At 46.0% G+C, this 71394-nt stretch overlaps 5 protein-coding genes across 5 annotated transcripts in view; 2 read left to right on the top strand and 3 right to left on the bottom strand.

Moving 5' to 3' along the window:
- Positions 1 to 2920, top strand: part of LOC125759038 (uncharacterized) — a 4337-nt gene extending 1417 nt beyond the window's left edge. Inside the window, exon 2 of the mRNA XM_049417153.1 lies at positions 2774 to 2920. Coding sequence (XP_049273110.1) covers positions 2774 to 2849 — 76 coding nt within the window. The 3' untranslated portion in view covers positions 2850 to 2920. The remainder of the gene's footprint in view (positions 1 to 2773) is intronic.
- The window catches only part of LOC119396595 (rho GTPase-activating protein 18), a 200407-nt gene extending 176002 nt beyond the window's left edge, over positions 1 to 24405 (bottom strand). Inside the window, exons 1-7 of the mRNA XM_037663871.2 lie at positions 23830 to 24405; positions 8312 to 8455; positions 7264 to 7326; positions 6622 to 6827; positions 5636 to 5777; positions 5415 to 5551; positions 4324 to 4377 (exon numbers count right to left, since the gene is read on the bottom strand). Of these exons, the coding sequence (XP_037519799.1) occupies positions 4324 to 4377; positions 5415 to 5551; positions 5636 to 5777; positions 6622 to 6827; positions 7264 to 7326; positions 8312 to 8455; positions 23830 to 23833 (750 nt within the window). The 5' untranslated portion in view covers positions 23834 to 24405. The remainder of the gene's footprint in view (positions 1 to 4323; positions 4378 to 5414; positions 5552 to 5635; positions 5778 to 6621; positions 6828 to 7263; positions 7327 to 8311; positions 8456 to 23829) is intronic.
- An 8156-nt stretch (positions 24406 to 32561) lies between these two features.
- On the bottom strand, positions 32562 to 50259 carry LOC119396594 (60S ribosomal protein L11). Its single transcript, XM_037663870.2, has 5 exons — positions 50227 to 50259; positions 49118 to 49243; positions 44715 to 44864; positions 42946 to 43188; positions 32562 to 32653 (listed from the first exon to the last, which is right to left on the bottom strand). Exons 1-5 carry the CDS (start codon positions 50236 to 50238, stop codon positions 32615 to 32617), a joined length of 570 nt encoding a protein of 189 aa, XP_037519798.1. The 5' UTR covers positions 50239 to 50259; the 3' UTR covers positions 32562 to 32614.
- A 5094-nt stretch (positions 50260 to 55353) lies between these two features.
- Positions 55354 to 61427, bottom strand: LOC119396592 (uncharacterized). Its single transcript, XM_037663868.2, has 4 exons — positions 60748 to 61427; positions 59344 to 59832; positions 55578 to 56295; positions 55354 to 55529 (listed from the first exon to the last, which is right to left on the bottom strand). The coding sequence occupies exons 1-3, from the start codon at positions 61315 to 61317 to the stop codon at positions 56038 to 56040; spliced, it is 1317 nt and encodes a 438-aa protein (XP_037519796.1). The 5' UTR covers positions 61318 to 61427; the 3' UTR covers positions 55354 to 55529; positions 55578 to 56037.
- Positions 61428 to 61917: 490 nt separating this feature from the next.
- Positions 61918 to 66736, top strand: LOC119396593 (blood vessel epicardial substance). The gene is made up of 2 exons (XM_037663869.2): positions 61918 to 63043; positions 66575 to 66736. The coding sequence occupies exons 1-2, from the start codon at positions 62173 to 62175 to the stop codon at positions 66646 to 66648; spliced, it is 945 nt and encodes a 314-aa protein (XP_037519797.1). The 5' UTR covers positions 61918 to 62172; the 3' UTR covers positions 66649 to 66736.
- Positions 66737 to 71394: the final 4658 nt, after the last annotated feature.

Genomic DNA, 71394 nt, shown 5'->3' with positions numbered 1-71394 from the left:
AGGGTAAATATGTCGTCTGCACAAAGCACATCTTTCTTTCTGAGAAATCCGTAACGATTTCGCTGTGGCTTCATGCTGCAAAAGGGCGACTGTCGATTATCAATCTCATAACCCTAGCGCCACCTTGCGGGATTCCGCAGAACTCATTTGCAACTTTGAGCATTATGTATATGCCTTACCTCAACACCTCTCAACGTGATTGTTACGGTGTATGTGAAGTCCTCAGATCGAGTTAACGAGCCTTAGGTGAAGTGCTCAAATTAGAAGGAAGTCATTTATACCTACCATAATGAGACCGTTGTCAACATGCTTACGCATGTTAGCTTCTAACACATGTGGCTTGAAGCCATGATATAGCGAAGAAGCTGTTAAAGAGCTTGACCCCAAGATCGCACATTCGATTGACCTCTTTAGGTCAAGCTCAATGTATGACGTCATTCACGGAATTCATCACAGCTGCCAAGCTCCCCTCAAACTCATCGCACTTTTGTAGGCTCATGTCAAACTGAGGTTAAGGTCGACCTCTCGAGGTTCTACATTTACGGTGCAAGTAGATACGAACAGATGCCCCGAATATTTTCTACAACTCAGTTAAGTGGCTTGGAAAACACTGTTCACGCTTTTTCTTCAGACCGGAAGGGGACGACGCGAGCCTCCTACTTATCGAGAACAACACGTCGTATTCGCCTGTAGTACAAGGTCGACTACGAGAAGCCGAGAGATAAAAACATTTTTAGCAAGACCTTGCGTGCATAAGAGCAGAACACGCCAGAGCACCGTCGGCGATGGCGCCATACGTTTGCAGAGAAAAACGCACACCGCGAGGCAACACCGTGCCCTCAGTATGCGAGACGTAGACGACACGCCGTGCACTAGGAAGAGTACACAAGGCGACTTCCTATTATCGCGATTGCAAGCCTGTGAGGAAAAAATCGAGGGGGGGGGGGTGGTTGATAACCGGGCCACAATCTTGTATGCCGTAGAAGAGCAATCGTTCGAGTGCGCAATACGCCGACGAACGCGCACGATAACAGCCAGCATACGCGGTACCCGCGCGACACCGCCACGACGTGTCTCTATGACAGCGAACCGGAGTATACAAGGAAGTGCCAAAAGTTTTTAAAATTGCGGGGTGTTAGAAGCCCCGTAAATTGTTATTATAATTATATTACAATTATTATTATTATTATTATTATTATTATTATTATTATTATTATTATTATTATTAATATTATTATTATTATTATTATTATTATTATTATTATTATTATTATTATTATTATTATTGCTCAATCCAGCGGTAACACCATTGAACGAGTCCAGAAAAAATTCCTCAGCATATATAACCATCGCTTTGCTAAAAATGACGCTGGATCTCGTTCAAACACTGCTGAATTATTATCACTGCCATCACTTCACTGCCGACGAAATCGCTCTGATCTCTTATTTCTTTACAAGCTAGTCCACGGTATCATATCCTGCCCTGTACTTCTCAATTGTGTAAATTTTCGAATTCCGCGTAAGTTAACCAGAGAGAACAGACCGTTTCAGGTACCCGCCTGCTTCTTCCAACACTCTACCATTCACAGAATACAAAGTCTCTATAATGTTAATTTTCTTGATCTTGACGTTTTTCATAGCCCACAGTCATTGTTTTTATCCGAGCTTTGCACTGTTTTGACATAGTGTGGCACAATGTACAAAGTCTTCCCTTCTCAGTCTTTCCACATAGTTGTATATATGCAATCTAATTTTTTATTCCCCGTCAATATTTCTCGTGTTGTCTTATTTTACTCCTCCCCTTTTGTGTTCATTTCTCTTTGTCTACGTGTTTTGCTCTTTTTATTTCTGAAAACTGTCTGTATTGTATTGTTTATTTTTATTGTTTTTTTTTTGCGTGCGCCAGCACAGAGACCTTACGGTTGTTCCTGGGCACGTTAAATAAATCATTGATTGATTGATTGATTGATTGATTGATTGATTGATTGATTGATTGATTGATTGATTGATTGATTGATTGATTGATTGATTGATTGATTGATTGATTGATTGATTATTACTATTATATTAACAATAACTAAGTTGTTATTAGGTGGCAGCACAATTCCATAGTATGTCCCCACTGCGTGTCACCGAAGTGTCAAATAATAAACGTTGTACATTTAAGGTTGAAATCAAAATTACCAACGCAAACTATATAAAAGAAGCTATTGAAGAATAACATATCACTAGCTATTACTCCTTTTCATCCAACCACTTGACAGGACACCCTAGCCGAAGCTGTCTAAATCATGTTTCGTAACAAGTGAGCCGTGCTTCGCGTGAGGTAATCTTATCTTTAAACACGTACGAGATCTTGTTTAAACGAAAGACGGTCCGCAAGACCATAGCACACGATCGCTTCGACCTGTCTATACATAACGCAATCGCACAAGAGAAATACCGGCGACACAGGTGAATTGGCGCGTGGACGTGAGATCATGCTTCAATGACCTACATGCACCTTGTAGTCTGCAGATGTATGGTATGATCTCTGCAACCACCCTCCCCACCCCCGCCAGTGATACTATGCTAATAGGGAAATGAAGGGGGGGGGGAGTCGTCAAATGTTATAGGAGTATTATATATAGAGCCAACATAGGAACTTTACACATGGCGAGTCACCAACTTGGAATGGCCTATGATCTACGGCTTGCAGACAATAGTGAATGTTTTACAGATGTAAAAGTCGTTAGGACTGCGGTACTACGAATGACTCTTACATCTTTTACAGTCACCACGCCCACTACGAGCCCCACTACGACCACGGCTGGCACGCTGGTCTGCACGGCAGTCACGGATGGTGGTGAGAGAACCAGCGAGAGTGGTAACACCACACGGCAACAACAAAGTCAACTCCACTTAAGTTCCCGCTCCGTACGAAGAGCGATCCGACCACCAAATGAGTGACCAGTCAACTTAGTTTTTTTTTTTACGTGTTTGTATATATACACTAAGTGTGTAAGCGTACCTGACAAGCCTACCATGGACTCACACCGTGTTTGTCGTCCTCGTCTCCTGAACCGACGTCTTCTCCTTGTTCCTGTCCAAACGTCTTCGTTTTAATAAAGCGAATAATTCATTGACAACCCCACACAAAGCCCACTGGTCTTCGTTCTTCGCGTGTGCACGAGGTACTCATTTTTGGGATGATTATATTCAGGAAACGGCGCTATAAGACGGGAAGAAACGAAAGACCAAAGCGCGGTCAGCGCAATGGTCTGTGTTCTTTCACTCCGTCCCGCCTCATAGCGCTGTTTTCCTGAATATAATGCACAAGAGAAGTCGATCAAGCAGCAAAACTTGTTACTACAGGCTATAACGGGCTCACAAAGCTCTGAAAAGTATAGCACGCAAGACAATGTGAGCCTGCGCCTTTCGTTGCTCGTCCCCATCGGTTTTGCGCAGTATCTTTTCGCCCAAGAGCATATGCAACGATACTGTTGTGCGAAGTGGCGTCTGAGTCACCGGCGCAAACTTACTCCATGACTAACAAACATTTGCCTGCTCGTCCGTCGAGCGAGATTCCAAGTCAGCTTTTCAGCCCTATCAACAGGCCTCGGTACATTACGGTTACCCTGAATGAGACTACGAACACCTGCACACGGCATATCAACACACGTACTGTGTTGTTTTTTCAACTATCAGACGAACGTCCTGCAAGATACTCCCGTTACCTGTATACAACCACATTGTAGTAGGCATCCGCGGGGAAAGAAGCTTGAAGAAGCTATACAAAATGTCGCTAAATAGCCATAGTCGACTTCTAAAGAGACACGAGACGAGTTCGGAAGAGTCCAGCTTCAATCGATAGTATTCGGTCACTCGTGAAACACCAGTTCGGTGAGCTGTAATGGGCACTTCCTGCGGTAACGGTGTAGAAGCAGGAGTGTACCTGCAATCCTGCGCGACCACGGTTTTGTTTTTACATTCTTGTTCATAGTCATGGAACACGATAATCGTTTTTATACTGGAGCCAGTAGGCGCTTCGAATATCACACGGGCCGTAGATCTACGGTTCTTGAAATCGTGCGGCTCGTAAAATCAACCACACGGAGCAGGCAACAACATAACACTTCCCAAGAAAGATGCGTATGTTGAAAGGCGAGCAAACGGCGCCGTCGGGCATCGCGGATCACGGGACAAGTTGCGCCATCAACTTGTGTACTCTTGCATCACAGCAATCATCAAAACATCGCGGAATCCGCGCTGAAGCCGCTCCATGTCGGTGGGCTGTGGGACAGGAAAAAGAGAAGAAAAAAAAAAAAACGCCGGACGACTTACAGGAAGCTCCTGGTCTTGGCTGTCCAAGCTGAATGAGTCGTTGAAACCGGGTTGCTGAGTCACGGCAGAGAGAGAGGGATAGTGAAATTAGGTATAGACAGAGCTGGAAGGTCACATGGCATACATGTATACTGACAAATTCATCACCCTCAGCACAGAAGGCTCTGAGAGCGTCGTTGCGTTTCTTGCGGAGAACTGGTCTTGAGAGACGGACATTAAGCAGTGTCGTATATCGTATTCTTCTGTCCTTTTTTTCCTCCTCCTTCTTTTTTTACTCCTCTTTCCTTTTTTTCACCATCTCTTTTCTGCCATCTTTTAACCCGCTTACCGCTTTCCCCAGCAGAGGGTAGCCAGCCGGTCTGAGAACCGGCTAACCTCTCTGTCCTTCCGTCTATTCCGTCCTCCTGATTTCATCGTGAAATTTAAGCGTACGCAAGAGACAAGGACACAGTGCAGGGAACAAACGACATATTGTGTCCTTGTATTTTGTGCAAGCTGAAATTTCACCATGAACAGTAAGTAACCAACTCGGCCAACCTTCAGCTCTGATAAAGACAGTGGGTCCAACATTTTAACCATGCCATGACACGAGATACGTGACCGTTATGTCGTGCCGGGTTTCTCGTTAGGACCTCAGAAAGCAACTCTACACCCACAGCCTGATGGTCACGATAGAACATTTTGAAATCTCGTGCATCCAACATGGCTAACAATTCGGGTGACGAGGCAAGAGGCACGTTCAGCACGTCCGCCTGTTGGCCATGTAAAGAACCCACACCAGAAGCCCAAAATTCGCACTTCCGCGCAAAAGTGCAGAATTATATATAGCGTACATACCGAAAAAAAATAAGTCCCAACCCACATTATGTGATGAATTATGTGTGGTGAATTATGTGTGATGAATTATTATGCGGTGAATCACATAAAATAAATCACATAGAGTCCACAGCGGACGCGAATACATCCGACGGGCCCTCGAAAGAGCTCGCAAACGTACGACCTGACGGCCAGGTACGGAGACACCCGTGCATCTCTCAGAAACGCATGCACTACAAAAAGCCGTCTTAGAGGTCCTCGCAAGCAGCCCGTACCAAGGTCCAGTCGACCCCGGGCTGGACCGCGACCGGTGACTCGTCCTCGTCGTCCTCTTCGGGCGGCGTCAGGGACGCTGCTTCCGCCGGCGGTCCTCGCAACGTCCCTTTCATCTTGAACCCCAGCACGGCCACGCCTGCGCAAGGTGCGCACGTCAACGTGAGTCGGCCCTTAATCATCTTGTGGCCGTCAATTTGTCATTTTTGTTCTTTATTTTTACCTTTGACGTCGGGCGTAGCGATGGCGTCGTACTGGTTCCAGTGGTTCTTCCACAGAGGACCCGGAGGGGCACGACCGCTGGGTGGCGCGGCGGTCGACAGGCGCATCTCGCCACGGCGTCCGTCCGCGGCGTCGCCGGCATTCTGCAGTTCGCAAGTAATGCATTAATAAGGTCACCTATAGTGAATTGCATGGCTAGAACATTGACAGCTGCGGTGAGAGAAAGTTTTATATCAAAGAAGCGCGGTTTTCTGCCGCAGAAAGATACGAAAGAAAGAAGAACGGGTATAGGAAGTTAACGAGAAAATAAGATCTAGTTCGCTCTAACCTACACTGGTAAAGTAAGATGAAGTCAAACAGACTCACGATCACGCAGGTTGACACAAATAGGCATCATGTTAACACCAAAAAAAAAATCTGTTTAGGCCTTCAGCCAATTATCGTAACGACGACTCTGTCGCACACACCGGTCAGGTCGGTATCTCAGAGTGGTCCCTTCCGGCATTTTTCTGAATTTTTGCATTCCGAAAGTGGTGTATACATGTATAACCACTTAAATGCTATTCTGCGTGAAACAGCATTCCTGGTGCATTTACACCTACGTGACCAGGCATATAGCTGAGTAGCCAGCACATGACAGTTCCCGTACTTCTTTGTTCATCCAGTCACCCAGTGTTTTCTATGCCTCTCAATATGCACCGCAAAGGTTAAGACATAGCGTGACGTATACAGCAGGTAAGGCAACACATTCTGAAAGTGGGAAGGCGACGCTAACGCAAGGTAGACGGCAAACAATGGCTGGCGACCGGGACGTGTACAAAACAACGTGACCCCAAACGACTTTTCAGGTAAGCTTAGCGTTACGTTAAGAAACGTCGAACGACGCCCCGATTAATGGTCCTGCTTGCGCGAGTGAATTCTGGCCAAGGGCTCGCCAGTATGCGTATATACTGCTGCGGAGCGTATGTGGTATGCTGAAGCGCACACCTGGTGGGCGGCCGGGTCGAAGACGTTGCGTACGTCTTGTCGCGCGTGGTGCTTGCGCCGGCGCAGAGTGACCGTGTCCAGCCGCCTCTGGACGGCCGCTGCCTGCTCCCGGCTCAGCGTACGCACGTACGAACGTGCCGCCGGAGGAGGCGCCACTGGTGGCGCGGATCCATCATTATGCTGGTGATGAGTCCCGCCGCTTGACCCTGCATGTTTTTTAGAAGTTTTAAGTGAATTAAGGAAGGAAGGAACAGGAGAGAAAGGAAAGGCAGGGATGTTAACCAGTCTAGAAGGACCGGTATGCTACCCTACACTGGGGGAAGGGATGGGGAGATATAAAGAGACTTGCACCGGCGGTTATAGCCTAACGACGTTACCATGACTGTAAGTGAATGAAGAGCTAACACGACACGATGACGAGGGTGCCATGCACTGTTCTGCTCTAAGAGAACTTGTACACAGGGACGAAGGGACATTTCGCAGTAAATCTCTCTGGTGTTATATTATTACAGTCATGCCGCAGTTCTATCTCCTTAAGCAATGCCCGACTTAAGAGAGACAGATTTATTATGGTAAAAAATCTGATCGCTTCTGTGCAAGATGGGAACTCCCAGAATTTACTAGCCACGGAAACGTACTCACCGAGGACATCATCGAGCACGAAGTCGAGTCCCACCTCGCGGAGCCAGTCGGCATCCTGCTCCTCTGTGGTGAGAGAGAAAACAGCATTAAATTACACGCGATGCGGAGTTGTTAGCCCGGCTGATCGTCTGGCATGTCATGCAGTAGGTGATAATTACGTCGCAGACAGGGATAGCAAAACACGCATAACACATACGCGGTCGTAGACACATGCATATGCAGAAAAAAAAACAAAAAAAGAGAAAACGTGTTGACAAGGAGGATGAAGGGTAACCACAGGGAACGTATTCACAAGGTATTTTTGAGGTATGGATGTAAGACCTATATACACGGGCCACTTTGGCGAGGGCGCGAGGTGAAAGCCCAGCCTTAGGCCTAGTATTGTGGTATCGTTACTGGTGTTTTTTCCAGCAGCAACAAGTATTGAAAGCAGTATGTTAAATGTTAAGATCGACAACGCGATTAAACAAACACAAGTGCACGCGCAAATGCCGGCACAAAAGCACCTAAATCCATTTGGAAGTAAGCAAACATAACTTGCAACCGTCCTTTATATGGGTGCCTGATTTCGACGGCATGGACACGTGCACCGAAGAAGTGTTTTTTTTTTAAAGAATAGAGTACAAGCAGTGACAGATAGAGAGAGAGAGAGAGAGAGAAGGTGATAAGTAAATAAGAGAAAAACAGCGGCATTGTGCCAGGGATTTAAATCGCATTGCGGAGACTAGCAAGTATCGATCGATAAGAGTACGTCATCTAACGCGGTGCACGTAAAAGCTGGTGTATCGCATTAAGGGAGAGAGAGAGAGAGAAAGAGAGAAATAGGAAGAGAGAATCAACTTTATTCAAGTAAAAAGAGTATTTTTCACAGAGGGATGGCCGTCAGGCCGTGCCTGGCCGCCACCTTCTCGGTTCGTTGTATGAAAGACGAGGGAAAGGTGTGCGCCAGCTGCCAGCGCGTATACTGTGCTCAAACAAGACAGTAACTGGTTCCGGCTTGTTTCGGGACTATGTGCCAACTTGCGAACATGTTCGACAGTATGTATACCCGGATTCTGGTGGGTCGCTCGGTCGTCTTCCTCTTCATCGTCGTCGATGCGGAAGTGATCGCACTCGCTCCAATACACATCGAACTGACGCCCGTGGCTTTCGGAAGCGGCCGACGAGTTCCAGTGCGCTTCGTCGGTCGGATCTGCAAACACACAGTATACAGAGCCATTATATAACACTTCCGGCTACGCTTACTCTCAAAGCGGAAACGGAATAGCTTCCATTTTTATATAACGATCTCCACGGGAAACGCCGGAGAAAGGAAACCAATACAACGTTTGCAAACAAGCTCGCGTTGAGATCGACACGTACAGCAGCGTTGTTCCAAAGTATCTATATTTACTATACGAGAAGACAGAGTTCGATATTTGCGTGAACTCCGAAGAAATACACACAGTATAGGCGACAATATATTTTTTTTTTACCCTTTTCTTTTGTTGCGCAGTGCTAAGAGACAACTTTAGCCCAAAGCTAGCGCACGTTCCGCTCCACTTACGACGACAATGTGGATGAAATATAAGCGGGCGGGACTGTCGTCGTTCTTGAGCCTATATTTGTGTGTGCGTGTGTTCACCCTTGTCGTATGCACAGCTCGAGCAAGCTGGCTAATGCGGGGGCCGCGAACTTCCGTTTCCGGCAGAGCTTCGCCTCAGCGTCTACTAAGCATCGTAAACGCTCGTTCTATAGCGGCGCGAAGGTTGCAAGTAAACAATGTACGACATACATTGTTACTCGATGGCTTTCTTTGGCAGTGTGGTCTGTTGACCCCTCAAACATTCTATCTTTATTTACCAGCGAGCATATGCAGTTAATTGCCAATATGCTTCTGCGTACTTATGTGGCTTCGTCAACAGAGAGGTGCGAACTGATGTTAATTGCTCAAAAGAATAGCCACCTGGATTTCGGAGCGGGCAAAGCGGAAAGGCCATGTATAGGCTACACCTCCACAGCTTGACGCTGAAGCAAGCACATACGCATCTCTCTGTCTCTTTATCATTGAACGGAGCTTTACGAGTCAGCCCGAAGCGGGAGTACGCACTAAAGTATAGTCCACCTGAAGTCGCAGATATTTGAGATCAAACAACGTAAAAGAGGTGACCGTATAGGCGAGGACGGAACTAAGTGAATACGGATGTTTGTTCCGCAACGGTTCGACAAGGAAGTCGCGCGGAAGTGATTTCCTTCTATACTCAGTTTACACGCAACATATATAACAGTATGTGACAGCTCTATGAAGAGCCGCCGAGATAAAAGAGTGCTTACGGGAACGTTCCGCTCTTTAGGCGCTTCGAAAAGCAACACAAATTTGGCACGCTCAATGTTCCTGCTTGCCTGTGACCATTCTAGCATAGCCTCCACCCTTCTGAATTAACTATGCCCCCTAAATATTTTTTTTAAATCTTGCACCATTGTGTTTGTCGCAATTGTCGCGAAAAAGTAATCGTCATGCGTGCTATCAGTGTATTCACTCTTACACGGGCAGCACTCGCTGGCACTGGCGCATGTTTACTAATGCTAGCCAGATATGACTGATTAATTGCTAGTGCTGGCTAGCGTCGGCTAAAATTAGATCACATATAGCCTATCCAATGTTGTAACAGCAACACTGCCATCATTCAATGTAAATCCAATGATGCCCTCGCACACCGTGCTGCAGCGCAAGATAGACAGCAACCCCAGTTGTTTCTCTTTCAGATCGAAAAGCGGTTCATAGAAATCCCGGTTTGTGTCCTATAAAATGTATAGCATTAAAGGTTTCCCCACGCGTGCGTAAACTATAGGATATTTTGCTTGAAAGAAAGAGGGACAACGCAAGCCAAGACAGGTACGAAGTGTATCGGCGTAGAACATCGCTGGATGGCGATCGGCGCGGTTCAGAGACTGTCCCCGGGGTGTTTTCTTGTCGATGAAATTTTTTTTTTCTTTTGCCAGATCGCCAGCAACTCGCGTGGGCTGTGACTTGGCACGCCTTCGTGGAACAACAAATGAGTAACAACTTTGCCAGCTGTCCCCTCACTGGACGCTTTTGTCGTCACTGCGTCGTGAAAAATCTTGGCACAGACGCGTGAGCTTTCAGTATGGCGCAAACTTCGAGAAAGGACCGTATTAGTTCAAAGCTGGCGACGAACCGCTGTATATTCGTATACGGCGGTCTCTTACGCAGTCTTGGCGATATTTCTACTTGGACGATCACATATACACGAGTCACGTTTTCAGACGCGAGCATCTTTACGTGATGAGTCACGTGTTTTTCCTGGAACGTTCCAGCATCACACTATAGCCTAATAGATAAAGTACTCAGGAAGCAGATAAGTGCAATCATCTGCTCGAACAATCGCTCGAAAAAGTCGTTTTCCCCCTGAGTATAGCAATGTAACGAGAAACAGTAACGAAACATTTACAGATAGTACAAGTAAATAAATAGCAAGCAGTGCTTCGGCATGCGCGTTACAGTGTCCACAATATTCTGTCCGCAGTAATCTGTGCGGGGATGCTTCACTGCACAAGCTCATACTCCTTCCCCTTACGGAGGTGCTGCCACCTATAGCCCGATCTCGCGGCGAATAGATGGCTTGCACGTGACGTCATGGAGGCAGCTTCTGAAGAGAACTGGGACTCCACGATGGCGGCTTTGATGACGAACAATTTGCGTCTATGTGAAAACGACGCGGCAGGAACGTCGTTGTGCGTTAATAATGAAATAACCTGCGTGTGATGTTTCGATAATCTGAATGTGACATCGGAAACGTCGCGTCCCCACATGCTGGTGCCCCAACCCGGCGCTTTCAGTGACGACAGTGCAAGCCATCCATAGCTCATTTGCGCACGCCTATGATGGCCAAAACAGTTCCTCCACGACGCAGCTGGCAGCGTGCTCCGCCGTAAGCAAAAAAGCCTCCGATCGACAGGCTCTTCCGGCTCGCTCCAAGCGCAAACAACGACTCCGCTCGGACACCCACCGCGAGAGAAGTGACGCAAACATGGCCGTCAGGCATCGACAGCGTGCCGCGCCCTGCGCATAGGGCGCGAGCTCACTTTTTCGCAGCTGGCCTGCCAACAAAAAGCTGCCGCGGCCGCCACCTGTTGCGTCACAACTGCCGCAAGCGCTTCGAGCCATTGACCGTCGAGACCGGCTTTTCCGCGTTCGTTGTTTGTGTATAGGAATCACCCAGCGCTTATACAGAGGAAAATACGAACGAGAGAGCGTCTCGTCTACGCGTCAGAGATAACAGCTACTTCGCTGTGTGTTTCTTATTTGCAGAATTTTTACCGTTTTGTTGAAAGAGTGGATCTTTTGTTTTTAACTGAACACGATTACCTTCGAAATTGGGTCTACAAGGCTGCACTTGAATACACACCAAGTTACTGTTGAATACACACCAAAATTGTTGTTTACTGTTCCTGAAAGCAGAAAATCAAGTACACGAAGAAGATTTTATTAGTTTTTTTTTTTTTCAATTAGCGCAACTATACAAAGAACGCTAGATTGCAAATGAACAAAATGAGAACATTCATCGCAGTTCTCAGCTGTTTACCGCAGGAAAGTTCCGCCTATTACCCGTAATGGTACTAAGACATCAGAGACCCGCAAGCTAACGAAAAATACTTGCGAAGAAGCTGGGACGAACGCGGAAAGCGACGGAACGACAACTGACTGATGATTAAACGGGCCCTGCAGCACTTTACCAAGAAATCATCTCATGACCTAACTATCGGAGTTTATTATCTCGCGAAGCGATTAATTGCCGCAAAAATTTCCCGAATACGTAGTGTACGAGCTGAGTTACGCGGATCTGTCGCACGCTTTAAGTGCTTTCTTCCTCCTTTCGTCCCAACGAGTGCGCTAAAAGCTACACAGCCCCCCCCCCCCCCCCCCCCACAAGACGAATTTCTGCCTACTCCACTGCACGGGGACGACGACAAAGGGACAGGAAGCTACGTCAGCGTGCGTCAGCACTTTTTTTTACCGCCTTGGCTCACGTTAGGCGTGTTCACGAGCGCGCTGGAGTAATCACGATAACGAGCACGTTATATATATATAGTGTAAAAGAACGAGAGGACCCAACAGCTAGGTGTACACGGCACTAAAACTCTCTATAGAGAATTTTAGTGCCGGGGGCCCCAAGCAGCTTGCGCTCTTGTGTGCTTTTCATGGTGGCGGCTGTTGAACAAAAGAAAGCAGGCAGAGTAAAATTAAACTAAAGGATGCAGAGACGCAACGGCTAGGTGTCCACGGCACTAAAGCTCCCCCAATGACGTACCAACAAGTCCCACGTGTAACCGTATAGTCATCTTCCGGAGAGCTTAAAAAGTTGCGAGTTAGAATCGTAGCCAGACTTCACACGAAGTCACTTTCACACGACTGCTCATGGCTTGCAGCCAGGCTGTAGTCAAAACAAATCTCGAATGACGAGGTATACGCGCTCTAATAATAAACGTGCCCCCGGCAAACTATCAAATCACGTCGCGCGGCTGCAGGAGTATCGGATAGTGATGCAAAACTATCGGCAAATCGACTACCGATAGAATTGATAGTTCTTTTTTTAACTATCGATAGTGAAAATAAACTATCGATAGTACTACTATCAATAAACTATAGGTAGCATTATCAATAGTTCAATCGATAGTACCGTCGGTAGTATTACTACTGACATTACAATCAATAGTGCTGTGAATAATTATGCTGTTGCTGGCAGGCGATAGCAGGCTGGCAGGCCTACTATCAGCAATACTCAGTTTATATAATTTATGAGCAATTTTTTGGCGAAATAAAAATTATTTGATCAGTGAAAATGCAGGAATATGTCCATCAATAAATTCATATTCAAAAGTAACCACCTACACCTTACAATTAACAACCCTTGTTCTTGATATTTTTATTTTGAGATCACAAAATGCAATATAAATTTGAAGCGCACAGTGCCTTCAAACGTAACGATCTCGTTTGCTATACACCTGAATAATTCAACTTAGTTGTTATGCGTCAGCCAAGAATTCTGGTGAAGAAGCGCAAGTATGTCAAATTTCTTGCCCTTCAGCCTGTCCCTCCTATTCTACACACTTGGGAAACGAAGTTTATGATCCAATAAGTTGGCGCGGTTGATTCTATACTATCGGTAGTACTATCAGACTCATTATTGATAGCGCTATCGATAGCTTTTATTACTATCGATAGTTCGATAGCGACTTAACTATCGATAGCACCATCGATAGTTCTGCATCTCTGGTATCGGAGCGAGCGGTGTCTCAACTCTATGAAACGCGGGGATCGATCAAGTTCGAGCTCTGTACGACAGGAAAGTTACGAATCGCACCGCGTGCTTAACGATAATTAAGCATCGCTGCAGAAGAGCAAAGGTGCTTCACCCGTCGAGAAACACGTGTTTCGCACATCGCGAAGGGGCTTTGTTCTTCACGCGATCTGAAATGTCAGCTGAGGTCAGTGTTGCCTTGTTATCCATATCTTTGCACCTACCTACATCGCGATCAACAGGGCTGTCAATGGCAAGACAAAACAAAAAGAAAGCGTCCACACATCATGTTATATATATATATATATATATATATATATATATATATATATATATATATATATATATATAAAAGCTGCAACGTTTTCTTCGCATGAAGAACTTCAATTCTCCCCTTTGACATAGTAGCCGCCTAACTCCACTAATTAGAAAGTTAATTACTTTAACTTTCTTAATTACTGCTCCGATTGATGTCTTTAGCCATCTTAATATGCCTGCGGCATGTGTGCGTGCGTGCGTGCGTGCGTGCGTGCGTGTGTGTGTGTGTGTGTGTGTGTGTGTGTGTGTGTGTGCGTGCGTGCGTGCGTGCGTGCGTGCGTGCGTGCGTGCGTGCGTGCGTGCGCGTATATGAGAAAAACGCATTTGATGTAGTCTACAGTCGCACGTCTTTAGCGACATCTTTTTTGGCTCTTTCCATCTCCGTTTTCCGAAACGAGAGCGTATCTTTTGAATAACAACTCATAGTAAACACGGAACAACAACTGAGACAAGAGGAGCGTTGACTCACAAATGAAGTTGTTAACTTGCGCTGTTAATTAAAACCGTTGACCTACGCCAACACGCCATGCTTGCTGTTTTAATCAAGATCGCACTGACTGACAGGAGTAGTCACGTTCTGCGCAAAACCACGAAAGAAATAAAGAGACAGGTCAGATCGCAGTCTCTCCCTCTTTCTTTTACAGCTAAGCTGTACATGGCTAATCGAAACCACAATTCGCCCGTCCTATGTACACTCTTTAAAAAAAGGAGTTAGTAAAAAGGTAGTAACTGCAAGCAAATAGGTTGTAACTACAACCTTTTGCCACCTATTTACTACCTGCATTAGTAAGCATTTACTAGGTGCAACCGTTACTAACTTTTTGCTACCTAATAAGAACTTGTTGTTGGGCGAGTTGGTGAGTACTTAACATCGTGGTTTAGCGCTAAAAAAGACAGACACATGTGACAGACAGGACAGGCGCTACTAACAACTGGTTTATTGCAAGGGTTGCAATGGAATAAATACCACAATGGTGCGCAGACGTGTCATATCAAGAGGCGTATCATATAAAGAAAAAAGGTACTAACTGTGTTAGCGACACATCTATCTGCTTGTATAGAAATGAGATTAGGCTTTTTGATGCCACATGCCTGTAGCCTGATAAGTGGTGACGTCTTGTTACGCGTTCGTCACGTCTGCGCACCAGTGTGGTATTTATTCCATTGCAACCCTTGCAATAAACCAGTTGTTAGTAGCGCCTGTCCTGTCTCTCACATGTGTCTGTCTTTTTTAGCGCTAAACCAGGATGTTTGTATACCTGTTTACTACCTACGTTAGTACAGTAACTGCAAGAAAATAGTAACTGTAGCCGTTACTAACTTTCTTGGGCTGTTATTTTGGCTCACACCCACTCTGGGGGATTTTCCAAGAATCGGGTAGCTCAGATAAAATATTTAAAATATAGAAAAGAGAATACTTTGTCCTTTTGTTTAATAATAAGATTTTTTATCAGAATTATTTTTTGAAAATAAAAAAGGGGGTTCGAATGGCTTCTTAGCGAAAAAGAAATAAGTTAATAATACAAGAGAAAATATAATAGAGCCTACTTTGGTTGACTATGAAGTTTTGCATCCGTGGTTATTGCGTAAATCTCATTAACTGTGCTATGAAATCTTGAACGGTCTCGCGTACTTTCTTGTCGCTGTGCGCCCAAGGGTCAGTGCACCCAGGAATTGTAAATTTGAACGTGTTAAATCTAATCCAATGATGCGTAACGGTGTTTCTAGATATCACTTTCTTAATGCGGAAAACCTTCGACAAGAGATCAGAAAGTGTTCTATTGTTTTATCTTCCCCACATTACGAACAAAGCGGGGAGGGCGCCAACCCATGTATGTACAAATGTGCGCAAAAATTCCTAGCGCGTACGTGCCACACGAATTGGGTGAGGCCCCCACTTCTCACCGCCGGTCCACTAAAATTAAAGAAGGGAACACACGGCGGCAAACACCAATTCATATTTCTGGACAGACGTAAATAATAATTGAGAAAGACTTTAACGAACCGGTAGGATCAACCCAGTGTCAAACACCAGGGCCACACGGTTCAGTTTCGCTGGTTAAATATCTGTGCTTGGGCGGTGATTTCCTATTGTAATTTGCGCAAAATGCTACAATAGTTCAATATGAACACACTAATACGCGAGAACGCTTTACCTAACAGGATCTTAAAACAAAACGTTAAAGTTACATTTTGAAGCCATTTTTTTTTTCTCACGCTGTACCAAGTGGTAGATAGAGGTGAGACGCGAGCAGAGCGTAAACATGCGTGCTCGGATTTATTTAAATATCATTCAAAATTTTTCTTGAGGACAGTGGCATTCTTGGCTGTCACTAACGCATTTAAGCTTTCTTTTGTTTTAACGTCACAGTTTATATTTATGTGAAAACATACGTGCTCGGATATATTCAGAAAGCATTCAAAATTTTTCTTGAAGATCTATAATGGTATTCATGGCCGTTACTAACGCATTTAAAGGGGTCATGAAGCACCCCTTGGGCTTGTTGAAAAAACACATCCTGCAGAAAGCTGACACAGCTATGAAATGCTCTGCCAAATATTACAGTCGTGCGCGCTGCGTAATGACCACAAGCGGAGCGCGAAGTTGCCGTTTCCCCAGACACCCTCTTTTCAAACAGAGGCCGGTTCTCACTCTCGTCGGTGGGCGGGGCGTCTGTCCGTTTACGTCGCGGGTCTGTCCGTTTACGTCGCAAGAGACATAGCATGCTTATTGGCCGATAGCCGACGTAAATCGAGAGCGGCGTTCGGATCAGATGCGCTTCTTGCCGCGGGGTGCCGCCACTTGCCGGCGCCGCACTCCTCAGTACACGGTAGCCGCACTCGCGCAAGCGAATCACAGCGGGAGAGCGATCGCGTTTCATGACGCGCGCTGACGTAACTTCTTTCCCCCATGCCATCCCTCCCTGTCTAGCTTCCAGTGCGCTCGTCGGCACGAGAAAAGAGAGAAAGCGGTGGGAGCGTGCGCCAAACCCCCGTAACTCCGCAGATTCTTGACGGATTCGAGAAATTTTTGCGGCAATCGATTCGGGAGGCAGTACACTCCGATACTGAGGTCATTAGATCCTTACTTGAAAAAGTGGTTCATGACCCCTTTAAGCTTCGTTTTGTTTGAACGTCACAGTGTATATTTATGTGACAGTTAACTATGTTTGCATTGAAGGCTATGTTATGTATGTTACGTTTTATTTTAACGTCACCGTGTATATACATACATGTGATTGTTGACTACGTTGTTTTGACTTTTATGTTATGTCTCTACGCGATAATTCATCTACATGATGTACAACTTCAGAACTTCATATAAGGGGACATTATCATTTTTATTTGGGAGACATCATCTTGCAGTGTCGCGGTGCTGTTCAAGCTGTATATATTGTATGTGCTACGTATAATTGTTATGTTCAGAAATGTTCGCCCCTGTATGTTCTATTTTCGACACCTCTAAGAAGTAAAATGTAGCCGGCGCCTTATTTGTGCAACAACATCTACGTCTTTCGTGTCAATGAAATAGAAGAAAAGAGGTCGATGAGGCAAAGTTCAGGAGTTCGTCCCGTGCGCAAAGCAATTCGCGCTTCGTGGAACAGCGTGCTTTCGCAGCGATGAGTAATCGTATACCAACACCCCACGAAAAGATTTAAAGAAAAAGATATAGCCCCTCCGAAGCATATGTTCTCTGGGTGATCAATGTTCTCTGTGGTGTCGCACTTGCAGCGTGCATTGTGTTGGCACCGTAGAACATTGCATTCGTCCACTTGCCCCACAATGGCTGTTTCCACCTGTTCTTATTATCTTATTTTAGCGATCGAAAAGGTTTCCACGAAGTCCCAAGAACATTACTGCATAGCACGAAACCGCCAGCTAAGCAACTGATAAAGAAGCGGAGAAGTGTGAGCAATTTTTTATTCATATGATAGAAGATATCGGCGCGCACATGTGACACCGGCTGTTTATTGCTTGGCTCTTGAATAGGTCGGACGCACCACATAAAGAGTTCGTTTTAACATCAAGTTATCATAATAATTTTCATTACTACCTAGACCTGATTACATGTTAGTCAATTTGTGAATCATTTTTAACGTATCTTGCGCTTTGTTGTGCGTTAACTATCCTTATCGCATTGTGTCCTGCTATTCAGTGGCGTAGCCAGGGGGTGGCACACCGAGCCCGTGCCCCCCCTCCCCGATTTTTTTTTTATTTATTTTTTTTTTTTTTTGCCATGGCATACAGAGCCCGAAATGACACTCGACCACATCTGCCAGCCCGGTTGTTGGGGTATTACGTCCCCCATTTCAGATAAAAGTGCCCCCCCCCCCCCCACCCCGGAAAAAAATTTCTGCCTACGCCCCTGCTGCTATTCTCACCTTTTGTTTATGTTTTCATTATTTTACCTATATTAGACTGTAGACTCTTATTTATTTTTCGTTATGTGAGCGCCACCACTAAGACCTTGGGGTTGGTGATAATAATAATAATTGTTGGGGTATTACGTCCCAAAATCATGATATGATTATGTGGGACGGCTTAGTCTAGGGCTCCGGAAATTTCGACCAGCTGGGGTCCTTTGACGTGCACCTAAATACAAGTACACGGGCCTCTAGCATTTCGCCTCTATCGAAATGCGGCCGCCGCGGCCGGGATTCGATTCCGCAACCTTCGGGTCTTCGGTCGAGCAACATAACCACTACACGACCGCGACGGGGGTTCTGTCTTGGCTACGCTAAATACGTTATTATTATTATTATTATTATTATTATTATTATTATTATTATTATTATTATTATTGTTGTTGTTGTTGTTGTTGTTGTTGTTGTTGTTGTTGTTGTTGTTGTTGTTGTTGTTGTTGTTGTTGTTGTTGTTGTTGTTGTTGTTGTTGTTGTTGTTGTTGTTGTTGTTGTAGACAGCGAATGAAGAAACAAGGCAGCCCGCACCTAGGTGTCAACACGTCGACGAAGAAGTACGGGTCTAAGCCAAAGCCAAGACAAAGCCCCACACGTTCGCTCCAGGCCAATGCCTTCTATGTTCGGTCAATTTTGATATCTCTAGGTTCATTGTGCTCTAATCTCAGTGTACCCGACTAATAAACGGCGGTGCGTGCCGGAAACGACGCTGCTGACGTTACAAACGTGACTGAAAACAGTCGACGCAGAAAGTGTCTACGGTGATAAAAAATATATACAGGGTGTTTCAGTTAGCTTGCGCCAAGTATTCTTTTTTAATTTCGTGCACTCTAAAGAAAATCAGGATAAAGAAATTAAACATGTCAGTTATTTTAGCATAGATGAAATAATCCGATGTCGCTGAACAAATGTTACGACTTTCTTAGAGAATATCTTTCGTTAAAATTACTATTTTAGATGTTAGGTAATATTTGTTTATTACCCAGCTTATCGGATTGGGAGTTATCTTAGAATGGATGAAATATTCCGACGTTTCAGAACAAGTGCTACAACTTTTGCATTAAAGATTTTTCGCTAGTGTTACCAATTAAAAATTAATTAAGCAATCCTTGTTAATCACCCAGCTTGGCGGATTGTAAAAAATATCCTGACGTGCTGCGTACGGCTCAGAACAATACTGGGCCGATTCGACAGGCGTAGCGCTTGCGTTTGTTTCTGTAATACTAGGCGCAAGTTATAGCTGAAACGCCCTGTATAAACCGCATAGACAATCTATGCACGGTCCAGCCTTAACTGCAACTTTACAGTCCGCAAACATGTACTTGTATTAACCTATAGGCTAGTCAGACACAATTTGTGGAGTTGAGACATTACTGCAATCATCCAGCCGAAGCTTTTACGAGCTTTCGACGGTAATCTGCAGGTTTTATCCACAGTACACGAACTTATCTATCCATTCGATTTGGCTAACTCATTTGCTAGGTAACTTTGCTTACCTCTCTATTAATTCTTTTGAATGTCTTATCGAGGTATTTCATGTTGACAACGTGTGATATTTTTCTTCGGCATTTGTCAAACTCGTAACCTCGTGTTGTTCGCCACCGCTCGGTTCTTGCCGATTAAAACGTGCGGTACACCTCCGGACTTTGCTCATTAATCAATGCGCGTATGTTTTGCGGTGTTTATCGTACGTGTTGACATGCTGAGTCTTGGTTGGTCCTTTATCGAGCGGTAAACAACGACAACAACAACCGCAACAACCTAAACAACCATAAAAATAAGAAAAGAAAGTAGAAAAGAATTAGAAAAGAAATAACAAGAGAATATCTCAACAATGCTAAGCGCAAAAGCTTTCTATAAGAGAACACCTGTCTCGTGTATTATGGGGGTGGCTTATCTGTTGTTGTTGTAGTAGTCGTTTTGGTACACTGCCTCGCTGTCATATGTTAGGTGGTTGAGAGTTCTCGGTCCATTTTTTTTTATTATTATTTCTTTCCCTCCTTTTATCATCACTCTCCATTGCGCAGCGGCTAATAAAGCTTCGTTCATTCAGGTAGGCCTGCTTGATGGCAAACCTGCCTAGCTACGACAGGTCCATAGACTGCATGAAACCCCTCTTATGAAAGAACGGTCGAGCTTCAACTCAGTTTACTGAGATGGAGGACGCCACTTCACAAAGATGAGTACCCTGAAAAGCCTCAATTTTCAGGCGATACTCTCTAACAGTGCTTTCCATGGGACGTTTTTTTTTTTTTTTTTTTCGTTACCTAGGAAATACGTAGGGCTCGCGAAATTTAGTTCACGAAAGACAGCGTTACGTCGGGGCCAATATTATCGATCTGAAATGCCCGCTAAGCCAAGCTCACTGAAAAATTAGACCGACAAATATACTTTAGATGTAGCAACCCCGTTGTGAGCGGATTCCCGCTCCTGTCTCTTATCTCCCCACGGACACACTCACGATAACGAGGGAATGCAAGATAAGAACGGCGTACGCCAAACACGTTGATCTACAAAGTAAACTTGACGCAGCAAATCAGGAGACTAGCTTCGAGGGCACCTCAGCAAGTCGCGAATGAGTCTCGAAAAGGCAATGATGGACGCTCAATAATACTAGGGAATGCTAAGACAGAAAGGGCGGTGGTTTAAAAATACAGATCACCGACGGCATAGTGTGCTTTAGCGATAATTATAAAGGGTCAGCGCGAAGGATACCACGCAGACACCAAGAGGCACGGGAGGACCCGCGATGAATGTATACACTAATTTTTTATTGGTGAAGCAACGGACCACTCACAGAAGCGTCTCCCAAAACAAACACTACAGCAGTGTAGATTCGCGAACATGCGCATACAATGAGAACCCGCTCTTTATCGGGAAATTATATTTACTTTTTAGGCAGGCGAAGTGACGGCCCGAGATTGCACGCGTTCCGCTTTTAATCTAAGATGTATTTCTACAGCAGCAAAAGCGCAAGCGATTGTTATCGCACTGAACGGCCGAATAATTACGCAGTTATCCCTCCATTCTGCAATGTTACTGCGCCCTTCTTCATCGCAATTTCGTTGATTAATTATGTGGTTTTACGTTTTTACGGGCGAAAACCGCGAAATGATTACGAGGCACGCCGTAGTGAAGAGCTCGGGATTAATTCTGACCACCAGCAGCCGAGCACCGTAACCATGGTTACGGTGCTCGGCTGCTGACTCGAAAGTCGCGGCTTCGTATCCGGCTTCGGCGGTCGCATTTCGACGGAGGCGTAATGCTAAAGGACCATGTATACAGTGCGATTTCAGTGCACATTAGACAACACCAGATGATCCCAATTTCCGGAGACTTCCACTACGGCGTGCCTCGTAAGCATATCGTGGTTTGTGCACGTGAAACCCCACAAATTATTAATTCTGACCACCAGGGTTCCTTGAAGATGCACCGAAGCGGATGATGCTGCGTACCGCCTCGATCGCGCCCGCCAAGGTGGTGTAGTGGTTATGGTGCTCGACTTCTAATCCGCAGGTCGCGGGATCGAATCCCAGACGTGGCGACCGCATTTTCGATGGAGGCAAAAATACCCGGGGCCCGTGTACTTAGATTTAGGTGCGCGTTAAAGAACCCCAGGTGGTCAAAATTTCCGGAGCCCTACACAATGGCGTCTCTCATAATCATATCGTGGTTTTGGGACGTTAAATCCCAACAATTATTATAGGCCTCGATCGCAATGCGGCTTCCGTGGCCGAGAATCGAATCCACGGCTACGGCGTTGCTCAGTAGCACATCCGCGCAACCACGGCGGGCGTCTTTATGTTTCATGGCCCACTTTGTCCTAGATGTACGTATTTTTTTAAAGCTGCCTTTAATCATTATTTTCCTATGCGTTCTTCTAGTGCACAAACCTGAACGCTATATACTGCTCACGGCATAGCCATACTGGAGCTGCCACAGGATCGTCGACTGCCTCTCAAGGCCAGGTCACAGATCCATAAGTGAAGCGCTGTCGACGTCAGGTCATGCAAGCACGTACGCTTATATCCGCATGTGCACTCCGCCGACTAAAGCGCACACAAAAAATTAGGGCGTTGGGAGCTAGAAAAAAAAAAAAAAACATGTAACCGTTTTGCCTACGCATCAGTGGTTAAGCTCTGTTGCTGAGAATTCCGCGACAAAACGAAGTTTAACAAGCACGTGCCGGAACCGTCATTTTTGACAACGCACCTACATAACCATTTTTTTAATTATTATTATTATTTAACACACTCCGTTAGGGTTTTGCTTGCCAGCATTTGCAGGTTGCCGCGATCAGAAAACAAGAAATGCGAATTCCTGGAGTAATGTAAGGCCGGGCTTGCTGGCGTTCCATCACGTAAACCCCTCCCGATTTCTGTTCACTAAGTTTTATCTTGTTATGCCAGGAAAAGCACGTGACATCCAATCGTAGTGCGAGGCACATTATTAGCGAAGGCAACTGGTCAACCGCAAACAATACTTAGAAACGAAAAGCCTCGTGCGCTCGCGTCCTAATTATCTTACTAGATGCATCAATTACCTGTTCCGTATGTCAAGCAACCTTCACGGAGCTTTCACACGCTGGATTACGGGGCGCGATCCCGAAAGTCTTAGAGGAATATCCTTATCTGCAGATCATTCACGCACTTTAACTCGGAGGGGAAACACACATTGCATCAATAACCCAAATGTTTATTGCTTTTCTTCTTTTTTAAACATATATTTAGAAATAACACGACAAAGTTTTCAATGACCCCAATGCGAAAAAGTGCGCACGTCAACCTTCACTCCATCATTTCATTTCGCCCTGCAGCTGCCAAATGTAGCACGCTGCTCATATATACGTACTGCGGCTCTTCCTATACAGCGAGTCGAACTCATTGCTATGAAAACAGTTTCCGTTCCTACATCTGCTCGTACACATAAAAGCGACGAAGCTCTCCAGCGCAGAGACCTGCCGTACAGGGCGACGCACGCACTGCGGAAAAAGATTTGCTTTTCTGGCGTTGAACCGAAGCGCTGGCGCAGCACAGTGACTGCAGCCCTAAACACAGCCGGCTACGACTGTCCGAGAGGCACGGAAAAACTATAACTCGCTATCGAGACTGGCCGAGATAACGGCTTCGATCTTCCAAGGATTCGATTGCGGTCATTCCACTGACAAAGCCCGAGACAGGGCTTCAACATTCCGACTGCGACGCACACACGCCGGCGTCACGACCGCAGACAATCGGAAGCTGAAGGCGTTGAACCCGGTGCCTTCAACTGGCGTCATTCTCTGATCCCTCCCTTCCTTTCGCCCACCCCTTCAACCGTTTCACAAACACGCGCACACGAAACAGAGCTCGCTCCTTTACAACTTGGCGTGTGTACACAATGCATCCGCTTAAATCGCGAAGCATGTCTAGTTTCCCGAACTACTCAGCAGGTCGAAAACTACCGGCATCCTCCTCAAAGCAAACACCCGCTGAAAACACTAAACACGCTCAATGCGCACGCGTACTACATCTCGCCGTCCCACTTACTCATTGTGCCTTCGAATTTCCCGCGCTGATGCCGCCGCGCTCACCACTTGCTCGCGTGAGCGCACGAACGACGCACCACGACGGAGTCAACACAACACGCGCGGCGCACGGCTGCACACGCACACACACAACACAAAACCAACAGGCGCTGGGCGGCGCGACAGATTTCCGTGTCCCGTGCCTCAATCCGTGGGAGCTCGGCCGGGGGTGTTGTCTGTCACCGGTGCCCGACGATCGTGGCGTTTGGAACGCGGCGGCTGCAGCACGACGAGCAGCGAACCGCACCCAGCCTTCGCACGGCGTCCATCTACGCACGTCACGGCCGGAACCACGTGGGTCGCGTTTCCGGAAGGTGTACTACGGTGCGCGCTGTAGCGCTCCGTCGTTTGCGTTCCACGCGCGCCGATCGCAGTCACGTCGTCGAGTGAAAGAGGGGGGCCCCCTCAAGGACAGCGGCCGGCTACGCGCCGCTGCTGCCGATATGCGAACGCGAAGCACAGGAGTGGCGACGCTGGCAGGAGCCCCTTCTCTGTAAGCTGACCGCGTCGCCGGAACCACTTTGCCTGCCGCTGCTTGACCCGTCGTCAGCGCCAAATGCAAATGCGCGCGCCTCTCTATGAGCAAGAAAAAGAGAAAGGAGCCGGGCTTTCATTCCTTTTTGTTTTCTTTTTACAACAGCTGGCTTGCAGTTGCCGCTCTTTAGCTCAAGTAAGGGTAACGTTGCCCTGCGCGCATAACGTTAAGATTTTGCGAGTCGCGGGACGCTGCGCGCGGACGTAACGATGTGCGCTTGGATATGCGTGGCGACACATACAGTCGCCAAGGTTCCCCCAAAGCGATTCCGGCAGCCAACGCACTGAAACAGGAAATTTCACGTGGAAAGAAGGCCATTTCAGAGTATGCTTCGAGTTGTCTTTGGAATTAAAAAAAAAAAAAAAATTCGACACCTGCGCAGGAGCGTCTTACTATTTTTTCCGTGCCTTGTTTTCACGTTCGCGCTGTTTCTATATACGACGTCATCTTGTTTGCTTTGTTTTCTCTTAGTTCATGTCTAGTTGGTAAGGCGAAATAAGCAGTGGCAAACGAATGCTGAGAGTACGGGACAGTCTAGACACAACCATGGACGAGGACAATTTTCGCTCAGACCATATAACAGAGACACCATGAACGGAGGTCATCCTTTAACGCTACATTTGCGTGTACGTGCATATTCGCAATTGTCTTTTTAAACAACACGGAACATTGTCATGGTACTTTCTTCCGTTATAACCTAGCTGCCTGCACATCCTCAAAGTCAGCGTCGAGCTATGAAGTCAGGCGAAGAAAACTCCTTCCTACCTTCCGAATGCGTCTCCAGTGCGTCATTTCACGAGAAGAGCACACAACTGGCGGCGGTGGTCAAGCAAACTCACATTCTTTACGTTTATAGCGGCAAGCGGAGGTAGGTAAACACAAGAGTTCTCCGACAGTCCGGACAATAACGACAATGGAGGGCCTTCTTGCATTACGTCACGCGGAAGCAGCAAGCGTGGAATGCCACGATGTCTTTCGCCTGACGTCACGTGCGATCACCAGAATCGGCGTCACGGCACTGCAGAACTTAAAGGTACGTGAATGAACGCTTTCTCGACAGGAGAGAGAATGCCATTGTACAACCCCAAACAAAGATTTCATATAAGTCGACTTCAGCCTCTACAAACAAACTAACAAAAAACCCAGCAACATTAGTAAAACTAAACATGCATTGAGGACAGCAGACATAATAAATTAGTCATTGCGGTCATCAAAATTTGGCAATTTACGTACGCAAGGCTCATTCCAGCAGTAAAATACGTGTCCGGAACAGAATGCAGCCGGTAACCGGGCTGCTAAGGCACGCAGCCCACGCCTATGAGCCTAAGCGCTTTATGACCTCTCTGCTATCAGGTTCCTTATCGGTGTCTGTGGCATAACAAGGATGGGCGGCCGCGAGCACCGACCCAGTTGTGCGAACGGTCTCTTGAAAGTACTGATTACGGCGCTAAGTCGTGCATAGCACCGTGTTCAAGCACATCAGGGCTTTTGCAGAGGATATGTGGCAGACACAATGTGTCTGTCCGCGCGTGCATAGCTGCTTAGAAAAAGCGTTCTGCAGAGCTGGCTTCCCCACCACAAGAGTCTTTATGTGAGAAAGCCCGCTTCTGTTCCTAAGCGCGATGGTGGCGGTGTCGCTAGCCACGTCGATGACCTTATTTCGCTAATATTGCAATTGTTTACATACTCGTGCGACTGACAGTAACGACAAGAAAGCGGCGAACTTCATTTTTAAAAGAAATGACATTGACGTCACCTAAAGCGGTATCTTTGCACTTGCGATGCCGAGACCGACGTTCAAACAGGTAAGACATGGACAGCAGCTTAAGCCTTAGTGGAGTGCTACAGCGGAGTGAAGATGTACAGCCAAACCCGCGTATACCGAACTCGCAAACAAAAATTCGGCAGATCCCGCATGCGCAGGAAGGTGACCGTGTCGCAATTTTTCACATTGCACGAAATGTTACGGAATTACGCTAGAGAAATGTGCAAATGGTATACGCACACACATATTTTGAAGAGTCGCACATGTATTAGTTAACCAGTTTGCAGCTGCTTAACGATGCCAACAGCAACATAGGTGTTACCAACACCAGACGCAGTAAGCTGATTTGTAGTGCTTACATTCTTCGATACTGGATAGCGCGAATTCGAATAGGACAATGAAGGACAGGACAGGCGCTACTCGCAACTAAGCTTTATTCAGAAATTTTTCCATAGCTATATACACAGCCGCGTGGCATGCCCAGGCGCACTACACGTACGTTACAGTCACAGTTGCAGGCGTTAGAGTTGTGTTGCAGTTGTTATGCTTATACTTATCCGTTATGGCGGAGAACACACGCACGTTTCAAGAACCCGTGTGCATGTGTGGAAGGGGCTCTTGGCAGTTCTTGAGTAAGGTCATCATCACCATGATCAGTGAGCACCAGCAGCTGGACAGGACTTGTTATCGGATCCGCTCGTGATCGCGGCTACGAACGGTCTAAGTGCAGTGAAGTGCGAGGTATAGTAGAGCTGGTGGAAACAGCGGATGGCTTTTACGAAGAAATTATCTATGATGCCTCCTGTCCTGGACGTGGCACCGAGGTCTTGTGATGTCCTGACCACATTCAAACCATCTTTCATGCCGTCTAAGAACCAGGCGTTGTTGGGTTTTGATAAATCAATGCTGAAGTCACCGGTAATCATGAAGGACATGGTCCTCTTGGCAGAGTTATTATAGGAAGCATTGACCCCGGTTTTTGCTTAATTCACGTGGTCGATGTTGCGGATCACGTGGACGAGTGTATGGTAGCCCAGCGTTTTCCAGAGGTGCTCTGTCGTCAGCTCGCTAACTTTCCTTGCGTCGGCCGCTGTGGTGTAGTTGTTACGGTGCTCGGCTGCTGACCCGAAGGTCGCGGGTTCGATCCCAGCCACGGCGGTCGCATTTCGATAGAGGCGAAATGCTAGAGGCTCGTGTACTGTGCGATGTCAGTGCACGTGAAAGAATACCAGATGGTAAAAATTTCTGGAGCCCTTCTCTACGGCGTCTCTCATAATCATATCGTGGTTTTGGGACGTAAAGCCCCAACAATTACTATTATTATCACTTTTCTTCCGTGTCAATGTGTATGTTCGCGGTTACTACGTTGATTGAGACTCTGTTATCACCTGTGGCACATACCCGCATAGCATGAACTCTGGTATGCGGGTATGTGCCACACGTGACTGAGGGAAAGGGTTTCATGACGTACGCGACAGGTATTTTGGGTTATTCATGTCATCACCAGTCAGTCGTGTTCGTCATACACTCATCCTATGCTATGCAAATTTTGGTATATTACGACCTATGGAGACGACCGGGAGAGCGCCCAGACGTAGGCGGCTAGATGGATAGATAGATATATACGTAGACAGAAACGCCCAAAGTGCATGAGGTTCGCTAAGAAATGCTTCGCATTTAAAAGGGGGGAGGGGGGGGGGGGGAGTTCGCATATTCATGACTCGATATAAACTTTTAAAGAATATACCCTATTTTCAGCACGAATTTCGGTGCGCAAGTTGGTTTCAAGGCACTGCTTCGCTATAATGCAAAGAGGGCGGCTTCACGGCAATACACGAGGATTTTTTTTAGTTATTTAAGTTTCGCGGTTTGGTAGTTGGGGGTGCAGGGGCGCGTCATACGCGAGAAAGTACGGTATCGTTTTAAGCAGTGTCTGAATATCTTCATACGCCGTTATCGTATATCTTCATACGCCGTAGCGTACTCGTCGGGCGCCGAAAGCCCCTAGTCTGCCTTGGTCCTGATGTCGGCCTTGTTCTTCAATATCGTATTCACAATGCTTGTTGGGGTGATGCACGCAGCGGCGACATCAGGCTTCGTTTTTCCACGTTGGACTGCAGTCGCGTAGCCGGAATTTTTTCCGGGTGGGGAAGGGGTTCAACCCTAGTTTATGTATATTGGTGCGTCCATTGTGAGTGTATATATCGCCTACAACTTGAAAGTTTTCATGGGAGAAGGAGGAGAAAAGGGGGGGGGGGTTATGCCCCCCGAACCACCCCCTTGCTATGCCACAGTTGAACTACGTTAATTATAGTCAGCCGTGAGGAGAAAGTGCTCAGGTTCCTCCGTTTCACGGCAGCCATAGCGTTATCAAAAAGGACGGATAATCGTGTAGAAAGGAACGGCGACCTCGCACTACACGTCGACGGGCGCGACGACGAGGAATCATGGGAGGCGGTGTTGCACAGAAGTAGCAAGGAGGTTACAATAAACCTTCTGGAGTGCAGGCAACGAGCAGTCAGTGAGGCCAGAGCCGCCATATTGCAACGGACAGAAGACGCGCTCAGGTAGCGGTCACTTGGTGTGTGTGTGAGCACTGCTGCGTGTGTCTTCGTGAGCGATGATGGGGTCCTGCACCCTCGTGTGAAGCAGAAGCAAGGCATCACGTTTCACATTTAAGTATGCACTTTTGGCGCTTAAATGCGTGTAAACGCACGGAACTACCGAATATGAAAACTAGTGTTATCATATGCCCACGGCAAGCGTGCAGCGAGTCTCAATTGCACTGTCGCCATGCGGGACAGTGTGTACGCGCGGCACAAGATTAAGGGCCGAATAACAGTGCATTAAGAGTACTTTGATTCGCCATGGCGTGAAGACAGTATTTGGGTGTCCAAAGGTTTCCCAAGGACGGCGCCGTGAAAGGGTCCCTGCAACACTTTTCTAAGTAATAGTGGAATGGCTTCATTACAAGAGCATATTGCCTCACAAATCGACCGTCACAAAAATTTTTAGAATCCATCAAGTACGAGCGGAGATCTGTCGCACGCTTCAAGCGCGCTCTCTTCTTTCGTCCCGACGAGAGCGCTGGAAGCTAAGCAGAGAGGGATGTCACGGGGGAAAGAAGAAACGTCACGCGCGCGTCATGACCTTGTGCACTTTTTCTCTTTTTTTCTTTAAACGGGCGGCTTACCTTTAAGTGTGATCGCGAGCGACGCGCGGGCACGTGGCGGCCTCTCGCGGCGGCCACAATAACTACGCAGCCCGCGATTCTCAGATCAGCCAATGGCCGTGAATAAGGGTATATGGCGCGGTCATTTGGGTTTATGGCATCATTTGTACAAAGAAGAGGGAACGATGTCTAGCTAACTTTGAGAATTAATTGTAAATTCCAGGCCGCGTGCTGCGCTATGACGTTTGGCACGCGTGTTCCCGGGAGACTCAACTACCGATCGGCAGCGTTTTCTGACCATGCTAAAAAAGTGTTTCAGGGCCCCTTTAAACGTGGGCGCGCTGTTCGGCGCGATGGTTGGGCTCCTAAGGACTGTGATCGCCTGTGCTCAGTTCACTTCGAAGCCGATTGTTCTGACAGGACTGCCCAAACGGTTAGGTTACAAACTCTCTAATTGCCTAAGGTGAGAATCCATCACATTGCTAACGAACCGAACCGTGCAAATGCCAAGAACAGGGTTCGGCCTTTGTTCACACGAATGATAATTAAAAAACAAGTAACCAAAGAAGTTGTATATCAAGCAAGCTCCACATTCTTGTCTTTCTAAAGCCATACGCGAGATCAACAGAAAAAGAAGAAACAACGAAATTGTATCCTCTTTTTTATGTCAAACGTACACGTTTTTCTGTGGGCGTGTGTTGACAAATGTCACATAAACGTTCAGAGGCTTCACGGGCTTCTGCGCCATTCCCTTATTGTAAGCGAAGTTCACCCTAAAAATGAGAACAAAATAGGTCTGTTAAATTCAGCCATAACGCGATAGGATCTCAGAATAGCCTCCTGAAGTGCGAGTTGGATATTATACTCTCCTTGGGGAGAAGGCACTTGATAGCAAGCGGTAGTTTCTACTCGCTCACTCCAATCCACCTTTTTCACGACGCCCTTGCGCATGCGCTATCCCCTTGCGGAAAAGTCGCGAAACGTTTCATCTTGGAGGCTTTCCTTCTGGCAATAACGGTTGTCCCGGCCCCTACCAAAACGGCAGAGGGCAGCACAAGAAAATGTAAGAGGCGAATCGCATGCGGGAAAGCCCCTTTGTGGCGAGGAAAACCCAGCTGTTTGCGGAGCAAAATTATTGAGGAGTTTCGCGCTGCCCGACGTTCGATATATGTTACGGCTGTTTTCCTTCGATGTAGCCATAGATTTTCCTATGCATTGCAGTGTTCGAAATAAGTTCGTTATAAATGATAATTTACCCGAGTTCGATATAGTGGGTTTCAACTGCACTGGTACAATGGTTCTCCCCACAGAATTTCGAGAGGTGGACATTTGGAAACCAGAGGGGCAGATATGGTCACATCACGATGCTGAGTCTTGGCATCCGATTTTTCGGGCCTTCTGCTCCGATTCCAGTTCTGAAATGGCATTACTTGATGTCACAGCCGCTGCCGTGTTATCTTTCAGCCTTGAGCGCGAGCTGTCGTGTGCCGGTACGTTTGCGGCCGTAGCGTTTTCCAAACGTCGGTTTAGCCGCAATGCCACGGTGCTACGCACCGAAGCATACCATGACTTGGAAAGGCTGCTGTCACGGGACATTATGCACAAGAGCGCCTGCACTGTATTTAAAACGTAGTTGCGACAGTAGATACCTGAAAAGCCCATTTTATAATTCAGCATAATGTCAGCACTTGCATTCGAGCGCGGAGTATGCTAATTACATCCCTGACATATTGGTGAATTCCATTGGCGGATTCGGAGTGACTGACGAACTAGCGAACTCTGCGCCGGAGCACTCTACGCGGAGAGCAACCGAAGGAAATCTGCCAATGGAAAACAAGCGCCCTCGCCTCGAGAGCAAATGGTAGGGGGCGCCAGCGCATGGCATGCCACGCTCTGCGCACGCGCGGGGAGCTTGCGACTCCCAGTCGAATCCGCCGCTTTTCGCGGAGAGCTCCGTGGAGGTGGCGGAGCTACTCCAGATTTGCCAATAAAACCGAGGGAGCACTCTCAATCCTCCAATGGAACAGACTTGCTCCGAAGGAAGCAGAAAAACTGCTACCGGAAGTGCTCCGAATTTTCTAATGGAATTCACCATACAAGTTGCGGATTCACAGGGTGCAGCACATTTAAATTTTGACATTAGAGTGGATAGCCAACATAAGCCACCAGATGCAAACAGTTGCTGGCAATACGCCAGCAAGCACTATACAGCTTACGCAACTCGTTATACGTATTCCGATGTCGCAACTGAAGAAATGACGGCAGTGAAATTGACATGTCATAAATGACAAGATGTACCAGGACAAGACTGCATGCGTTGTAACCTTGCCCCATATTCGGGCTTCATTTCCTTGTGTGTGCACAGCACTGCAGCATCCTTGCTCGCATATAGTTTTCATAAATACACATGTCATGGAGATGGTTATTAGTTAAGGTAATGAAACCACCACCATGGCATCTTGTCATGTATGTTACATGCACATATCATTCATGTTTGCTTATGCATATGCCATGCAGTTGTGATATGCACAACGTCCACTGAATGACCGAGACACAAGTATACCATATATTAAAGATGGAGACTTGCCCATTTTGCCACCCCGTTTACATCCTAGATTTTTGGCAAATCTCCCTCCTACCTGGTTCCCTCTAATTCACACCAGAACCAACATGTCACATAGTCTTAAACCTATCTACACTATAGAGATTCCAGTCTTTCCAATAAACTTCACACTGCGTGCTGCATAAGATAGCATTATCCCTAAAAGTTCCCACCAGCAAGTACTCTCGCATTTGTGCAAGTAACATACATATGCATGTAACTCCCAATTGAGAGCTAACACTCTGAAAATAGAAAAAACTGAATACAGATGTTATAAAGCCACATACGTATATACTTCAGGTAAACTTTGTCTAGAAAACTTTTAGAGAACTGCTTCACAGTAAGGAGGCCACCAAATTTTCCTGTTATCAATGAATGCATTTTTAGCACTAAATGCTAGATTTTTGTCACTTAAAAATTTTCAAATAATGCACACAGAAAAATTTCACACTTTAGGCCAAATGAAACGACTTAGCAAGTCTTCAGGCAAGCCGTGCTATGTTTCAAAACCAACAAAGCAAAATTTACTGTACGCTAATTTCGTGCAATACAAAAGTAGACACGTGCCTGTGTTTAATGCAAAGCATTGCAATTTGTACGTGTATGAAACAGAAAACGTGCACCACGATGTTTTTTTTTATTTGTGAAGGATCAAATGTTGTGAACAGCAGGTTTATTTGCCGCTCTTTCCAGGCAAGATGATGCCATCGTACTGCAAAGAGAAGGTACCACAACATTAGTTGCTACTTCAGAGTTCCCGAACAGGAAAGACTTATCACGGGAAAATAAACAAGTACAAAGCAATAATAATGTGACGAGTCAACATGCAGCAACAATTTCTTACACAACGCTATCATTATGAGAAACAACCTGCTACCATTTCACAAGGCCCAGGGCAAAACCCTACATTCACAGGTCACTCCTGAATTTCACAAAAACGGGTCTTGCAAAACTTGAATATGAAGGTTATCGCTCTCTCACTTTAAGGGGGGACATGATACCTGGGGCTATCTTGTTCATTTTCTGACCAGATTCAATTAAAAAGCACAGATATATATGTATTTCTTTTTAAAAGTGCAGTAATCTTTTCGTTGACTCAAATAATTATTGAGAAAATTAAATATGAATTACTATTATTTGGTGAGACAATAGATAATAAATAATAAACTGGGCAGAAAGTTATGTTTAATGCATAAGTGGAAAGCAGAATGAATAAGAATTGAACTGTTGCAAGCAGTTTTCAAATCCAACAACAATTAACAATTTAGCAGCCCACTGAAATTTAGCATTTACAGTACAGCTACTAACGATCAAGAACACAGGCAAATTAAAAAATTATAGAAGAAGAAAAGAAGGAATTTGCTTGCAGCATTTCGAGCTTTATGCATTTAGCTTCATACAGCAAAAAACATCACAGCTGTAGCTATTCTAGAGCTTGAGCAATTGTCGCACCAAACAAGCAGGGTGAGTAAAAGCTTGTTTTGAGAAAATGCAAGAAAACAGATAAAGCTCATTTTGAACCACAGGTAATGGAAGATATTGAAATATTTTTGTTAGATGATTAGTCTCCACCAAGGACATAGCCTGCATGCCTACTGCTGCAGCACATGTCATTCAGAAGCAGCATATCGATATAAAAGCCCTATTTTTGTGCTTTTTCTCTATCGAAATATAGCTTGTTTTGGTGATATAAATTGCTGTTAGGGCTGAAATATCAATTCAAGATTCAAGAAACTTGGTCAGCACTTGCGACAATGCCTGTATGTTACGAATATACTATATTCAGAACATTAATTTTTTGCCATGATTTTTCATCTCTAAGACCAGTGTGCCCACTTAAAGGGACACTAAAGAAAATTCTCACATTAGTAAATTACTCTTTCATGATACCAAAAACACCCTGCTTGTTGTGAGGAGACACTTGTTAAACCAGAAAACGCGCAAAGAGAAAATGCAGGTGCCGACGCCACCTTAAAGTTCCCACACCAGGTGCCATGATGTCACAGGTTTTGATAGCGTCTACTAGGGCCTATGTAGTTTTTAATTGGTAAAAATTAAGTACATTGTTTTCTGCGGGAGCTGACTTAACATACCAAGTTTCAGGAAGTCTAGATGAGCCAATGCGGCTAAAATACGAAAAAAAAAAAACTTTGCAATATGCGACGTCACAATCAGAGATTTCGACGAGAAACTTATAAGCAAAGCTTTTGACATTAATTATTTAAGCTATGTATTACTAAACGTACAGTGGTGAAATTATTGACACTAGAGTTTTCAGAGTGCAGTCGAACCCGTTTATAACGAACTCGAAAGTGTTGCGAAAAGTGGTCGTTATATCAGTAGTTCGTTGTATATGGACTCGCCCTTAAAAACGTGCGCTCAGCGGCCAAGCCATTTTGTTTTCTTTGTGCACTTTTATTCGCGTCGTGAAGCGACGCCCGCTGCGTGCTCACGAGTGAATTAACCGGCTTTGCAATGAGCTGACACCGTTTCACCTAAGCGCGGTACCGTGACGTGGAGCCGATCATCCCTGGCTAGTTGCGTGCAGCGCGTCGCCTACTCGGGTCGCTTTCTGTATGCCGTATGCGCGTGTTTGTACGTTCTTCGTGCTTGCTTCACTCCGGACCGTGCACGGACGGGTGCGGCGACTAGTCTCTTCGTTCAATGCGGCGAAAACAAGCATTTTCCAGGCAACACGCACTCTCTAAGTCTCCGCGATGCTCTCGCGGCCCTGGACGACGATGCGCAGCGCACTTCAGTTGTCACCTAATCAAACACGCAGTATACACTCGCTGTCAGTGCATCGACGTCCTCGCTGTCGATGCTCGCTGTCGACGTGCATCGACATTAACAACAGCGAGCTACTTTCGTTTCTACAAAGTGACGCGCACTTTAAAACGGTCTCGCACGACGCGGCGGCGGCGAACTTGCGAACGGCAGCATGGCGCGCTCGTACCGCCGTCACGCCGTCAATCTGCAGTGTACGGCGTAAGCCACACGCGCAGCCAAGCAGATATCTACAGATGACTGTGATAAGGTTGTCGGCTATAAGGCATAACGGCACGTTCTTCGACGGCCGCCACCTCGCCTTCGCTCATTTCTGATGCTTATCCGCGAAAGCATCGCCGCAATCGCGCGGAAGACGTAATCACCGATCGACCGGTCTCTGCCGTTACCGAAAAGATGGACGACCTTTCGCGGCAAATTCCGGCGTCGACTAGTTTAGGGACGCAGTGAACCTTTTTGCGATGGAAAGTTATCGCGGTTATCACTTCTTGCATTTATGCCTTCTTGCGTTCCAAGGCATGGTTCATCGCAGGCGGTCGTAGCTGCAGAGAACGGCGTCAGGAAAGGTTACCGTGCGAAAGCTGACCGCAAGGCTTCATGCTGCCAACTATTTTTTCCCCTCACTGCCATTCTACCACTGAAGAAAAGGCTGGAAAGTGAGCGACCTCGCTCGCAGCGTCCGAAACCTGCGTGTGGTGCTCGCCGATCTGGGTAATCTTAGTCGCGAGTAAACTGCAGCGGGGCACGCGCGAGCGCGCGCTCCTGTCGCGCTTTAGAAGGCCCGTTTTAACTTTTTTTTTCGCTTCGTATGCGCCATATTTTTACCGCGACCGTGTCTGAAGTGTTCGTTGTAAAAGTAGGAGGCTTTGAAAAATGTTCGCTATATCTGGACGCAGCTTCAATGGTTACCATAGGAAAATCGTAAGTGCACAAAAATATGGTCGTTATAACCGATAGATCGTTATAAGTGGGTTCGACTGTATAACTTGTCAGTCCAACCCAATTCATTGTTTCACTTTAGTGTCCTTTTAAGCATCACTAAACATGCAACTTCTTGCACAGGTTTGCTCACAGTGTGTTGCAGTTTTTAAAACCCGTGGGACCTTCATTGCAAGAAGTTGATATGAACCATTGCTACTAAATGGCTACTGGCTAGTTTTCTGTAATCATGAAAAGGCTGCAATCACAGCAGAGACTGCAAACAAAAGAGCCACACGTGCCAGATGACAGTAGCAAAGCAAGTTCAAGTGAACTCAGTTTGAACACTCAAGATTAAAGAAATTGCTGAAGTCGAAGCACCCCTGTCACTAATGATTCATCAAGCCTGAAATTCATGTGTTCCAGAAATTGCAATGCACATCATTATGCAACAGGAATATTGGGTTTTGTAACAAAGGCATCGCAAGTATTTTAACAGACTGGTGCACGTAAACCATAGTTGTAATAATACTTCATTACAGTATCATATTCCTAGTTATTTTTACAGCTGTTGGCTCCATAACCACCACTCAAGTCACTGCAGTGGTGAGGAATTGCTCTGGCCCCTTCAACTGGTGTACACTGGGGCCAATTCTGGACTGGTCAATTCCATTGTTACCATATGCGCATCAAAACTAATAGTAAATTGCAGCCCCTGCCTTCAGCACAATGTAGGCAGCACTTGCAGCTTAAGAGTACTTCCACAGGCACTTCACAGTGTTAGGAATAGTACTGAAAGCTCAAAAATTGTCTGTTGAGTCTATCAGAAGCCGGCACTGTATGTGCATATGTGAATGAGGCCTGGATGGAAAGAGCAGCAAGAAGGAAAGGGCAGTGGAAGCAAAGTGGTGTTCATAAGCAAACACAAATAAAAATGTCATGATGCAGGATTTAAACGCAGCCCTTCGAGAACCAAATGCCAATACACTGTCCGTGCAGCATGGGTGCATATATCATCCATTCGATTACACTCAAACCTTGATCTAACGAAAAAATATATAAATGTCAGTTATAACGAAGTAAATGAAGAATAGTCTTGTCCTAGATACGATGTTACGAATATATGTGTACAACGAAGTTATTTTCATGTCGGATGCGACTTTGTTATAACGAGGTTTAAGTGTAGAACACTTTTAGGAATGTTCTGCACGCAAGCATGTTTGGACACTTGGCACATTTAGGTGTGAGGCCTGAACCACCATTGGATCACCACCCTTACCTCAACACTCCCAGTTTCCCTATCTCCAGAAGATAACAGATTTCTCTCATATTTAATGCCTAATTGACAATGAATTCCTACACTCGGAAAGGAACAATGGGTTAGATTACGACATTAGAACCACCAGCACAACAAAATGAGAATTATAACATTAGAAGATAATCCGCTGTCTAAGCAAATGTGTTTTCAAAAAATTGAAAGCTCTGAAAGTACAGCTACTGGCCAGAAAGGGTGCAAAATGCAGTTTCACTATGGCCACCCTAATGGCTGTACAGTAGAACCCCGCTGATACGTTTTTGAAGGGACCGTAGGAAATAAACGTAAGAGACGGGAAACGTAAGAGCCGAAAAAGAGGAAAAACGGCAAAATATTTAGTGGTACAGAATTTTATTTCAATTCTTACGAGCAGCACGAAAATTGGCGCGCTCAGCCGCGATCTAGTCGATGGATAGAAACGCGGAGCTTAGGATGGCCTCATCCACAGAAGTGTAATCAACGTATGTGATTTATTTAAGGGGAGACGCTCCTCGAAACAACCTTTTTTTTATTTTTTGCAATAGAGACTTGAAAATACTGTTATATGTATAGTTTTTCATGCAGATTTCAAATATGTCATTACTTTCCATGTAGCTGCTACAGTTGTTGAGTTATGTCATACACAATGGCAAAATGTTACACTTTTTGCGGGAACTCTTTTATGTACTAAACTTTCAGTAAAATGATTGTGTTGAATCTCATTAGACTCTTTGTAGACTGTAGAGTGCCAATATCTATCCAGATATTCCACAGAGATAATGGATCTAATAAAAAAAATTGTACTCTGTAACTGATTATTTTCAGTCTCCTTTGAAACAGTAACCGAATATTTTCACAAGTAATGCTGATAGATATTGCAATTTCAAGTAGATATTTGCATTCTACATGTCTTGAAGAATACGTGTGCGAAGTTTCGTTACTATACAATAAATATAAGTTAATAAAAGGCTGCCCGCAAAACGTGAAATTGTCGAAAAAAATGAAAATGAGAAAAACAAGATTGAAAGTCTGAAACGTTGGCATTTATCAGAAAAAACACTATTTACATCAAATTGGGCCACAATCCGCCTCCACGTGTGCGTGGACCAAAGTGTAGACTCGGGGCAATCGGAATTTTCACAACACAGTTCGAGGAATGCCGAAAGTCTGCGCTTTCCAGCCGCCTCTCGGACGCCGAGCTTCCGTTCGCGGCAAGGGTGGCATGCCGAACCCGCCACAAGTGCCGTGAGCGCGCCGATTTCGCAAAGCATCGTGTTGACTGTAGGAGCACCTACAAGTCTAGGCTCACTCTCAAAGAATCCAATCTTCTTTTGGGATGCACTGATAAATTCCACCGCAGGGCTTTTAGGGCTTGCCATGGCACGAAAATACAGAAGAAACGTAGAACAACTCGGTCGCGGCGTTTGAGGCTTCGTTCTTTTGCCGGGGAGATGGGAGGGAGGAGAGGGTGGAGCGCGCCGCCGTCCAATGGCGGCCTCGCGCTAATGGCGGCCTCGCGCTGCGTGCCGCGAAATTCAAAACACTCGACGTACGCGTTGTTTTTCTAGTTTTTTCTTTATTCTGCGTGAAGATACGAGACTAACCCCTGGTGTATTGTGGAGAAGACAGCCTTACGCTGCATGCGGGCAGGATTGCAAATGGCGGGCACCGCGTCATTTTCGCAACAGAAGGACGCAAACTACACCATTTTTTCGCGACTTTTGCGCATTTCTCGCGTCACCGCTTCTCACTTGGAAGTCTTTTTAGATAATTGCTCGTGCGAATTTTAGCTTGATATTTTCAGAAATAAAAGATTATACAGTAGAAACCCGCTGATATGTTTTTGAAGGGACTGTAGGAAATAAACGTAAGAGACGGGAAACGTAAGAGACGAAAAACAGGAAAAACGGCAAAATATTTAGTGGTACAGAATTTTATTTCAATTCTTACGAGCAGCACGAAAATTGGCGCGCTCAGCCGCGATCTAGTCGATGGATAGAAACGCGGAGCTAAGGACGGCCTCATCCACAGAAATGTAATCAACGTATGTGATTTTTTTAACACCAACAGCTGTAGGCATGAAAGAACTAAGCACACGCAATCACGACCGGCGCGGCGAGTCTGACCGCGAACCGCACGCGCGACCATGCGAGCTCCAACCAGCTCGAACTCCTCCCGTTCTCCGCAAATAACGATGATGATGAGTCTACGCCAACGCGATGGCAGAAGTGAATGCCAATCTCGAAGGCCTTGCTTTCGCAAGCAATTATGTCATACACGCCATGTTTGTGCAATACAAATCTCAAAGGCTATGCTTTTGTCAATAGTAAATGCCAATCTCGAAGGCCTTGCTTTCGCGAGCAGTTACGTCATAGACGCCATCTTTGCAATTTGAATCTCGAAGGCCATGCTTTTGTTTGCATCAATTGAAAGATTCTGTTGCTTGCGCCTCTCATGCAGCTAATATTACGGTCAAACGAGGCCAAGCTGCGTGAAAATGCACCATGGCTGCTCTCTTTGGTAGTCACTCGGTCGGCTCCGAGCGCACTTCACGACGTATCGTACGGGAACGGTCCGACAGTTACGACGTAACAGCGGGGTTCCCAATACATTGTATCCTATGGGAGCTATGCCGGGACCGGCGGAAAACGACGTAACAGCCGGGAAAATGCAGCAGTGAGGAACGTAACAGCGGGGTTCTACTGTAGTCCAAGGATGACAATACAGCCGAAAAAAAAAACAGGTTTTTTTTCGGAAAACCGCGACTTTTCGACCCGCGTCTCCCCTTAACACCAACAGCTGTAGGCATGAAAGAACTAAGCACACGCAATCACGACCGTGCGAGCTCCAACCAGCTCGAACTCCTCCCGCTCTCCGACAAATAACGATGATGATGAGTCTACGCCAACGCGATGGCAGAAGTGAATGCCAATCTCGAAGGCCTTGCTTTCGCAAGCAATTACGTCATACACGCCATGTTTGTGCAATACAAATCTCAAAGGCTATGCTTTTGTCAATAGTAAATGCCAATCTCGAAGGCCTTGCTTTCTCGAGCAGTTACGACATAGACGCCATCTTTGCAATTTGAATCTCGAAGGCCATGCTTTTGTTTGCATCAATTGAAAGATTCTGTTGCTTGCGCCTCTCATGCGGCTAATATTACGGTCAAACGAGGCCAAGCTGCGTGAAAATGCACCATGGCGGCTCTCTTTGGTAGTCACTCGGTCGGCTCCGAGCGCACTTCGCGACGTATCATACGGGAACGGTCCGACAGTTACGACGTAACAGCGGGGTTCCCAATACATTGTATCCTATGGGAGCTATGCCGGGACCGGTGGAAAACGACGTAACAGCCGGGAAAACGCAGCAGTGAGGAACGTAACAGCGGGGTTCTACTGTATAAGGGGGTGTGTACCTCCAATTTTGTAGTAAGGACTGAATATGAGTCAGGCCCAACGTTGCAAAGGAGGATTTGCTGTTGCACTTGTTGGGATACAACACAGGACTGAATGCCGATCAAGCATCAGTGCCTGCCGATGAGTGCGGTGACCCACCAGAGGTTATCTATAAAATCAGGTAATGGAGGCACAAGTCTTCCTTTTCATTTTTTTTTTGGCAAGTAAACCTGGCTCAGCTCTGGACTGCAGCACACTTTTCCAATGAGCTCGAGACTGTGTGATCAGATCTCGGCCATGATTGCTTCTTTTCAACGGCAGCAAAATGCAAAAAAATGCTTATCTTAGATCTTCCAGTACACATTACAGAACCATGGTGGTAGCCAATAACCCAGATTGCCACACTTCACTATGTCTCACCATCGGGTCATGGTTGAGGCACATTGAATATTAAAATTTTTATCTTCCGTTACCACCAACGGTTCTCAAACTGGGTTCAGTGGAACACCGGAGTTCTGTGAAGGGCATTTTAGGGTTCCACGAGCAGTTGGAACAAATGCGACTCATTCCCGTTTTACTCCCAACAGCACCTAATTTATTGACTTTACCAAGAAAAATTGCATGGCATTTTGCATTAACAAAGCCGTCCCATGCCACGTCCACACATCGGGAGTCTGCGGGTGGCGAGGTACCTACGTGGTAGCAGCACTGAAGCGCGCCATGAAATTTTGTCTAATTTGAGGACCCGCAGTGACAGAGTGCGCAGCGCTGGTAACTCATGCTAGCGAGTGCTGTTTGCGACATGTACGCAGGAATCATTTCAGTAATATACTGCAAGCCGAGAGATACGGAAGATGATATGATGGTCTTTTATCAGCGCTGGTTTTATTGGCCACTCTGAACCTTATCACGTTGCCGCACACCATGAGCAATTCACGCGGCTGAAACATTTAAAAAGAAACCTACGTGCCGACCAAGACTATACTGTATTATTTCCACACTTATTGTATGGTAAACTTGCACTGCTAAAACACAGGCAAGCGGGATGAGTTATTCGTGGCTTATGATGCGCCAGTTTTGAAATGGCACAGCTTTTATAGACACCGATCAGCCACAACACTACGTCCGTTTTGTAATCAGAACTCACAACGAGCGCTTCGATAAGCGCCAGATGCATCGCTTCGTGTCGCCTGTGGACTAAACGAGCATTCAGGATTAGCCTTACAACTGGTGCATCGATGGCAACTTTACAGTGTGACTTTTGCTTTGCGAAAAATAGTACAAGATTTTGTACGTTCGGCACTACGTTTGCGTGAACACATTGCTTACGGCATGTGGTGCCTGATGCATGCAGTGTATGGTCGGCAGGAACTTTACGCGACTCGCAAAGCGGTGCAAATGGGGGGGGGGCTTGGTCAACAAAAGATCACTGGGTCTTGGAATCTACTTGTTTTTAATAATCTGAGGCAGTTAGTTGCTGCAATTACAGTGCAGCCCATTTATAACGAACCCACTTACAGCGGTTATAACAAAGCGACCTTGATTTCCTGTTCTAATTTCCGCATTTTTCATGCCTTTTAAGCCCAGTTTTAACGAACTAACTAAATGCAATTAAGCGGATATCGATTCATTTTTTTCGAGAAAAACAAAAGAAAAATTCCATCAAACATCATTTTGAGCTTTCATGTGCATCAAGAAGGGCGAAAAACCGCCCAATTCTTGGTTCCCAGCAGCCTCCTCCCGCACCATTCGCCCTTTCGTCCCACTCGGCTCCTTGCGAAAGCTTGCTTCACCTCATCACACGGTAGCCAGTCACCGTCTCCGAAACAAGCGAACACTTCCTATCCATTTTTCCAGTACCAGGCAGGCTGACCGCCGGGTAAACGGGTTGTTGGTATCTTATCTCGTCACACTCAGTCCCCCAGTTTGTTACACAAGAAAGCTGCCCCACGCATTGGGCCACCCCAGCCCAGTTCAGTTTGTGGTGCCTCATCGTGGTAAATAAGCGAAGCAAGTAGGTGCACTCCTAATTGCTTTTTCTCCACGGCGTGGCGCCATCACCTAAGCCTGCCTGCGCTAACAAAGCAGTACAGTCGTACAGTCCAGAGAACAGCAGAATCAGTCGTGCGCTCATGCTGTCTCAGTTCACGGATGAAAAGCGGATCGCAGCGCGCTTGGACTTTCCTGCGGTGACAGCTTGGCCTGCCATGTGCACTGACGAACTTTTCAATGATGTAGAGTCCAGCGATACCCGGAATGTCCACCTCATCCATGACTAAACAAAAGGCGCTCTCTCTCAGAGTGAAACGAGCCATTTTGTATGAAGTTCCCCAGAAAAACAAGATGACCGACATTGCGCGGAAGTATGGAATAGCCCAGTCGACTTTGGTGACTTATCGTATTACCTTCATATTTCATATGAAACACTATTCTTTTTTTCTCAAAGGTATGACACAAAGTCTCTACTAGCCTGCGCAATGTCTACGTATGAAACTGACCACGCATCACAGATAAAAAGCCCACGGCCATCTTTCAAAAAGGTATGAAATGAAAGCTCCAGATTGAGATGGGGAAGCAAGAACTATCACTTGTGCCTAAGGAGTTGCTCACCTTCTGTTGGAACCATTTGATGGCCTCTTCCTTACAAAGCCGGTGCTTGCAACCGATGGTACCCTTCTTGTGGCGCCTGTGGGCAACATTGAAGCCTGGCCGGCCCAGCACTACGTAGAAGTCGAGACCGTAGATGCCGATGGTGGGGTCGTACTTGATACCCAAGTCAATGTGCTCCTGGATACCGAAGCCAAAGTTGCCGGTGTCCGAGAAGTTGTCCTTGCGGAGCTCGTATTCTCGCACCTGCATCATGGAGGAAGGCATGAGACACAAATTCAGAAGAATGAAGAAAACTGAAACCCCCCTCCTGACCCACCTGTAATTACTAGCATAATAATCACACCTTCTTTCACTGTGAATTAAGCAAATTTTGAGTTTCCGGACCCTCCCCCACATACTTTTTTTAATATTATACCCCAAGAAGAGCGCATATCAAGTTCTTTCAGAAGCTGATTCCCCTCTGGAAAAATCCTGTATCCACCCCTGTGCGTTATGAAATGTTGACAGATGCTTGTGAGTGGCACACCTTTCATATGAAATTGAAAAAAAAAAAAAAAAAATGCTGTTCCAGCAAATGTGTTAGTACGCTACCGTTGGTTACTCGCTGAGGTGGTTTCACAAGCGTTCTGTCGGCGACGCAAAACTGCCTCGCGGAAACGGGTTGAAATTGTGGCGCCAGTAGGACCCGAAAGCGATAATGTGAACGTGAATACTCTTGGCGTATCACGTTATTTACAAGCACATGTCGGAAGGATATTCAATAAAATACCAGCTAACCGACACCTATTTCTTGGAGCAACTAACACTTTTCATGTTCACTTTTCACATTCATGAGAAGTGAGTAATTCTACGCGTAACATACGTATGACTACACCCAGAAAAATATTTTTTACTTCAAAAACAAAAAAAGAGGACAACGTTTTACTTTAAATTAAATGCACAATAAATCTGCTCGACGTAGGCTGTCCCTATGAAATCAGCTTTGAAATGGGTGAACAGCACTTTCTTACCGCCATCACTGTGCCTAGCCGTGTCACGCGCTAAAAACACCTCCCAACCATCCTACACTATACGCGTGATATTCAGAGCTAACAATGCTTCATTCGCTACGCTGAAAACAGACACAAAATTTATAGCCTACAGCAAAGCTTTGTTTTCAACGACGGCAGGCCTACATGTGACTTGGTAACAAACATTTACCTTCTCGTGAGGCAGTTCTTTACACGTAATAACTAGGAAATGCCAATGTATATAGGCCACAACACACTCGTCTGACGTTTTTATGCCCCGGTTGCCCACTATCAAAGCAGATACAAGCAAGAAGTTATAGCAGCGACAGCATTAAGATTCGGACACAAGCCTCCAACATGGCACCAAATCGGCAGCTTCATCAAACCTCCGACAGATGGCAGCAATCTTGCATAAGGTCTATACCGAAAATCGAAACTAAAAAGGACTAGAAAAAAATGTCACCCGTGTTTCTGCTTTTTGTTTCTCAAGGATGTTGGACATTGCCAATTCTGAAAATGTGTCTTATATCAATTATGACATGCAGACCAATTTTTCAGACCCATCTTTCCAGATAGGGGGCCTTGGCAAAGTGTCAAAGCATTCTTTGTCTGCTCTATAACTGTTTTAAAAGCAGCACAGGACACCATTCTTCACTGGCACAAAAGGATGCCTGCCATGAGCCACGTGCTGGGCGGGGGGGGGGGGGGGGGGGGGGGGGGGGGGGGAAGAAGGAAGAAAGAAAAAAAGTTATCACGCACCTTGAGGCCTTTCTCAAGGATCTCCTCAGCCTTAGGGCCCCGGACGGTGCAGTGCACGGCAATCTTTTCATTCCTTCTGATGCCGAACGATCGCACTGTGTAGCGAGCCTTGGAGAACACAGGTTGCTGGCCTGTCAGCTGTTCGAGCACCTGACAAGGATCAACACAGGATTCAACGTTTAGAAGAAACCCGCTCCAGTGTTGTACCAAACACCTACATTGTTAGCATTCAAAGTTAGTAATAATAACTGTTGGGGTATTACATCCCAAAACCATGATACGATTACAACAGATGCCATACTGGAGGGCTCCGGAAATTTAAACCACCTTGGTTTCTTTAACGCGCATCTTAAGTACTACACGGGCCTCAAGCATTTCACCTCCATCGAAATGCAGCCACCGCGACTGGGATTCCATCTTGAGACCTTCAGGTCAGCAGTCAAGCACCATAACCGCTAGACCACCGTGGCAGGTAGCATTTAGTTAAAACAAATGCTTCTGTGATACAATCACGAGGTGTTCTCTCAAGTCAGCGCAACTTAGTGAAAAACTGAGATACTGGCACTTAGGAACTACAACAGTCACTATATGGCACGTCCGACAATTTATGCCTAATTACCTAACAGCATGGCTATCCTAATCATGGCTTGCCTGAACTTCACTTACATGTAGTCATGCATGAATGCACATATATGTTTATATTAGTTATGATAACTTGCAAGGTCAAATGCACCAAGAGCTTTCTTGTAAATGAGTGCAACTGCCATAAGCTGCAAGTGAATTTGTAAGCAACTAGTTGGTGGCACATTTGTCCTGGCTGATGCGACTGCACAAAACCTCATGAGGTAGCAGCAGTTACATTTATGGTCCAGCACTGCTAACCAGGAACCACTGCAATAAAACCAAAGAAGTTCTTGTCCAGATCAGAAAAATGTCCAAATTTCCTCAAAGGAATTCCAGGAGGGCAGCTCTGCTTGTGAATCTCTCTCTTGTCGCTCTTGCATTCCATATAAACAGAGGTCACATGTATGGGATTGGACCCTCCACATCACGTAAACTGTTTTCACACCAACCCATAGTCACTAACCATAAAAAAAAAAAACAGACTATAAATGTTGATTAATACCATTTTTTGCTTGATTTGAATTATAGGGCCTAGAATCACAAAGCTGAGGCTGTTTACGTTGTGGACACTTAATATGCACTCTCCCTCATTTGCATAATATCATCTGCATTGCTCTATAGGCCTCCAACGCTCAAGTTTGCGCAGCGCCGTCCGCCGCCCCAGCGGAGAGAGGGGAAAACTCCGGTAGCTGGGACGGGTCGCTCTTGCTTGGTTTGCCCATCGCGCGCGCGAAGAACGTGCTCCCCGGGGCTTTTATCTCGCATTTTTCACGCTATGGGTGCCGTTCCTTCGTCGTACTCGAAAGCAGGCATGCAGTCCTGCTTCATTGTGAACTGTCCCAAAAGTTTAAAAATGATGAACAGCCGAAAACTGCCCGTCAAGTTCTACCGTTTCCAATGCAAGCAGTGCGAGGAGCAGAGGCGTCAAGAGTGGATTATGGCAGTTCGCCGCGATGCTTTCGCGGTCTTGTCACCTTGAAGCAATTTTTGTCGTACACAGTATTACGAACTATTAACGGGGAGAAACGCGATGATCGTGCAATTTGAAAGGGAAGTGCATTTGTGAACCGAAGCTACAACAAATAGACAGCCGCTGTACGTTTCGAGATTGCGCGCTGGCTTTCCGAGTCAACCATTTGTAATGTGACAGCAGCGGAGCATGTGGGCTTAATACACCACAGTTTGAATAACGTACCGTGAGTACTAAGTGTTTAATTCAGCTGATTGCGGTACATTTCCCGTCGCGGCTCCCTGTAAACAGAATTAAGCTGTATGTTTGCACTGAGCGTTTATATTGGCCTTGCATGCGACACGCCGTGATTGCTTAGAAGGCTGAAGTGTTGCGCTGCTAAAATCGTGGTCATGGGTTCGATTCACGCATACAGCAGCTGCATTTCGATGGGAGCGAAATGCACCAACACCGGCGTACTTAGATTTACGTACACGTTAAAGAAACCCAGGTGGCCGAAATTAATCCGAATTAATCCACCACGGCGTGCCTCGTATTAATGTCATGCGTTCGGCACGTAATAAAAAGCCTTGCATGCCGCTTTGGAAACGAGCTGAAAAAAGAACCAAGGTGGCAATGTGGCAATTAAATTTTCGATGGCTTCGCGAATTCAGATGCGCTTATTATTGGGCACAAATCTCGGCATAATCATAAACATGCGCGATCCCAGTGGGTATTGTATAGTATCAGGGGCGTAGCCAGAAATTTTTTCGGGGGGGGGGGGGGGGGGGGGGGGAGAGTCCAATCATACTTTATGTATGTTTGTGCGTGCGTTTGTATGTGTGCGTGTACATATACTCAAGCAAAATTGAAAAATTTCGGGAAGGGTTTGAACCCCCCCACCCCCCCCTGGCTACGCCCCTGTATAGTATGATGCTGACCAAGCGAGCTGTCGAAACAACCAAAGCGACATTCGAATAAGCGAACACGGTGCGTGATCAGGCGTCGATATTATTCGAAATGAAACACGCCTCTGCAAGAAACATGCATCGTCGAAGTGGGCATGAAATATTTATTTATTTTTTGTTTGCGTATATCATTATGCTGTCAAAGGGAGCTCTAAAAAAATCCAAGGCGACATTAAACTTGCGATCCGACGTTGTTATCATTCGATGCAAACCTCGGCAAAAGTGAAACTCCCACGAAACTGAACACTGCGCATTGCAATGCAGCCAGTGACTCAACAGGGCAGATGTAAATTTATGCTCTTCACACTGAGCTCATAATAAATTTAAAGCCGCACGACAAACTTGGCATCCAAGTAATTGAAAAGTTATCAATAGAAAACGAACGCGAAAGCGTGCTGGATGGTTGCTGACAGCTCCGAGTATACACGACTGCCGCAACGAATGTGCGTTTTACCGGTAACCTAATTACAGAACTCGCGCAGTCACCTCCCTATTCATGTCAAAGAAATGTGCCCGTTCAGCATCGGCACGCACGTAGCGCTCGCACAAACAGCATCGCCCTTGACGACCTGCTCGGTCCCGAAAAGGTGGTCGATCAACCGTCCTCCTCTGGTAAGATTCCCACCGTTGAAACGTTTTTTTCCATCTCTGGGATCTTTCTAAACCTTCAGAGCAAGCGACACGTGAAGCTGCACGTGCACGGCAAGCAGAGAACAGCGCGTGCAGGGTGCCTGAACGTGCGGAGACAGCGCAGTCAAAAGGCTGGTGTGGGGACAGAAGCGACCGGTTTTCGCAAGAAAGGCGGCGAAACGCGTGCGACGCAGCGCCCCCTGGCCGAGCTTGGGAGGCCTATGGCAAGTTCTTAGGCTGAATAAACGTTCCACCTGAGATGTCACAATATGAAATATATGCTGGCTTTTCTTTCAGAAGGAGATGGTGTAAATAGCGGCTCTGCTTTAACAGACATGGCAAAAGACCTGTATGACAAACAAAAACTGTATTCTTTTGCGTTCGTTGTTTAGGGTACTTTATTCACTGCAAGCTTCAAACTAAGTAATGTACAAACTGATGTTATGCAAGCTGTACCTCCAATTTAGTAGCAAGGCCAGAATTTGTTTCCAGACCTCACGTTGCAAAGGAGGATTCATTCTTGCACTTGTTGAGAACACAGGGCTGAATGCAAAACACACATTCAGTGCCTGCCGATGAGTGCTTTGGCTGATCAGTGAACATGTGCCCTAAGTATACAGTTTTCATGTGACGTCATAGATAGGTTCTCTGCGCTGGGTGCCATGGCGGCCACCGTGACATTTTTATCTCATTAGAGAGTGTCAGTGCAGGGGAGGACACAGTCGTTTGTGCTCTCCCCTCTTTCCTCTGCCTGACAGCCACGCTAAGGGGGAACACAAAGGAACATGATGGGGCACCGGCACTAATCTGATGCCACCGGAGAAATTCTCCGCCTGTTCGAGTAAGAGTTCACGTATCTCAACCAGCTAGTACTCCAAGATGGCGACAACAGTGATGTCAATGAAAACTATGTATAGGGAATATGAGTCTTTGACCTCAATTTCACACTATAATTTTTTTGGAGAAACAAATTGCTGCACTGATCAGCCACACTAGAGGATGCTGACCGACTGAAGAGAATTTATGATCATGCAGACACCTGGTTAGCAGATTCCAAGCTATCACCCCACCCAACCCTCTGCCTCCCTCGGCGGTGTTTCCCAGCCCAACATACAAAAACACTGTCAATGTTGACAAGGGTAGACCAGTTCCTATAGGGGGGCAAACTTCAGCACGAAATTAAATGTCAAGAGTGGAGCACAGGTCGTGGGCTCTCTAAAAAAAAAACCCACCTTGGCAGCTCGTGTCAGCCTGTCTCCAGATTCACCGACACAAATGTTCAGGCACAGCTTGCGGATCCGAACCTCACGCATGGGGTTCTTCTCCTTGTCTTTCTTGTCCTTCCTCGGTAGTTTCGTCTATAAAGAAAAAAAATATGAAGGAGGTTACAGGACACATGTCAAAGCACGCACACATCTCAATAAAACCACAGCAGCGATTGCTTCATTCCTCAGAGGAGTACTAAGACTGTCTACCACAGACTTGCTGTCCTTCACAGCCTAACTGCCCCCGATATAACAGGTGGTTGAAATCAATGAAGAGCAACACGTCCAGTGAGTCGAAGTTACGCTCTTCAAAATCAGCAACACTTCGACGCCGCCATTAGGTATGAGTTTTGTCATGCATCGGGCAGCACTGGTATGCGTAACAGCCAAATCTAATGCCATTAAAAGAGGACCTGCAATCCGCAGGGAGCATCAAAAACATATTATCGAGCGGCAACACAAGAGGTGACTTCTCCACAAATAACACTTGGAAACATACGCCTACGGTAGCCGTCAGCGAAGACAGGCACATGCACGTTGTTCGCGACTTCCGAGTAGACATGCGCTTCGAACAAAGTGCACACAACTCTCGCAAGGCTTCCCGCGCACAGCACATAACTCTCGTAACACCTGCAAGCACACCATGACTCGTACTGTAAAAATAAAACTGGAATATTCTATAGAACCATGCACAACTACTCGCGGATAAAGGGGACATGCCCAGACATGAAACCATTGTAGCCTGAACGGTCCCGGCTCCGAACACCACGTAACAGCACATATCAACAGGAACGCCGAAAAAATTCTACAATGTTGACGTGCTACCTGTACACGAGCTCAACGTTTCGTGGCAACATACACGTTGCGCCCAACATCTCCCTACGGACATGCAAACACTGACCGCACAGACAAGCATTTCAGTCGTCGTAATAAAATAAGAACTCATTGTACTTTATTAACTACGTTACGCCAGAGCAGGCGCCCTTGTTTATCAATCTGATGTAAAGACAAACATTTCTGAGCATGCATTTTACCGATGAATATTGATTGAAAATGTCAAAAATCCTCAGCCGTACCTTCGCCGTCATGTTGCCGACCGGAAAAGAGCTTGGCTCAGCGTTGCCAGATTGGAAAGGGGCTTCGACACCAACCCCAGAACAAAATTTCACCAGATTTCACCAACACTACAAAATGGCGACTATGACGTCATTTTTTTCTTTTTAGTGTTTTACTTTGCAAAAGCCCTGCCCCATAGAAAATATTTTTTGTTGTTTATAACGATATTATTACAAAGGAGAGTGATTTGATTATTTCTGCATTTTTTACTTGTGGCTGTCAGCGTATTCGTATCACATTCGTATAATTTTTTTTTTCCGTCGCCGGCACGGGGACGGAGCCCCGCCCCTAGAAAACGGACCAATCAGAAATCAGTTTACGTTTGGAGTTCCGAGTTCCGAGAAGAGCCACGCGTCTACGGCATCTACGGCCCCTGGGTCCGTGGCCTTGGAACACTGAACGCGCGCCTGACTGAATGGGCCATAAAACGTGGGGACAAGTGGTTGTTTGTGTGTGTGTGTGTTTGTGGTGCGAGGAGGAGAGCGCCAGCGAACCATTTGAGCTGCGTGGACAATTCCTATTTTGGTGCATCAGTCGATCAACACTGCACAAAAACGTGCTGCTGTCGAAGCCAAAGGCCCCGCCGCTGCCATTGAAGAAGGCAGGCGTGTGCTTCCCGCAACATCCGGTGACCGTGTGCCTATGGCACACTGTGTATCAGCAGGCAAACTTCTCAACGAACAAAGCACCGCGGGGTGACATACGAGAACGGAAGAAAGACAATATATATAAAATAGAAGTTCGGGACCGGGGGGGGGGGGGGGGGTGGCGAACGGAAGGCGGCGGGAGGGAGCAGGAATGTCTTTTCGAAGAAAAAAAAAAGCATGGGAAGAGGGTGGATGGTGCACCATCGAAGCTGCGTAGTCCGCAGGCGCCTCTTCCGAGCAGGCAAAGAAACAAATGCCGTAGACGGATGAAATGGGCTACGTACAGATGGGAAGAACAGCGGGGGAGGGGCGGGAGTGTAGCTATCTCTTGTACTACACTCGTACGGTTGTGTGTGGGGGTGGGGAGAGAGCGAGGGGGCACGGGTGCGCGCAAACGAAGACGCGTCTGCACGTGGCAGTGGCGCTCAACAGATGCATCCACCGTCGCGAAGTGACGCACGAATAGTCAGGCAACCACTTTCGAAACAGCTCCAGGATCCCATAACACTTTCTTTGCAACAAATATTCACAGATTTTAACATTAAAGGAACATTACGATTACTTTTAATCGACAAAAACTACTACAATTATCTAGACTGAGGTAGGCGTACACATCAGCGACTGGAGCATTCGGGTTATTTTGTAACTATACCTACATTGAAATACAACAGTGACAAGACTATTCAAGGTGGCTTTTTGTCACTAGCCTTTAAATAAAACTGAGGCATAAGAATTAAGGTCTCTTTAACCGAACACCGCACATCGAGCTAAACATTATTGAAACAGATAAACCAACCGGTTATTACGTACAATGGGCTTTAGCGCCACAGACAGATAAATATCATTGTTGAAAACTGGATCTGCAAGAAATTTACATCACGCGATAACATTTAAATTTCTTCCAAAGGTAGCGCGTCCAAGAGGGGACAAGGCGAATGACGCATAAACACACATACACAGCATATTGTGTATGTACAGCGATGTGTATCTGCTGGGGGCGAAGCCAGAAATTTCTTTTTCGGCGAGGGGGGGGGGAAGCAAAACTGAAAATTTTCGGGGGGGGGGAGGGTTGAATCCCCCCCCCCCCTGGCTACTCCCTGATGTCTATGCCTGTCTATTTGTCATTCGCCGTCCCGTCTTGCATGCGCTATGCCTTTGGAAGATTGCAAGCGAGCCCGCCGTGCAACACATAAGAGTTGCGTCTGTTGTTAGTCATGCATGTAAGCGTGTACAAAAATGACCCCTCAATGCTCCAGCATGTCGTTACTTCTGGGTTTTCCGTCCATGCTGAAGAGTGTATATTGGAAAAATATTTGGTATTTCGAATATACACTATTCGATTCGAATGCCGAATCGAATAGAACACTATTCGATTAATTATTCGAAATTTTAGAATATATATTCGCACACGTACTCCTAGAAACAGGCAAGGAGGTTTTTGGGTGGCCCACCCAATGATGTTAAAAAAAGATGCTGGAGTGGAAAAGCCGAACGATAAAACGTCGTCAGCTAAGAAAAAGTAGCAAGTCAGCTGTCACATGTGCTCTTCTTAGTTTAAAACCAATTAGCTTACCCTTACCCACGGTGTAAGATATATACTCGATCTACATATCTTACACCATGCCCATACATCTCATTTTGTCTTATGATGAAGCCAGTGTCCACAAACCGACTTCAGTTATTTAGCCCTGTTTACTGTTTTTATCCACTTAGCGCGTGTTAAGGGCCCAAAAACTACAAAGAAAACAAGAGGTAAAGACAAGGTTGGTTTTGAACACGGACCTTCGATGGATAATTGTTCCGAACAGATACTTCCCAACGTGCCTCTATGTTACTGGCATCCTTATCAAAGCCTTGGCGAGCTTTACATACTCATTCGGATATATTACTTTCCTCGTAACCGACCAATGACTAACCTATAGCATTTACGTCACCAGAACAAGGGCATTTTCTAATCAGACATCAGACGAGAAGGGTAGGTTATTCAGGTAAGGTATGTCCAAACGCTGGCTTCACATTCGCTTCTCCGAAGTTTCGATTACTTCCACTATAGAAGTTTTTTAACCTCCTTAGAGCCCGTCGCCTTCTAGAGCCATAAAGGTGGATATGCATAAACAAGGAGAAGGAGAAAATTAACTTTATTACTGAAGACAAGAGGTACGAGCGGGGTGGCGTCCAGCAGGCCCGCGAACTGTCCCGCGACCTTCGGCACACAATGAGCCTGCTCGGCCGGTTTCGGTTTGAAGGCTTGTAGATTTGAGTGCAGCAAGAAACTGGCGCTAAGAATAATTGTAGTGACAAGCCACTCCTCAACATTTTTCACCACTTTTCACCAGATTTTGTCTGGTGTAGCCGTTCTGGCACCTCAACACCAGCAGCCCCCAATTTTCACCAGATTTTCCCAATCTGGTGCCGAATTTCACCATCTGGCAACGCTGGCTTGGCTTGTCTTGACCACTGATCTCCACTAGGAGGAGCTGGATGGCGCATCGAGCACGCGGGCGTGAAGCCACCGGAAGCCGCTGTTTTTGTCCCGGAAGAGAGTTTTTCTCTTCTTTTTTAAAGAAATACCTGCCTGTAGCGCAGTAAACTATACGAATAGACCGGAAAAGTCGCCAGGAAAGACATTTCACGCTATAAGTACCTCAATGTTGCATTACTTTTTACGCATTTTGTACGTTGCCGCTCTCCGCCGTATTCGGACGGCGTCGGCACGGCGTTCGTCATCTTTCGTGTAGCGTTCGTCGGCGTCTAAAGTGAGGCGTAATCGCAGAGTTTGAAAAAATAAAAAAGAAAAACGATCATAACAACAGCTGCCACCCGAGAATATTTTAATTGCGCGACTGAGACGGACAGAAGGCGCCAGCTTCCGGGACAAACAGGGGACCTTCCGGTGGCTTCACAAGCGCCCGCCTCGCAGAGCGGGGATGCGCCGTCCAGCCTTTTTAATGGAGGTCAGTGGTCTTGACTTGCTTGAGAGCGGCTCAGCGGCTCTTTTGTGCGCTTCCTCTATCCGCCACTGCAAAGCAATAGCGCTGTCATCGCTAGCGTTGACAGTCTTACTGAATTCAAGACTCGCGTTCAAAGGAGTTTGATTTGGCTATCTCAAAGGCTATGCTTTTATGCATAGAACTCGGGCTATGCGGGCGCCAAAATGATGTTAAGCACCAGTTACTTCTGCTCTGATTTAAAATATTAAAAAAATATTTTTGAATTTGTTATTATTAGTGAACAATAATGTAGCGAAATAAATTTTATTTTTGCGACGAATACCAAATCATATACAAATGGCTGTCATTACGTCATTGGCTGGATCGTGGTGGCCAGCAGCGAATATTTTGACGTCTACTGGTTCTATAAACGTTGGTCTACACTACAGAAAAAAGCGTTTCTTCCGCGGTCGTTAGATGTACGACGTTGCCGCCACCTGTTTCATCTTATTAATAGCTTATAAAAACGTTGTTTTGCTTCTATGTTGACGGAGTTGTATGCTGACAATATCGACAAGTGATGTCGCCCACCAAAAATTATAGCCTCGGAGATAACATCGCGTGTTTTAATCTCGGAGACCGCCGCTCAGCGCTTCAAAAAGGAGCAGACATGACGCCCCGACACCCCCCTCCCCCTTTTTTTTCTTTTTAAAACGGACTGTCGCTTTCCGCGGATTTTGAAACCTGGTGGGACAAGATGACACTAAATTTTGCGCAGTTGGTCACTCCAGTTACTGCAGTGCATCATTTAATAACCTCCTTGATATGTTCCCTCATTTACGGGGAAGGGGGGGGGGTACATATTGCGGCCATCTTCTAGAAAATTTGTCTTCCAAGTGGGAATGTTCCACGAAGACATATTTAGGTCTCCAAATTTGAATTTAGGTCACATACGTGCCACAGACAACCCCTTACTTGTTCTTTGCATTGCCCGCACAGACTATCTTGACTGCTTCAAAAACCTTCGATGAAAGAACGAATGGGCCAAGGATATTTTGATGATGCAACTGAGCGGCAATATGATACCACCAAAGTGTTAGGAATAAATAACACATTTCCGAGTGGATGACCATGGCCATTCGCACTCATATGGCCTGTAACCACCAAAACGTAATAATAAATATTCATAAGCAGTTTTGCCACTTAGTAACATCAATGTGCCCACTCAATAGGATGGCTGGACCACGTGGATTTACAGATGAATGATTTTGTAAGCCATTGAAGGACATGAATTGGCCTACAGTGGGCAACCAAGGGAAGCTTCAGCCCAAGTCTTGTCTTAGGTAGTGTGAAGTCCTATACATAAAATAATCTTCCTTGATAAAACGGTGTATCCAAGCTGGGGTCTTTTTAACTGGAGATTCTTAATCAATGCAGCTCCTCCATCTTGTGACTAAATGGCAAGTTGGGTGAGTTAGTGCGTACTTATTTTCTGAAGAAAAACATCAATAAAAAAATGAAGACAAGAAAAAGAGAGAATACGTGTCACGCTGCGCTCACAACTTCATCATTTTGTGACCCTTTTGTTTACATAGCTTTGATTTCAACACGAGTACAGTCTTATTCCAACAGAAAACTCCAATAAAGCAATGTATTATCTATGTCGAACAAGAGGAAATTATTTACCTTTCCCGTTAACCAGGGAAAAATAAAGTTGTGCATTCATTCATTTACCTCTACTCATGTAAAATACTTCACTCTTACAAACTGGAGGTCAGATATATTAAAGCTGGTGTGTCTACTGCCACTACCGTAATTTAGGTGCCCACATACAACAAACGCAACGGGCAGGGAAGTTATTTTTATTACCTTTCTGTCATGTTCACACAGTGGCAGAAGTTACTGCCTACAACATTAAGCGTTCCTTTAAAATATTACTAAACCGTTCCCCTGCTTTCTTTCTTCGCTAGGGATAACAGATACATACACAAAATACATCACAAATGTTCATTCCAGTCTGTTATAGACTGTAGATGAGTACACATATATTGAACACTTTTTAGCACATACAGCCGTTCGCTATGAGCTGGGTTTTCAAATGTACTCCACACATCTTGGAAGGTACCTCACTCAACAATCTTAGAACATTGCATGGCTTTAATGCAAGATTTTCGCAGCTCCTGACTAGACACCATTAGGAAAAGGTGAAGAACTGGTGACCTGCTGCACAAAACAGTGTGCTTGAGTACCAGGGCCATGGCTGGTGCTGTCCGTTGCCTGGCTTCAAAGCAGTCAACGCTTCCCGCTCCCCAACTTTCCACAGTCTCACTACTTTGTCATGTCCCGCTGAGCACACAGTTTGTTCAGATGCATTGTAACTGAGCGGCATTTTCAGCCCGTTGTTGTGGTGGCCGCTGAACTTCTGCACAACGTGCTTGTTCCGGAGGTCCATCTGAATAATCGAGAGGCACAAATGACAAAAATGTGTGTGCAATTAGTACGTACATTTTTTTAAAAATAGGCTTCTTCTGTCCTAAGCAACACGTACCGCCATTACCGTCAATAACAAGAAGCATACCAGTTTATAATAGTGAACCACTCTTTCAAGTTTCTATTTTGCTTCATAGGCATGCGAAGGGTGCCACATTACATGGGGCACCATAGCCTAATAACCAGCCTCCCCCCCCAACTTTCATGACAGGTCACAAAATAAACCAAAAAGGGTCGCTTGCACAAACTGCATGAATTATTTCCAGCTTCCAAATTGCTGCTTGCAAAATAAAAACATTACAAAGCTGAACTTGTGTCCCACTGCGCCTGTTGCTTCATTCTGTGATAACAGGCTCATTATTAGAAAATGTAAATGAAGTAGGGGTGTGCAAATGGTGAAATTTCACCTCGAATCGAATAGTGCCGAATAGTGGCCAAAAATATCGAATCGAATATCAAATAGTATATGTACACGAAATGTGTACCGCTAGTTACGGCAAGACAGAGGAAAAATCAGGGATGCTACGTCGTGCAGACAGTTTTATTACGCATTTGTTCGGGAGTGGCTTTTGTTTCAGCTTTCATGGGCGCGCAGGCATGTTCAGAGAAGAGCCGCCATTACAGTCAGCAGCGCCACTTCTAACCTCCTAACGGCTAACAGAGGGGTGTACGGTAGCTAGTTTTTTTCCCCCATGGTTGCGCATTACAGCTCATCTGACAACGGTAATGTGCTTCATCGCCATGGGTGCTCCGGGCCCAAAAATCTTCAGCCTCCTGTTCACAGCAGCGTTTTAACTGAGTGCCGGAACAATAGGAGTTTCTGAACGAGTGGTTCGGTGCGGCAGTGGTGACTGCCCAGCGTGAACAAATTTTTACATGCAAAGCCAATGACCGAGGGTTTCGCAGGCCAAAGTCAGGACGTTTTACTACGCTTGTGGCATACACGACCGAACTACGCAAGAAGTCCGTGCCTTTGTTTTGGGAAGGCAGTTGTGAAGGGCTTGACAGTTTTCTCGTGTCTTTTTCTACGTGCGGAAATGACATAATCTCGTTTAAGATCAGCATGGGCTCGCTTTTGAACCAGGATGTCGGTGAAAACTTTAACGAAAGGCTTTAACGACGTTAGCGTTAAGTTTTCGTCACCCCACCCTAAACAAGTGGCACCATTGGCCTTTGTGGCGTTTTAGATATTCGTCCCCCCCTTGTCAAATTATTCGAAACTTCGAATACTAGCTATTCGAAAGTCGAATCGAATTATTTGGTTAGGTACTATTCGATTCGAATTCGAAACTCCAATATTCGCACACCCCTAAAATGAAGGTGAAACATTAACTTCTACAACATTCTGCTGAAACTGCAGTGCTCTCATTGCTACACCAGAATGGTGTCACAGATATTGTTTTTTTTTTTTTTTTCGCATTATGGCCATAGAAGCGCAGCAGGTGCTCTCGAAACTGGCAAAATTTAGTCTCCGGTAAGCTTAACATACAATGTGGTCATATCTCTGCTGACAAAACATTGAACAAGGCTACAGCAGACATTATCAAAATATGTGATGTTAGGGCAAAGTTGTTATAGGAGCTTCAAGACTGTGCCGACATTTATAATTACTAAAGCTTTTTTTAAAGTCTTTCTTGCCTTTCAATACCTCTTCTCATGCTAAACAGCTTTATCTGTTCATTGCAAAGGGGTTGCTTACTAATACAGTTGAACTTATTTTTCTTTTTAGTGTCCCTTTATTACGCAGTGATAGGTATGGTTATTAAGAGTTAATTCATCCGTTTATAAATGACCACCAGCACACTATAAAGTAATGCGAAACAGAACATACAATTGCCCCCCCAACTCCCACACCAACTTTGAAAAATATCGTAGGCTATGTCGCTGGCCAGTGGCACCCAATATCAAAAATACCTTTGTTATACGCAATATTCATTATAACTATACTGGCTGTCCCAACTAACTTGCACCAAGATTTAAAAAAAAACCATACGCTCTAGGAAAGTTCTACCTGTTGTTTATTAGTGGTAGCCGTGTGTACATACAACCTGTATTTTTGTCATGAGTAAGCACTAATTAATTAACTTACCAATTTTTTTACTATTGCTCGAATTGCTAAAATATTACCTTATGTTGTACCTCGCCTCAAATCTGCCTGGTTGTCTTTTCCGAGAAAAAAACAAAAACACGCGAAATACGCCAAGTATAAAAAAGACGCACACTCATGCACTGCTACTGCAGTGCTTTCAAGCGTTCTTTAGTTGATACATGGCTGCGTTAGTTAATCACCGCATTGTACAGAGCTTCACGCTCAATGATGGACGCGTCAGCAGCATGTTTTGATGCACGCCCATCAAATAGCATGAAGCCCTGTACAATGAACGAACGCAGTCGTGTATCAAGCAAAGAACACTTGGAAGCGCTTGAGTAGTGGCGCACGAGCATGCGTCTATTTCATATTTGACGTGTTTGGCGCACTTTTGTTTTTTCTCGGAAAAAACAGCCAGGCAGATTTCAGCAAGGAATAAATGCTTGATTCTGGGGTTATTTGAGGCAAGGTACAACATAAAGTTAATATTTTACCAATGAGAGCAAGAATAAAAAAGTTGGCTAATTAATATTAATTAATTAATTAGCGCTTAGTCATGAAAAAAATACAGGTTGTACATACACATGACTACCACTAATACACAACAAGTAGAACTTTCCTAAAGCGCTTGGTTTTTTTTTAATCTTGGTCCAAGTTAGCTGGGACAGCTGGTATATTCATTATATGATAATATCAACAAACAAGAAAAGCTTTCAACTTACTTTGTTACAACCGATGATTTCATGTATCTATGTTTAGTACATCAAAGTTTAGATAAGAGGTCATACTGCAAATTCCAGTACTCAAGAGACGTTCTGGAATCATATGCAACATACAGACACTGGTGCGCTTCCACGCTATACTTAGTGACGGAAACACACGAGAGACACTACATTGTCAAATTAACGGCACACAACTCACCAAGACCAGATTTCCATCGTGGGCACTTGCAATCAGCATCGAGCCAGAGTCAATTACTCTGAGGGACACGACACCACGACAGAGTGGAACCACGAAGGTGTGATTTGTATGTGGTCGGTCACGTAAGTCGGCGCACATCACATTACCACGGTGCGTTCCCACAAACAGCAGGTTGCCGTCTTCGCTGAACTCCACGCTGAGTGGGCTTTCACGGCGAGTCCACACGTTGGTCCCCACTGATCCAGCCTGCAGAATTCGCAAAAGTCGTATCTCCTTTTCCATGCCGACAGCATGGGCCCGCCCTCCAGTTGAGGTGGCACAGCTACGTAGAGCTTCAGAAGTGGGAAGCCACGTTATGATCGAACCTCCGCCATTGATGGGATATGACTTCGCGAAACTGTTCAAGCTTGACATGCAGTCTGAGGCAACATATGCACAAAATGTTCGGGTCGTTCCGTCAGGTTGACGATAAACGTTGATGTCCACCACCTAAAATAAAAATGCAAATGTAAAATACTCCTATGCTGAAATCCAAATAAGGCAAAAGTTCAGGGGGAAGATGGAAGCTTGAGGCGATGGAAAATCCTTCTCCAGTGATAGCCTGTGCTCAAGGATTTTTTATTGCTTTGAAGCTGTCACATGCACAAGAGCCAATATACTTTTGTACATGCCGTTCATACATTCATTGGTAGGGAATTCGTACTTGGCTATCTTGGACAAAAAAAACAATACCTTGGCACAGGGCACAGTGCTTGTGTGTGCCATTTGCCCACGTAAGTACTTTGCTAAGCTGCTGTTCCTTCGCACTAAGTATGTACCAACCTGACCAAGACACTGCACCTTTATATTTAAATAAAATAACATTTTATTTATTTAAATATTTATAAATAAATAACTTTATTTTATTTAAATAACATAAAGGGCCTCCCGATAGGGTACCCTATCCTGTCTTTTTTTTTTCCTTGCTTGTCTCTGTTGCGCCACAAATATTTTATTAAGCTATGCACCAACTCGCCCAACGTCCCACTCTGCTAAATTATATTTAAATATTGAGAATTATGCATGCCTACTAGGAAGACATTTCCAGAACATAAACATTACAACTGTATACGCGTCAAAGCCTAGACACGTAGCATGTGACGCGTGTGTTTCCGGTGCAAACTGCACTTCTGTGACTGCATGGTTGGAAAATGTTGATGAAAGCATGTCAATAGTTTGTGTGCAACTGCCTCAAGAGCGGCATTTGTGACTGGCAGTTAACTTTACATTCACACTAAACTTCATTTCGACGATGAACATTAGCTGACAAAAAAAATTGGCGATGCATTTCATACTTGCTTAGTTTTTGTGCGCTCCACAGGCTAAAATTTGCGTTTTTGACAAGCACAAGTGTGGACGAATTACCTTATGTGCCGGATGTGATGTGATAGTTTGCAAACAGTCATTCGTAGAGTTGCCGAAGTCGATAAAACGGAGGACAGAGCCGCGACGGCCGTCTCCTGTTTCCGTAGCCCACGCGCCGACGCATACCGCTGCATCCGAATCCCGCAGTCCCGAAAGGTAGGTGCACTCGCCACCGTTTTCAATCTCTGCATGCACGATGCCTTTGAGCGACGCCATGCGCGCGCGTTGCACCGATGCAGCAAAGTTGCTGAACGGCAGTAGTCCAATCTGCATGCGGCACAGACTACGGGGCAGTGCGGTGTTGCCGCTGCGCTGAAGACTCGCTTCGACGACTTCTCGGCACTTCTTGTTCGACAGCTTGGCATCGATGGATGCCTGCGTGAGCGGGTTGTGCCTGTTCTGGCCCGGCGTGAGTCGAAAGTAGCGCCGTTGAGAGGCGTCGTAATAGAAGCCCGGCAAATGAAACGCATCGTCCTGCCCGTTGTCGCCTCCCGACGAAGCAGCGCTGTCCAGCTGATCACTGTGCCTGCCACGGCGCCGTTGACGATGCCGACTTCGACTGCGTTTCATTCTCTGTCCGTCGCCAGTACTTGCATAACTGTAAATATGTATCGGTTGTAACACAAGACGCTTTGCCAGAGAACACAGTACTCCTACATATTTTAGCCTCTGTTGTACCGCCACAAAATTTGTACCACGCGACCACGCTGCGTTTGCTTTATGTTGGAATTGGATTTGACTCGACTTGGATTTCGCACTTATGTGCTTATGTCCCACGGCTAGCAACCACAAATGAAGCAAACTGACATGAGAACTGGAAAAGTGATTCTTCAAGCTGTTGACAGTGCATTAGCACGTTACGTCACAGAATACTTATAGTTACGTTGCTTATTGTTTCCTTATCTGTTGGCGCGACTCTTGTAGATGCCGCTTGCTTATTTCAACCAGTCAGTCATCTCGTGCATGATTCATTGAGCTAAGCGGCTATGCTATTTTCCTCTTCTTTGGTGTTTATTTTACCGATTTTACTACGACCGCGCACATTACATACTTTGCGTCACCCTGACCAGAAAAATGCGCTGCGCTCGAACGCTGCAGATCGAGACCTTTGTCTTTTTTCTTTGTGTTCGCTGTACCCTCGGGAGCAAGCAAGCGAGCCTGAGCGAGCTTCCTCTAGCGACACGTGCGGCCGCATGCTGTTCGCTTCGTTTTCATTGGCTTCAGTGAAAGCTGCATGCGGGCGTCGGAGGCTGCCGCAGAGGCAGCAGCGGAGTCGTGCTGGATTGCGTCGCATAGCGTAAAAGATGAGCGCGGCACGCCAGGCGTTGTTGGTATCTCGCGCGCGTTTATCTGCTGATCGCGAGGATATGCTGCCGCGGACCGCAAGCCCTCTTCAGTGCGTCGGTGCGCGGTCGTCCTGACGCGATGTCGTCGGCTGCGGGCAACGCGTCCGACCTGGTGCACGGGCACACCATGGGCTCCTACTTCGCCACGGCCGTGTGCCCTACATGGCTACCCACGAACCACATACTCTTCCAACTGGCCAACATATTCCTCTTCCTCTCGTACATGGCGCCCGCTGGCCTGTACGGGCTCCTCTACCTGCGCGTGTGCCTGACGGTGGGCAGCTTTTTCTTCGCCCTCTGGGGCTACGTGATTCTGTGCGCCTTCGACACCATGGTGTGGAACGCCTTCTTCACTGCCATCAACCTAGTACATGTGTGCGTGCTAATGTATGTACTTCGGCCGGTGAGATTGGCGCCCCACATGGAAGTCGTGTACCGCGAGCTTTTCCAGCCGCTCAAGGTGTCACGCCAGCAGTTCCAGGCAGCGGCGTCCTGCGTCAAGATGCTCAAGGATGTGGAGCCGCAGGAGACGTACGCCGTGGAGCACGTCACGCGCGCAGACTGCCTCACGCTCGTGCTGAACGGCAGATTCCTCGTGTCGCACAAGGGCCGGCCGCTGCAGATCGTCGATCGCCTAGAGTTCCTCGACTCGCCCGAGTGGTTCGGCGTGTGCGGCAGCGGCGGCGACAAATTCCAAGTGACCATGACGGCAATGGATCGCTGCCGCGTGGTCGTGTGGAACCGCGACAAGCTCAAGCTTACCATCAGCGGCGACACCTTCCTGCAGGCCGTGTTCGATAACGTAGTCGGCAAGGACGTCGTGCGAAAGCTGCTCTTCGTCACCGAATCCACGCAGAACAACCCAAACGCCGAGAACGCGTCCGAGACGACCAAGCTTCTCATCCAGATGAAAGAGAACGCTGTTCGCAAAGCGTCTCACGGAGAGAAGGGTGAGACGCTGCGCGTAGCTCACTGCACAGTCATCACTCCATCGCCGCAACATATGAAGAATTTCTGGTCCACGGGCATTCTACGCATGTTCGAGCAGCTCTGGGAAAAGAACGAGTACAAATGACGCAGCCTTTTGAACTTCGCTTGCCGTTTCATGCACTGGTCCAATTATTCGAGCAGGCAACCTGGGAGAAAATTACTTGTTATTCTAGCTGCGCATTCAGTTGTAATGACCTGAGCCATGGCAACATGCACAAGCTTAGCAGTGCGCAGATGTCTTTCTGCATGAGTGTAGACTCGCGTGCTTTGTAAGAAGCTTGTGCACAAATGTTGGTTGCTGGGTTGGCAAAGAGCGGTGTGATGCGAATTAATCTTAACTTCCCCTTGAACCTCTACAATTTCTTTTTTCGAGGTTTAGGATTGGCACGGCTTTTTTTGCTGCTTAGCTACGCCGCTTGATGTGATGTCTCAAATGACACTTGCATGCTATCAACAAGGTGTCGGGGAGTTAGCGGGCCAGTAGCATTTTGCATTAAGTGAGCAGCTTGCAAGCCAAACAGTGAGCTAGACTAAGCTCTTGCCTACATATGGCTGAATGGAAATTGAGGAATTACATATGAAACGATCTGAATGGGGCATGTCTTGAATGCCATTTTGGTCTAGGCACAGCCACATAGTTTTCCAATACAGGCACCCCTTATACACATCTCAACTACACAGTCATTCAACACATTCTCCAGCAGATTTCCCCTACACGTTGCAAGGCAGAACAGTATTAGTCCGATGCGTTTTTGGCTTAACTGTGTGTGAAGGCCTTAAACGCATGCTAGCTTCAGAACTTCTGGACACCTTGCATTTGTCATCTTAAATTACAAAAACTTGGTGTGCTGCAAGTGCAGTTTACAAAGCAATTGGCTAGTTCAGCTTCATTCTAGAACTCAGTGCCATAATTTACTATGGTGTCTCTACTGCACTGTGCATAGGAACTGTTACAACTCCACTGGGACCTGGTACGACAATTGTATTACAAGCACCGGGCTGAGCCGCAACGTAATGAGCTATGTAGATCAGACCTAAACTTTGAATCCAGGAAGTTTTTTTTTTTTTTTTTTTTGTAAATTGCCTTTCATGGTGTCCTTCCACTTATCCGGTGTGCTTATTGTGTTAAATATTGATGACTCGCTGGTGGCACCTGGTGATACAAGTATATGAACTCCAGCGAGTTTTCTTAAAGCTCACCTATATACATTTCTCTGTTGCCTAAAGAAGACCATCTTGCAACAAGACTGAAACTTGGGCTAATTGGTCGTACTTCATAATGGAATGGCAGCGCAGGGCTAGTTGGTCGTACTTCATAATGGAACAAAAGCGCAACCCAACACGGACAGAAGAAAGAAGGTGCGCGAAACACAGTGCTGTTTCATGTACCTTCTTTTTTCTGTCCGCGTGTGGTTGCGCTGCCGTTCCATTATAAAGTAACCATCTTGCGCATGAACGACCATGTTTCCTCTTTCCTTCAATCTTGGCTAGCATTAATTTTCATTCCGTTGAACTGGTAGCTTGCATGACATGGCCGAAATTCAAATATTTTAGTTTCATTACCTGTTATTCAAAAGATAATTCAAGACTGAGCACTCTGATGACTGAGATACGAGTTGAGCAGTAGTGCAGCCCCTTTTGCTTTGCAGAAATCATTGTGGCAAGCAGTTAAGGATCATCCAGCTTTAAACTTGTTTAATTTTATTCAATTTATTTTTTAGCCTATTTCAGCAGTAGATATCTGAAAACCAGTGCTAACCAGGCATCTGGCTTCAATTTCACAACTGGGACAAACACCCTAAACTGAGAAATTAATTTAAATAGTGTCTTTTGAGCCTGTCACAACAACATGGCAGTTTTTTGCACAAGTTTCTGAAAAAGAATTTCATTGTGTGCTCCATGCAATGTTAAAAATGGTTCATGCTAAAAGAAAATTTGTTACATGCATGTTTCTTCATTCTCATCTCTAGTGACAGACAGTGGAAAATTTTCTTCACTTCTCAAAAGATGGATTTGAATTGTTTTTGTGCAAACGCAACATACGTCTTCAACTACTACATGTTCTCACACCCTGAGCTGCTAACGATTGTATCGTACATTGTGCCTAGTAAAGAAAGAGGAACAGCTGTGTATTTTGAAAGAAGAGAAAGAGGCTGCTTAGCACATAGGTGAGCCACAGTTGAAGGCGAACAAGAACAAGATCATCGTATATGGAACACTTCGGAAATTGGCACTTGCAATGCTATGTGGGGACTGCACATCTGTGCGACGACTTTACGTGGTCATTGCAGTTTTTATTTACCGTGGAATGTGATGGAGACTTCTACACTCTTCAGAAAAAATGGAGCATTTTGGTAGTATTTATGCCACAACTGTAATCATCATCTGGCTTGCTCGAGTTTCCTTTCTTGAAAATCCATCCCTTCCCTATCAAGAATGCTATGTCACGCTGATAGCGGTGATAACGCAAAAAAAAAGTACACGAGCTAAATGACTATTACTATTGTGTGGCAGAAATACTCCCCAAACACTCCTTTTTTTTTTCAGAGCATAGGGTCACAGCAGCAATAGTTGTGCCTTCGTTTCTTTGCAATTTACAACAGTTGTACGGCGTAGCTTTCCGACAGTCGTACATTACTCTGGCAAACATCCTGTCAAAACATAGGCTGGTATAATCTAAAAAATTTCACTGCTTTCTCTTACCATCTGCTGTCCACCACTGGCTGCCAACGTTTGCAGGGCACCCCTCCGTTCAGACTGTTGAATAGATGAATAGATGGAGACTGATGAAAATTTTTAAACCATTCCTTTCTTAGCAATGCTTATTGTTGTTGGCAGCATTTAAATCTGTACGACCTTTCGTTTCTGTATGCTCGCAATTGCCCCTCCATATTTCATGAAGCTGACACCGTTAAGGAATAGGGTTGCACAAATGATTTTTGAGGCCGAAATGAATACCTTAAAATATTCTTGCAGCTGTATACAATGATGTTCACATCCCTGCATTCATAATTTTAGAATTAAAAGCAAATATGGAGTCTAGTTTCCCAAACAATGTAGGCCGCTGCTCGTACAATCTCCTATCTCATGCCTATACTATGCCCCCTAGAGATGATGTTGGTCTTCCACCAGTATTGCATTTATTTGGGAGCAGTTGGATGTTGCACAATGATCGTATACTAGTTAAAGGATATTCATATTTACAAATAGCAGCTATTCGATATAGTTCTTGAAATTCTTGAATATTTACACACTCTTGTTAACAAAGCACACACATTCTGCATGACTACGTTGTAGATTATTTTGTTAGGCATGGCCTACCTTGCCATTATCTCGCTATTGCTGCCTCTGCCCACTTAATTTGGCCACGTATTATGTATCTTTCTCTGCCAATTGCCATTGTGAATGTGCTCCCACAAGTCTGCAGACAGATATATGCTCTTCACACATCCTTGAGTGATTACCTGTGTGTTTTTTGCTTTCTTTTATAGACGACGGTTTGGTGAGCGTGTGGAGCTGGGGCCGAAGACCCTGCTACCGTTCAGACCCCGAGACAGCAGTCTAGATTCACCGGTGCCTCATTCGCTGCGAGGTCACACATCATCGTTGCCAAATACATTTCTCATCATTAAACTGTTTTTCCGTGTTTCAAACATCTTTTGTTACCCACCTTGAATTCCAGTTTCCAGACGTCACAGCCATCGATCATGTGGTGGCTTGTGAGAACGCTGGCTCCATTCAAAGACAACACAGACCAGTGACGTGGCATTTTTTTTTTATTTTCCACTCCATGAATGTGTGACCATGGCACTGAGTAAGGGAGATGAGTTCCTTGCAGGTGCAACAACACAGCTGCTACAATTAGCGCGTGCGGCACATGATGCTTATATACAATGGCTTTGCGGAGGAAAAGGTTTTTGAGATCCATGCTAGTACGGAACTGGGTTCTGCAAGCACTGCCTAAATGCCCACCAGTGAATGTAATGATGATGGATTTTGTTTCTCCTCAGAATGTGGCTACTTAGTGGCTCAAGCAGCGGCCATTGCCTTGCAGGACCAAACTCCGTGAACACGCTGTACGATCTACGACACTAGCTAGCGCACCATGAGACGAGAAAGGTCAGCTGTATTCCCCTAGCCGAGCGTCTGCGCTGAAGAATAGTTTTTCGTAGCACTTAAAAGACTGAGGTTTCTGACAAGCCACAATAACAACGAAGAATTTGTTCTAACCTCATCAATGTCTTTTGCATGGCCACTGCACACCTCGAGAGGCCAACCTACAGCTGCCGGAAAATATTTTTACGGTGTGGCGAGCAACTTGAGAGATTCTCGGATAGACGATGTAGGATTGACAACTGGTTAATGATGCTCATTAACTAGTTAATGACGCTCATTTTGATTCTCAGCCGGGACGTATGTTTCCATGTCTTGGGCAACGGCATGGCCACTTACGGACAGTACTTCAGTAATCCTGGCCCTTTTGCTATTACACAAGGTGATGCTTGGAATGTCCTTTGGAAAACTCTCTTCGGTGGCTCGCTAGAAATCTGGTACCGTCAGCACAAAAGGAAATCTGAGGATGGGAGTGTGCAGCCTGCAGGTTTCCCCCAGCAAAATGCTTTGTCCATTCTTGAATTTAAAGATATATAGTGGCTGATAAATGTTCTCTGCCAACCTTTCTAAGCTTCAGTTTGCCCAGCAATGGCACTCGTATTTACGTTTCAAGTCCCCTATATAAACCACACTGCCTTATCATCGTCTTGAATTAAAAAGTGCCACACATCTGAGAAAAACCAATGCTGTATGATACTATACAACGTGAAAGATGGGATGGTTGAAGCTGCACCACGAATTCCTTTAGTGGATAAAAAAAAAAAAAAAAACTCAAAGGACACAGCATGCAAACAATTGTGCATGTCATTCTTGTGTCGTCTTTTGGGCAGAAATACTCTAGCATTGTGTCTAATGAGCAGCAGGCTGCACACTCCCGCATCGACGCGTTTTATGCTGCTACCTTCAACAGCAAATGGCCTTCAACGCCAAGCAGCTGAGCCGCGCTGTGGTGCAGGGGGTGGAGGATCCCTGCGCTGGACCAGCAACACCTTGCGGCCACCACTCAACATCACGGGCCTTGCAGAAACCCGCTCCCCTGTAGTTGTCGGCACGCGCTTGATGATTTCGACTCGTTGTGTTTGCTGCTGCGGTTGCTGCTGCTGCGCGTTACCTGCACCAAAATGAACGCTTATGAATACGCAATCCCACCCGAGAGTTGACAGCTTTAGCTAGTCTTTAGGCACATTACCCTTCATAACCCACCAGGTTACTAGACGTGGCAGTAGCAGAAACACGAATGAGAGGACCATAGAACAGAAGGACCTTTTGCCTGAGATTCTTTATCCTGTGTATTTATTTGGTGCAACGGAAAAACAAAACGGTGGAAATGAACTGTCTTCCATCCGGTATTCTTCTTTTGTTTCAAACCATCTTGCCAAACCTCTACACGTACTGCAGACCACAAAAGTTTTAAATTTTTTTAAAGTTTATGGAACTCCTGCAACTTGCGGGAAAATTGAACTTCCGTAATACTTCGCCACATTTAGGGATGTGACGTGGTGAGTGTGCACATCAATGACAATGCAAATAACTTTTACCCCCTTTGTTCCAGCGCTTCGCTCTGAAAACATGCTTGCCTAGAGTTCGTGTAACATACGTGTGCGCGTGCATGTAACCAATTGAAGTCGTGGACAAGGCACACACACACGCGATTTCTTTCTAGTGGAAATTTTGACTTAGCCTGTAAAATGACTTACTTCGCCGGCTGCTGCTACAAAATCGTGCGTGCGAAAAAAAAAAAAGATCGCGTAGTAGAATAATATATGACCACTGTGACGTCAACATGACGAGATACACGCGAAAGGTCTTGCACCTCCCGGACCCTCTCTTGCTCCTTCAGCCACTATCTCCGCACCCGTAGAACGCCGCAGTAAACAAAAACGTAAAAAAAGAGCGCCGATAAACATCCGCTCCCTGCGCGGCTGCCACGCCGTTCTTTTCCGCGCTTGCCGTGGCTCTTACAGCGAAAAAGGGTTCGGCTTTGCTTAACCCCGGACATATCACACACACCTTTACTGCCGCGCGTGCCTAAAGTAAAAAAAGGAAACCGGAACAGACGAAGATACGCGGAACTCCTACGAAAAGAACGCTATTCTTGGAGTACTGGGAGGTCTATTTTCTGCGCGCTTATGACAGCCGGATGAAACGTTGGACGCAAGTGAGCATCGCAGACACGCAACGCAGGAAGTCGGATTAAAAAAGAAAAAGCGAAAATTTAATTAATCGCGTATAGAGCTTCGCGTTCGCATCGTTGACCCGCGGCAGACACGTTGGGAAAGGAGCTCATGCCAGCGAACGCATGCGAGCATCGGGCGATCTCGAACACTTGACGCGCGCAAGGCGATGAATTATCAGTCGCGACAGGCGGCGCGATAAGTCCGGACGATGCGGGCGGCGTTCTCCGCTCTAGTCGCAAGAGGTATACGCGGCTATCTTCAAGGTATCTCAAACGCGACAGGTCGCGTTTGCAGATTCCTGAAAACGTGAGCGGTTTTCGCTCGACTGGATAACCATGGACACAATCGCGTACCAATTATTCGCATTGAAATGTCGATGAAGCACAACGAAAGTGACATGGAAATAAAGCGGCTGTCAAAGACCATCGAAAGCGATCGCACCTTGGTCCGGATCGAATTTCTAGCTGGCCGACTGGCTACTTAGCGCGAGCTGTCAAAAGAAACGAATCGAGTTGAAGAAGCCCAATTCCGATTGGGCTTGCGTGATAGCGGTTAAAAGCGCACCGTGTGACACCCATATAATACGGGTGTCACACGTACGGTGAACTTTCAAAGGGGACCGCGCCCTACTCGGAGCGAATCGATTGGTTCGTTTGCGCAAGCTGAGGAAAGAAGCGAATCGAAGTCAAAACGCTCGAACCCAATCGGTCTCGATGGCGGTTGAAAACGCAAAGCGTACGTGACGCCCATACACTCTAACAAAAAAGTCGAGTTTTCGGGAGTATTTCCTTGCGTTATCACCGCGGTCCCGGGACTTCCCGGTCACGAACGGCGTGCGCGCTATCAGCGTGACATCGCATTCTTGATAAAAAAGTTGCGAGTGTCGGGTTTTCAAAAAAGGAAACACGAGAAAGCCAGATGACGATTATAGTTGGGTGGCAGAAACACTCCCTAAACACTCGATTATTTCTTAAGAGTGTATAATTAGAAGGCTGTGGGTTCAGGCGTTCAGGCCCCACTGACGGCACCGTGTTTTTTTTTTTTTTCGTTCACTTTAACTTATTTCCATTCATACCATAGTTAGTACACTACGGTTAAAAACTACATATAATGCCACTATGCCTTCTTGGTTTCATTTTCTGTGGGTTTTTCACTCCAAGAAAAAAAAAAAAAGGGTATGTGTTAATTCTTCCGATGAGTCCAGACTTGCCACGTACATGACTCTCTTTAAAGGGGCACGTTAACTCCCTTTCGGGTCCCACGACTCTCCGACGAGAGTATACTGATACTCCCGTGAACAGTAATATATGCGTGTCAAGCAACCACGCTTGATTCGGATAAAATTGCCTCGGTTATCTAGCGGCCGTTCTGTGCGAGCGGAGGAGAGAAGCGAAACGAAACCAAGACATCCGATCCTAATTGGGTTCAATGGCAGTTGAAACCACTATTCAATCGACAAAGTCAATGCAATTAAAAGTGTGTTTCATGATAACTTACGCCTGTGCTCTCCCTCACATTGCCTGAAGGAACTATCAATTTTTGTTTTTGTTGGAGCTTTAAGGCATTACACTCCAAAATAAGGCTTATCAATTGCTTCATAGCTTATTGATAATGCACACTGTATAATTAGAAGGCTGTGGGTTCGAGCCCCACAGACGGCACCGTGCTTTGTAGCGTTAGCTACACTGGCCTAGCCGGAGCCGATTTCGCGTGGATCCTCATGAGCCGTGCTGCGCATGCGCGAGGATCAGTGATGTCACACAGCTGGCTCACCGTAGCCGGCATCTCACGCGCTCTCCGCTACCGCCGCGCGCGACTCGCCGCTGCTGGTCTGCGCATTCGAGAGGAGTGACGTCGTAGCCGTGGCAGACACACTGGCGCCGGCGCGCGCGCAGCTATTCGCCTTCGCTGTGCAGTCGCCGTCTGACACTGCGCTGGAGCCGCTTGATAGCGCCTCTGGCTGGCGTTTGCAGGTGGGTAACGCCATGGAGAAGGAGAGCGCAAATGCTGCTCAACGGCGC

This window comes from Rhipicephalus sanguineus, chromosome 6 (genome assembly GCF_013339695.2).
Source record: "Rhipicephalus sanguineus isolate Rsan-2018 chromosome 6, BIME_Rsan_1.4, whole genome shotgun sequence".
NCBI lineage: Eukaryota > Metazoa > Arthropoda > Arachnida > Ixodida > Ixodidae > Rhipicephalus > Rhipicephalus sanguineus.
This window is presented reverse-complemented; position numbering and strand designations above follow the sequence as displayed.

What these genes read in the sequence shown, in the direction of transcription:
- LOC119396594 (XM_037663870.2), bottom strand. An exon ending in GGCTGACACGAGCTGCCAAG is followed by an intron (nt 44,865 to 49,117) that starts GTGGGTTTTTTT and finishes GATCCTTGTCAG; the next exon opens with GTGCTCGAACAGCTGACAGG. An exon ending in TCCTTGAGAAAGGCCTCAAG is followed by an intron (nt 43,189 to 44,714) that starts GTGCGTGATAAC and finishes TCCATGATGCAG; the next exon opens with GTGCGAGAATACGAGCTCCG.
- LOC119396592 (XM_037663868.2), bottom strand. Translation starts at nt 61,317, where the DNA reads ATGAAACGCAGTCGAAGTCGGCATCGTCAACGGCGCCGTGGCAGGCAC. An exon ending in CATCACATCCGGCACATAAG is followed by an intron (nt 59,833 to 60,747) that starts GTAATTCGTCCA and finishes TTTTTATTTTAG; the next exon opens with GTGGTGGACATCAACGTTTA. An exon ending in ACGATGGAAATCTGGTCTTG is followed by an intron (nt 56,296 to 59,343) that starts GTGAGTTGTGTG and finishes TCGATTATTCAG; the next exon opens with ATGGACCTCCGGAACAAGCA.
- LOC119396593 (XM_037663869.2), top strand. Translation starts at nt 62,173, where the DNA reads ATGTCGTCGGCTGCGGGCAACGCGTCCGACCTGGTGCACGGGCACACC. An exon ending in AGCGTCTCACGGAGAGAAGG is followed by an intron (nt 63,044 to 66,574) that starts GTGAGACGCTGC and finishes TTTCTTTTATAG; the next exon opens with ACGACGGTTTGGTGAGCGTG.